The 72,089-nt window shown below is 40.8% G+C and overlaps 1 protein-coding gene across 1 annotated transcript; it reads right to left on the bottom strand.

Moving 5' to 3' along the window:
* Positions 1-22,272: 22,272 nt before the first annotated feature.
* On the bottom strand, positions 22,273-52,535 carry LOC311061587 (integrin beta-1-like; the record flags this gene model as incomplete). The annotated part of the gene is made up of 13 exons (XM_084080273.1): positions 22,273-22,576; positions 23,067-23,289; positions 23,394-23,641; positions 26,262-26,464; positions 27,114-27,254; positions 27,607-27,696; positions 27,826-27,921; positions 28,107-28,262; positions 28,393-28,619; positions 28,866-29,036; positions 30,024-30,255; positions 35,378-35,463; positions 52,469-52,535. 13 exons carry the CDS (start codon positions 52,533-52,535, stop codon positions 22,273-22,275), a joined length of 2,244 nt encoding a protein of 747 aa, XP_083936399.1.
* Between the last annotated feature and the right edge of the window lie 19,554 nt (positions 52,536-72,089).

Here is a 72,089-nt window from a genome sequence, read left to right as displayed (position 1 = left end):
ATACATACGTACGTACACACACACACACACACACACACACACACACACACACACACACACACACACACACACACACACACTGTACTTTATATAAAGGTCACAGGAAAATTGGCCACCATGGAAGAGGGGACATTAGATGTTAAATTGTCTATATTATTATATATGAAATACAATTATAATGGTTTTAAGTAATGTAAAATACAGATAATTGGAACACGCTTGGACATTGGATTGTCTATATTAAAGAAAATATAATAAGTAATGTAAAGAACACATCATTATAACACGCTTGGACATTGGACAATTAAGGCCTAATATTTCTACAATTGCTACAAATTCATCTCCTCTCCATTCCCCTGACTGTACACTGACTGCACTGAAGAATGTGGGGTCTTGCTCTGATTGCTCGCTCTCTTGTGAGCTTGTAGATCGGCTATTTTCTGATAATGTTCAAATTAGAACATTGTGTTACATATAATAAGATAATGATGCGTGGGTTCAACTGGTTAATTAAGTTCCTTGCACACATAAACTTTGGGGCCCCCCAATTGTAACTATGAGGACCCCTAGAGAACCTGGACCCCCTATTGAAGACCCATGCTCTAGTCTAAAGGATGGTCGCTAGCGTCACACATTGAGAATTGTGGCTCTAAGACCTTCTTAACGCATCCCTCTACTGCAGTGCGTTGTGAGCTTTGCATGCAGACCAATATAAATTAGGCAGAACCCTAACCCATGTGGTTGGAAAAGTAAAGCCCAACATTAATTATGGATAATAAGGTTATATCCGAAGATTAAAGAGTATTTGAATTTGTAAAACAATCGATAGAGTACGTGTTCAAAAGTATTTTCTATAGAAGCCTAATGGTACTGGGGGCTGGCTCCATTCACTCTTTTCAAAAGTCAAAGATTGGAACTTGACCTAACAACATTTTTCCGTCATGAGTTGTGTTTTAGCTTTAATACATCATCTTGTGTTCTGTCTTTATTTTACTTATGAAGAATGTTTGTCTTGAAGTTGTAAATGACCGGAGATGTTCATTCTTTTCTTTTTCTTTATTTGTTTGTGTCATCACAACAGAATGCAAGAGAAAGAAATGGGTGTTCAGCATGGTTGGTGTGCAGCACAACCAGAGAGCCAAGCCAGTGCTGCGGCTTGTGGAAAGAAGAGGTCGAAAAGACCGTCTCCCTTTGATTTTGCACCATGTGAGGACACGTTCTATCATCATGAGCGATGAATGGCGTCCATATCGTACATTGTCCTGAGTTGGGCTACAATCACCAAACTGTCAACCATTCGAGGTGGTTTGTAGAACAGGTGCTCAAACACAGCACATCGAAAGAGCCTGGCGTAGCGTAAAGGTACACGCTTGGAGACAAAAGCCAATCAAACGGAACAGCTGGGCCTGAAACATATATTTCTAGACGCAAAATGCCTATTTGTTAAGAAATGCATGGTTAAGAATTTGTTAATGTTTGTAAGACACTGGTTAATTGTTTATAAATACTTAAAGGGCAAGACCACTTTGGTAGAGGTTTGGGTTGTGTAGTTTCCTTGCCATGATGTAACTCCAAAGGTGGACAAGAAATTAAAAATAATTGCTCCATTAATTAGAAATTGATCATTCAAAATATGCTCCTCATTGATTTACATTGTACACTGAAACGGCTCTCAAAGTCACTCTTTTAGCCCGTAAACGAACACAAACATAGCTGATTCAGAGAATATAGAACATCACCAAACCCAGTACTGTTTATTTTTTTAATAAAAATGTCAACTTCCTGAAGATTTTACTATTTGAAGATTCGGATCCGGATCCGCCGATCCAGTCCGGGTTTTCTTTCCAATGAAAATAGCAAAATCAACAGGAAGTTAACATTTTTATCAAAAAAACAAACAGTACTGGGTTTGATGATGTTCTATATAGTCTGAATCAACTTTGTTTACGTTCGTTTACATGCTAAAAGAGCGACTTTGAGAGCTGTTTTACTGCACAATGTAAGTCAATGAGGAGCATATTTTGAATGATACATTTCTAATCAATGGAGCAATTCTTTTTTATTTCTTGTCCACCTTTAGAGTTACATCATGTCGAGGTAACTACACAACCCAGACCTCTACCAAAGTGGTCTTGCCCTTTAACAAAGGATGTGTTAGTGTTTATAAGACACTGTTCCCACTTTAGACCAGGTAGATGCACAAAGTGTTCATAAATGCATTATTAACGATTTGTTGATGTTTATAATACACTGTTTAAATATGTAAATAAGGATTTGTTAATGTTTATAAGAGACTGTTCCCACTTTAGACCAGAAAGCTGCAAAAAGTGTTAATTAATGCAGTATTAACGATTTGTTGATGTTTATAAGACACTGTTTAAATGTTAATAAATATGTAACTAAGGATTGGATAATGTTTACCACACTGTTCCCACTTTAGACCAGGTAGCTGCAAAAAGTGTTAATAAATGCATTATTAACGATTTGTTGATGTTTATAAGACACTTCTTAAATGTTAATAAGTACTTAAGTAAGGATTTGTTAATGTTTATAAGACACTGTTCCCACTTTAAACGAACGTCCTGGTAACTAACATTAATTAACAGTTAATAAACAACTTATAAGACACTTCTTAAATGTTAATAAATACGTAATTAAGGATTTGTTAATGTTTATAAGACACTGTTCCCACTTTAAACGAACGTCCTGGTAACTAACATTAATTAACAGTTAATAAACAACTTATAAGACACTTCTTAAATGTTAATAAATACGTAATTATGGATTTGTTAATGTTTATAAGACACTGTTCCCACTTTAAACGAACGTCCTGGTAACTAACATTAATTAACAGTTAATAAACAACTTATAAGACACTTCTTAAATGTTAATAAATACGTAAGTAAGGATTTGTTAATGTTTATAAGACACTGTTCCCACTTTAAACGAACGTCCTGGTAACTAACATTAATTAACAGTTAATAAACAACTCATTAATGCCTTATTAATATTTAATTAACATATTATAAGTTGTTAATTTATTGTCAATAAGTGTCGTCTTAATAGTATTTATAAGTCTTTATAAACGTTTATAGACACAGAATAAAGTTAATAACGATCTCATAAGCTGCTTATTAACAGTTAATAAGTATTTCACAAGTTGTCTATTATTTGTTAAGGACGTTCAGTGCTTTATAAACACATAATAAAGGTTAATAACTTCCTTACAAGTTGTTTATAAACTGTTAATAAGTATTTAATAAGTTGTCTATATGTTGTTAATTAATGTTTGTTAATAGCACGTTAGATCACATAATAAAGTTAATAACTACCTTATAAGTAGTTTATTAACTGTTAATAAGTACTTAAATAGCTGTTTATTAACTGTTAATTAATGTTTGTTAATAGCACGTTAAATTCTTTATAAACGTTTATAAATACATAATAAAGTTAATAACTACCTTATAAGTTGTTTATTAACTGTTAATAAGTAGATAATAAGTTGTTTATTAACTGTTAATTGATGTTTGTTAATAGCACGTTAAATTCTTTATAAACATATTATAAAGTTAATAACTACCTTATAAGTTGTTTATTAACTGTTAATAAGTAGTTAATAAGTTGTTTATTAACTGTTAATTAATGCTTGTTACCAGGACGTTCGTTTAAAGTGCTACCGTTTTATCAAATAAGGTGTTGTGGACAATCCAACTATGTAAAAAGAAAAAGAAAAATCAAAAAATTAACCACTTATTAGACACACTGTAGTTAGCAGAGTGGTGTGAGGGACATGCCAAAACCATATACATCCAATGTTACAGATCTGTAAAAAATGAAGGAAACACATTTCCAGAGACTCATCATTGTACTGATAAGTGTGTAAATCCTCCTGCTTTGACAAGTAGCAATTGCTGTGATCTTAGTCTTATATTAGTTTATTAGTTTTATGATGTATTGTTGTTATTAGTATTTTAAATAGTCTGTATTGGTGCTATTGGTAGTAGGTCTTTGGTATTACGGATGTCATGTTTGTCTTTGTTTTGTTATGTCCTGTATTGTCGTTACTGGCAGAGCTGTGTAACATTTTATTTGCCTCTTCTCTTGGCCAGGGCACACTTGTAAAAGAGACACTAGTCTCAATGTGATTTCTCTGGTGAAATAAAGGTTAAATAAAAAATAAAAATAAAAATAAAATGTTTGGCCATTCATAATAAGACCTCAGAGTTTCATTATTTTGTTACATTTTCATGATATTTGAGTGATTGTGGTGAGGACACCCAAATGTACTTTATGGTGATATTGACGTTCCGACCCAATTGCATAAGTTTATATATTAGCATAATCTACCATACAGACACAATTACATTTTATTCATAAAAAAAGTTTCATAGTGCCGCTTCAAGTTGGCCATGCCGGGTGAGTTGCATTTCTTGCAATATCTGTAATGAAAATTAAAAATATATATTTTCATGTTTTATTATTATTTTAAGACTTGGTGTTTTAACTGCGTTCCTATTTTGGGAAAGTCATTACATTTTCAAAAGTTTTCAAAAATGTACAAGCTCACAACACGTCGGTATGCAACATGTTGAGAGCCATCAAACAACAAGCTATTTTCGAACGCAATTGAAATGTTTTTGAAAATATAAAACAAAAACAAAAATATTGCTTAAGACTTAAGGCTAAATATGGTTACAAGAGGCCAGCATTAAAGTCCATAAAGAACGGAAAAGGCTTGCACACTTGACAGACGGACGTTGAGGCTCTTTGGACGCAAACATTTAGAATATTTAGTGCAAAAAACGGCATCACTAAATGCAGGTTTTGCCCATGTTGGCTATAAGTAGGCAGTAGGCCTATCAGCTGATAGGCAGAGAAGCTGGTGGAGGTCTGAGTGCCATCAATTCAATTCAATTCAATTTTATTAAAGTGTCTAAACAAGTTGTCTCAAGACACTTTACATGTAGAGAAGAGACCCGACAATCCCACCCTGAACAAGCAATTTTTGCGACAGTGGCAACGAAAAACTCCCTCTTAACTGGAAGAAACGTCACGCAGACCCTAGGCTCTAGGGTGACGGCCTTCTGCCTCGACCATGTCGGGGGAAAGAGGAGAGAGAGAGAGAGAGAGAGAGAGAGAGAGACAGAGAGAGAGAGAGAGAGAGAGAGAGAGGAGAGACAGAAAGAGATACAGTGCAGGTAGTAACAGTAACAATAGTAGCACATATAATAGTGTAAGATATATATGATAGTATAATATAGTACAGCAATAATGTGTATGTAGTATATATTGGTATAATATAAGAATATTAAGATAATATACAGTATATATAGTATAGTGGTATAGTGTAGTGTAGTAGAAATCCACGGTCGTGCTCCATGGAGAGGCCCGGTCCGCAGTCACAGTCTTGAGCCGCAGCTGGGGGTCCGTAGTGACAGTCCATGGACCTGCGACGTGGGAAATAAAAGAAACTCCGGGGAGCGTGGCCCCGTCTTCATCGATGGAGCTGCAGTGGAAAGGGTCAGCGAGTTCAAGTTCCTTGGAGTAGGCCTACACATGGAGGAGCTCAAGCGACACACACACACACACACACACACACACACACACACACACACACACACCGTGAGGAAAAAGGCCCAGCAGCGACTATACTGGTTTCGCCCACCTGAAGAAGTTGGCCTTGTTGGACCTTTTTGCTTTCCTCATGGACCTACCTGTGAAGCAACCTTTTGTGGACTATGTGGTTGAACTTGACCCTCACCGATACTCTGCGCCTTAAAGGGATAGTTCACCCAAAAAAATCTTTTTTTTCTATCGATTAGTCACCCCATACTTTTTAGTTTTTTGTCGCATTCCTAAGCCAATAATTTGATGACCAGCGGTGGCTGGTTCAGTATGAGACACAAAGGAGACTCTTTAGCTGAATTCCATTCCCCAAAGCTCAGTCACTCGCTCACTCTCCTCGCTTCCTCCACTCGCGCCTAAGCCCCGCCCCTGCGAGGAGCCGAGGATTATTTGCGAGGACGGAGTGGTCGAGCGGTTGCCCTAAAAGGATCGGACTGCACTCTGCGTCATTTCAAAGCGACGGCAAATTCCGCGATCACTTATGACGTCTCACACAGCTCGACCAGAGCGTGGATGAAAATATACATGAATAGAATAATATGCAGCTATAGAATAATACAGAATATAAGAATAGACAATTCATCAATGTGGACGGCCACATCGTTATCTTTATAGTTAACATTGTTGTGCAAAGCCATTTATTCCTGAAATAGTGAATGAAACGCCAGGATGAGCAAACTTACATTTATGTAAGTTTGCTGACCTGTCCCTCTTCTAGCTCGTACAGTCCCCAGAACCCCAGTACAAAAATGTATTCCGTGAAGTGTAGATGCGTGGCAAAAAGGAAACGTCGCAGCCGAGGGGCGCGCAGAACGGTGGATGCATATTTATACCAGAAACAGGTTCACATTTAACTATAGCCGTCCTCGTTCAATTCTGAACCCATTCTTAAAATGTAAAATTCTCTATTAGCTGTGAAGGGTCTTCTTCCATGTGTATCAGTCATGATTGTTTCGCCATCAAACAATATCAAGCAAAAAGGAAATATCGGCGGGTCCTTCTTCTCCATCGCGGTGCTCGCGCACCTCTCGTCCTAAAACACCCTCGCCCCAGGTCTAATCCGGCGGCCTCGGCCCGTGAAAAAAACGGGGCAGTGTGTTTTAGGACGAGCGTTCCGTTTTCCACCCGTTTTCTTTTCTTTCATCCCAGAAGTTAACAATGTTAACATAATCTTTGTCACAGTCATTTATAGTAGGCCGTGCACTGCATTGAGGCATGCACGAAGAGAAACTATCAGCTTTTGAGACAGAATAAGTGTGCACAATATATTACAATGAAAATTGTATTATGCTTCATATCATACAACGCAATAAAGCCAGTGGCTTGTTGCGGTCTTTTCAGTTAATTTACACTGCGTGTGTGTGTGTGTGTGTGTGTGTGTGTGTGTGTGTGTGTGTGTGTGTGTGTGTGAGAGAGAGAGATGCGCAACGAGTGAGCGGCGGGGGGCGAGGGGGGGGGGGGGGGGGGGGGTTTCAAGCATTGTTTGTGTGGCCACATGTGGAGGAGGACCATGTATACGTCATGGGAGAAGGGGAAAAAAACAAAAAAAACGTGTACACGTGATGCGGAAGTCTGCCGCGGAGGAGCTGTTGAGAGTGGTCGAGCATACACTTGATGTACACTCGCTCAATGCGGAAGTGGAGAGCCTCCTCCACTCGACTCCACTCGCCGCCTCCAAGAAGCACATGAACAGTTGGACCCCGACTACTTCCGGTTCGAAGTCGGAGTGACCGAGTGGGAGTGAGCGAGTGGCCGAGATTTTCGGTATTGGAATTTGGCTTGTGTGTGTCTCATACCGGAACCGCTGCCGATCATCAAATTATTATAAACTAGAATACGGTGTATCGTCAAAATATAATATGGGGTGACTAATTGATAGAAAAGATTGAGAGAACCCAGGCTTCTGTCAGTATGTTTGTCCATCCTGTGACAGATGCATTGATTGAATTAATTATTGATACATATCAGTCCATTTAAAAGCAAACTGAATGTGTTCAGCTCATTTCAATATTTATTATCACAGACAACAGAATTCTCAACATTTATGCTTTTGCCACAATTTTGTTTACAGTTTTCTTTTTTTTTTTTAAAGAAGTGAACGGAAGAAACATTCTCCGTTTCAATCTCTTTCCCACATAAATAAAAAGTCTTATTTCTAAATTGATAATTTTGTCATCAGTGACATTCTGTCGGATAACATCGTGGTGACATCATTGCATCATCCTTGCTTTATAACAGGCGGCGCGGCATCTCTGCTGTTTAAACACCTTTTTTATCACTTAACAAAAAATAATAACAATAATAATAATAATATAGAGCACAAGACAACTGGGACATGCATCTCAGGTACCAGCTACTGAAATTAATATCAATAATGATAGTAATAAATATACACACTCACACCAGCTCATCTGAGTACCAAAAATGTAACGAACCAAATAAATAGAACCGCTGGACTAGTCGACTAGTAGTCCAGTGAACAAGTACCATTAAACCACTGGACTAGTACTAGTACAGTGTTTCCCAAACAGTGGGTCGGGACCCACTTATGGGTCGAGGACCAATTTTCGTGTACCAGTATATTTCGTACCAGTGCCAGCGTTTTATTGTTGTTTTTTTGACGTCGCCATAGACCTCGTTAAAATCCTTAAGATTGAGCTCTAAACTGTTTGTAAACATCGCGGAGATATGACTGCTTCGACCAGTGGAAAACCACGTGTCAAACGGAATCGCCATGTTGTAGTTAGAACGGTTTATGTTAAACAGTGATCAGCGAGGAGAAAAACTACAAAGAGAAAATGGCGTTTCAGTTTCGTCATTAGAACGGAGGCCGACGGGATCGGCAAAACCGGATCCCGGATAATTCCGTTTCCGGTGGTGCTACAATGAAATGTGCCGTATCGAAAATTGAAAAAAGTTCAGGTCAGTAGGTCTACGCGACTGGCGCGTGGCGGCTTTAAATAGGTTCGCGTAGGTCTACGCCACTGGCAGTCAATGTGTTAAGACCTGAGGTCGATTCTACAAATGCCTTCTAAGTCACTAGTTTTTCTCAAACTTTGAAGATTTTTCAAAACATTAAAAAAAAAATAGCAAATGTACAAGCTCGCAGCACGGCACGAAGTGAAGCGCTGTGAGCTTGCAGGTCTGCTATTTTTGAATAGCCAGAGCTCAAATCTAAAACGACACAGATGCTTTGTCGATTTTAACGGGTTAAATTGCAAATTTTCACCGTTAAGCCTAAAGCCGAAAAATAGCAGATCTACACGCTTACAACCATAACCCCTGAATTGATTGATTAATTTAACCCATTAAGGGCGGGAACGCATCTGAGTCACTTTAGGTTTCTTTGGTTATTCAAAAATAGCAGATCTACAAGCTCATAGCGCGGCACCGAGCTTGTAGATCGGCTATTTTCACAATATTTACAGAGTCAAACCGTGAGGTTCCCAGTTCGATCCCGGGCTCCCCCAGAGTGTCGAAGTGTCCTTGAGCAAGATGCTGAACCCCTAATTGCTCCCAATGAGCAGGTTGGTGCCTTGCATGGTTTCCTCCGCCATCGGTGTATGAATGTGTGTGTGAATGGGTGAATGTAATGCACAATCTATGTAAAGCGCTTTGGATAAAAGCGCTATAAATGCACCATTTATTTTGTGCACGTATGTAACTGGCTGTAGTTTTGTTTACATGGGTATGTCATTGCATGAAGTTTGTCATTTTGTGGGTTATTGTGTGGGGTGGGAGCGGCCATTTAGGTTTTGTATTTTGTCCTCTGTCTGTGTACTATGGATGAATTTGTTGTACTGTTCTGTTTATTGTATTCTTCTCAAAAAGAGATGATGTTTCTCAAGGGGTTTATCCTTCTAATAAACTCACTCGCACACACACACACACGCGCCCGGATTGGGCCTGTAATTCCGGCCGGGAGTCATACACCCTTCCAGGCCACCCTACCCAAATATTAGGCTACTGTACATGAACACGAACGCGCCTGCCGCCCGTACTCACACACATGCCTTGCGGCACTGACAGTGCTTCAGACCATAACAATAGACAATTTTGTCTGAGATGTGTCCTGTAAAAAAAAAAAAAAAAAATACTAACATATACAGTCCCACACACTGTAGGCCTACAGTAGTAGTCACTGCAACACTCACTTCTACTGTACAGTAGCCTATGTCACAGGAGCAATCCATATTAATTCAACAGTTACAGCATTATTCCTTTCCACATTAGCTAAGTAATCACCAAAAATCATTATTCCATACTAACAGTCACACAAAAGCTCTACTGTATATCCAGTCCAGTGCTTTTCTATTCCCTATATACAACATAGCCTACCATTACATCTTGTCAACACAATGTTTCCCTCAACACAAGAGTCACAACAGGACTCCTAAAATAATGCTACACTATGGTATTATGAAAACATGATCGTCTTATTTAGTCATCAAATTAGCTTACCAATAGTCAATATGCCAATACCAATATTCAACAAGAGTAGAATAACAGTAAGAATAGTAAACGTATGCAGTAGTAGGCCTATGTCAAAAGCAACGTTCAATTTGTGCAGTGTTATTTCAGTAACATTAAAAGTTGAGAAATAGCGGAGCAGCTAAGTGCTACGATCTTTCAATTTATGATAAAAGCGTGAAAATTGGCATGAGCAGTCTCCACGGGTCACTTGACAAGAAAATTGTCCGAGGCAGTTGTAATTTCAAGATGGCGGCCATTTTTCAAGATGGCCGACACCTTAGTGGGCAGTTAAGTGATATGATGGTTTATTTGGTGATACAAGCATGAAAATTGGCATGAGCAGTCTCTGTGGGTCACTTGACAATAGGCCACCCACAGCTACTTGAAATTTCAAGATGGCGGCCATTTGTCAAGATGGCCAACACTTTAGTGGAGCAATTAAGTTATATAATGGTTTATTTGTTGATACAGGCATTACAATTGGCATGAGCAGTTTCTAAGGGTTGCTTGACAAGAAAACACTCACATCCACTTGAGATTCAAGATGGCCGCCCCCTGGATCCTCAAAAGATACATTTTCTCATAGAAATGTATGTTTTTTTTCATTAAGGACAATTATACGATTATTGTTATTATGCTAAAGAACAACTTTTAACACATCACAATACAGTTGTGTTGATTTGTTGATCATAGATAGATTAGATAAGAGTGAATATCCGCACTACCAGGGCACACTGGTGATATATCACTGCTGTTAAACTCAGAGTGGGGTTCAATGTCAGCTAATTGAAAGTTAGTACCCCAAATGCTGTCTAATTTACCCCAAAACAATTAGATAGCCGCACCTGAATTGACAGGTTGTGCCAGCGCGGGAGAGCCGAGCCAAGGTTAATGGGGTTTTAGTTAACCGGATGGTGTACAGATCGCACAGGATTTAAATGGCATTGGATGAACGATCGGACTAGGTGTAGGGTTAAGGCACGAACTTAGTTGTATCCCATACATCAAAGTGCTTGGTAAAAGGTGGTAAAAGGATAAACCCTCGGCCTCTGCCTATGCTGCAGACATGGCAGAAGCCATCATAACAGTTGAGAAAACTAACTGGGACAGATGTTTCATTTGTCAGCAGGTCACCAAGGAAAAACTCATTCAGCCGAGTTTATTCAACAGAGAGCACGATCGTACTGGTTATGATACCATTGCAAGAAATGTTCCATTATTTCATAAGATCAATGCTCTACCTATCTTACTTAGTCTAACCCGACTAGATGAAGGTGATGGCATAGAAAGCACATTGACAAGAAACAGAGCAAAATATAATTTAAGCTGTAAACTTAGGTTCAACATCACAGAGCTGGAAAGGGCCCAAAAGAGAGCATCTACATCTTGATCTCTTTGCCAGAAAGCAAAGACATTATGACTTGATCCCACCAACTCAGCAGCACTCAAAGAGCATGCCAAACGTGCTTCTTATGAGGCTGGATACGTGTGGGGACAGGCATTGAAGCGACATCCACAAATGCCGAGCCATCTGACTGGGGATGGGTAGAACAGGACGAGAAGTGGAAAGTCTTCTGGACTCCACTTCCACCTATTGCGGAGAGTTGTTGGGAGTTGACCAAATGTGGGTGCACCAAGGCATGTACTGGAAGGTGTACAGTAAGTGCTTCAGATATGGACTCAGTTGCACATGCCTATATAGTTGCCCCTGCTAGAACCTATTTGCATGTTTATTTTGCCAGAGTTATTCCCCGTTGTCCTCTGTGTTTTCAAGTGTAAGCCTATGGCTCGGCTTCCCCTCGCCACATCAGTGCATCATGTTTTACTTTGTCACCAGTCTATTAGTGTGTAATTTTCAGTTGTTACTTTGTAACATTGCTTCCACTGCCTTCCACTGCCATACGTAACGGTGAAGCATATTTCAGTTTAGTTCCTTAGTATAGTTTGTCATGGTTCCGTGGCTACTGCCATTCAGTATTAGCCATTGCTCAATTATAATTTTGGAGCACTGTCCGTTCAGCACCACAACTGTGCTAATCAGCACCACAACTGTGCTCATTTATTAGTCATATTTTTTGTTTCCCCATTTCTTAGTATTTATTTGACACATGTAATGGCTGTTAGTTAAAAAATAAAAAATAAATCCGCCCTTGTGACTGTTACCTTGTCGTGGTAAGGGAGCTTGTGTACCTCAGTGAACCCTGAGAGCTATGCCGGTGGGAGGCAACTCCTGACAGGTTTTACCAAACTGGACTGGTCGTGGGCGAGTAGTCAGACAAAACACAGTCAAACAACCTCTCTTGACAGAGCTTTTTGAGGAACCCAATACATTTCTATGAGAAAAGGTATCATTTAAAGATCCACATGGCGGGTGGCAGTCATCTTGAAATTTCAAGCGGTGGTTGTGGGGTTTCTTGTCAAATGACCTTTTGAGACGGCTCATGGCAATTTTCATGCTTGTATCTTAAGCTTAACTGCTCCACTAAGGTGGTGGCCATCTTGAAAAATGGCCGCCATCTTGAAATTTCAAGTAGCTGTGGGTGGCTTATTGTCAAGTGACCCACAGAGACTGCTCATGCCAATGTTCATGCTTGTATCACCAAATGAACCATTATATAACTTAAATGCTCCACTAAAGTGTTGGCCATCTTGAAAAATGGCCGCCATGCTGAAATGTGAAGTAGCTGTGGGTGGCCTATTGTCAAGTGACCCACAGAGACTATTCATGCCAATTTTCATGCTTGTATCACCAAATAAACCATCATATCACTTAACTGCTCACTAAGGTATCGGCCATCTTGAAAAATGGCCGCCATCTTGAAATTACAACTGCCTCGGACAATTTTCTTGTCAAGTGACCCATGGAGACTGCTCATGCCAATTTTCACGCTTTTATCATCAACTGAAAGATTCTGCCAATAAAAAGCATTTAGCCGCTCCACTAAAAGTCATCTCACTCAACTAGAGACTAGTAGGTTTTATGTTTGTGATGAGAGACCTAATACCACATCTACTAGCACTAAATGGAATAAGCTTTGACAGTAGCAAGTAGCCCAATGCCAAGGTTATTTTTTACAGCTAAACATTCAGCCAGTGGTGGAAAAAGTACTCAATTTGTAGAAATACTACTAAGCAACAATTAAAAGTCTGGAATTCAAAATGTACTTGAAGTATCAAAAGTAAAAGTACTCATTATGCAGGATGTCCCATTTCAGGTTTTCAAATATATATAAAAAATCTTTTGAAAATAGCAGATCTACAAGCTCACAATGTGTCGCATTGTGAGCTTGCAGATCTGCCATTTTCAAATCGCTGAAATGTATATACTGTAGGGCTGAAGTGGGTATGTATGTTTTGTAATAATAATCCAAATCTACAAAGTAACTACTGTAGTAACTAAAGTTTTCAAATAATTGTAGTGGAGTAAAAGTACAATATACTGAGATGTAGTTGAGTAGAAGTAAAAGTACTGAAAATTGGAAGTACTGACAAACAAACAAACCACACAGGAAGACAGCTGAGGCATTGATACAGGTTAAATAAGTATTCAGCTTTCACCAGGTCACATTGACAGTTAATGGATACAATTCATCTTGTCAGATTATATAAATAAATTTGAACAACACTATATACGTTACAAAAGATTGATAATTGATTTTTGAGAATTATTTTTCTGAACAGATAAAGCACATCACACATTATTGTTACACCTCTGATTTTGTGGATATTGATTTTCATTATCACTTAAAAGGACAAGTCGTCAAAATAGCTTGTAATCTATTACAATTTTTTTGACTTGAGATAATGTTGGTTAACTGTTTTCTTTTTTTATTCAACAAAGACAGAATAATCAAAATCTTGGTTGAACACTCAGCACATCATACTAGGAGTTCAATAAAATCACTTCACATGGGTTTTTCTTTTCTTCCTTGTAAAACGAAAGAAAGAAAGAAAGAAAAGCACAGAATTGTTGTATTTCATGCCTCAGTTGGGAGGACCATGGGGAGTATGGGGAGGATCCAGCATAGTATCAACAGTGTGTGTGTGTGCTGTGTCCCTTCTGATACCCAGAACTATCCCTGAACCGATGGTCAGATTCTTTTAGAGAGAAGCGTTTCTCCCTTTTCTACCTTAGTTAGTGCTTTTTGTTTCATTTTCTCCAGGGACTCCAGGGAATGCGATCCATGTAGCGTGGTTTGCGTTCAGACTTCTCTCCCTCAATGAGCAGGTCAATGTACTCTGGAGTAGTATTTCTGTAGAATTCCCCTTTTTATGTTTTTTTTCTCCCTTTTTCTTAAACCAACCTCCACCAAGCTCACGGTTAAAGTTTCAATTTTTATTTTATTTTTTCAAAACAATATGGCAACATAACATTCAAACACCTATGCTTTTTTTGAAGTAATAACACTGAGATGCTAAATTCAGTGGTCTGATGTTTCAACTTTACGGGTGGATTCATGTACATTTCAGCCATGCATTTTTGATACTGCATTCCATTGAGGCTGATTTAAAAATACCGATTTGTGGATTTTTTTGGACAAAATCTGTAGGAGTACTGTCAACAAAATTGTTTTGCACAAATCGGCCTCCTGGTGACGCCATAAAAGGCCCATGCGAAAAATTTGGGGCAGAGGTTCTGAAGTGGCATCCAGGAAGTGTGTGCGCACAGTTTCGCTGCGATCAAGCCAACGGTGCCGGAGATTAGCTGTACATAAAATTACAGAATGACACGCACACACACACACACACACACACACACACACACACACACACACACACACACACACACAGACAGACGGACAGACGGACAGGTAGGTTGCAAAACATACTCTCTCACCATGCCTTCGGCCTGGCGGAGACAATAAAGGTGATGATGATGATGAATGACTGGAAATGTCACATTTATATACTTCTGATCCATAGGCGTAAATACGTAGATACCGGATCAGGTTCACCTTGATCAGGTTGAAGTAGCTGCAGTCTCGCTGGCATGTGTCCTGCTTCTCACCGTCGTTGTTTTGGCACAGTCTGTCAAACAACCAATTTGTCTCTTACTTCAACAACATCATCAACAACAACATTTCCCAGTCAGCCTCCATCGGCACATCATTATATTATTATTATTTATGTATTTATGTATGTATTTATGTATTTATGTATTTTATTTTATTTTATGAGTGTGATTAGCCTCTTGGGCAGTGGATTAAATGTAACTGTAGCGCTAAAGCAGAACTTCCAGTTTAGCTCAACTGGAGGCTGTCAAAAGGCTGTCAAAATAACCAATTTAAACTGACGTTTCACAGCTGAATATAATTATACCACCCTGTGAATGACCTTACATTTGCAAAATAACATAGGGGAATACTCTGTCACAAATACACCTGGCATACGATGTGACCGAGTCCCAAACACTGTGGCACGACAGTGGGGCTAACAACACTGCAGAGCTGTATCTGGACCTGGATAGGAAAGAGCAGGGGCGTCACGGCCATTCACTGGGCGTACGACGCGACACCCTCACTCTCACAGATCCGTGATTTCATACCCCCCACTTTTTGAAAAAATTAGAAAAATATATATATTTTTTGATAATAAATCGGTAAAATCAGGCAAAAATAAGAATTAAATAACCTAACCCTAACCCTAAAACCGAAATAAAGTAACCAAAACACACAAAAAAAAACCTAACAAAATCTGCCCAAAAAACGCAAACATTTGAAAATACAAAATGAGTTTACATTTGACAGTTACAAATGTTTTTCACGCTTTTTCAAAAATAGCAGATCTACAAGCTCATAGCGCTAAAAGCCTATGAGCCTATATTGGCTAAAATCTGTAGGAGTACAGTCAAAACATTATTTTTTGCACAAATCGGACTCCTGGTGGCGCCATAAAAGGCCCATGTGAAGAATTTGGGGCAGAGGTTCTGAAGTGGCATCCGGGGAGTGTGTGTGCACAGTTTCGCTGCGATCAAGCCAACAGTGCCGGATATTAGCTGTACATAAAATGACAGAATGACACACGGACACGGACACGGACACGGACACACACACACACACACGGACGGACGGACAGGGTGCAAAACATACTCTCTCACCATGCCTTCGGCCTGGCGGAGACAATAAAGGTGATGATGATGATGAATGACTGGAAATGTCACATTTATATACTTCAAATCCATAGGCGTAAAAAACGCCGCCTAGGGCACCTTGCCATAATTCCACTGTAAGAAATATGCCTCAGTTGTATGTGTACCTGAGACTAAAAATGTTTTTCTGTTTTACAATATAATCATTACCGTTATTATCTAAGTACGATAAGGTGTTTTGATATGAAAACCCACATTTTTATTCAAACAACCATCCTATATCATGAAATAACTTCATGTCTAACATTTGTAGCAAACCAAACCGCTTGAAAATCGGTTGAGAATTCCGCGAGTTATGATGATTTTCAATGTGAATTGACCTCCTGCTTCCATAGACATACATGGGGCATACTAGCCCCATTTAGTACCTCTCCCTCCGCTATGTTGCTCCGAGATGAGGTCCTACGTGGAGCGGTGCCGTATGGTTGAAAAATGTCCGCACATTTTCCACTTTACATGTTTCTTACCCCTTTCTGCACATCGTATCCAAAAAGTAAAGGTATTCTGAAATAATCACAGATGTTTGAAATTTTAACTCACCATAAAATCCATCCAACGAGTTGAAAAAAGTGTTTAAATCGCTTCTCTCCTCAGCCGGTTCAATAATATTATGCATTAGAAGATGCAATTCAACATTTGACCAGTAGATCAGTAATGTTATCTCTATGGGCGCAACTCTTGCGCAATGTCTTAAAAACATGTAACCGGCGGAGGAGAGAGGCGAATAAAGTGCTTTTTTCAACTCGTTGGATAGATTTTATGGTGAGTTAAAATTTCAAACATCTGTGAGCATTTCAGAAAACCTTTACTTTTTGGATACGATGTGCAGAAAGAGGTAAGAAACATGTAAAGTGGAAAATGTGCGGACATGTTTCAACCATACGGCAGAGATAAACATGGAACCTCATCTCGGAGCTATACAGCGGAGGGTGAGGTTCCGATTGGAGCTAGGGGCATACATACATTATCTGGTCATCTCCATTGAGAGGTGAGAGGACGTTGGCGTTGCTTTGTTCGCCGCTTCTCCGTCTGAGATTAGGTTTTAGGTTTGAATTTTAGGTTCATGTTTTGGTCAGTTTAGTCAGTTTAGTCCCTTTCCTTAATCTTTTTCTTTTGTCGCTCTGTTTATTTAATTTCCCTTATGTTATAAACCCGATCCTGGACTTACCCGTGGCTGTTAGCTGGTGCTAGTTACCTCCAGTTGTCAACTCGGGCTGCACTCCTCCTGGACCCACTCCACCTACAAACTCCAGCCGGATCTGTCTCTGCCACTGTTCTGATCCACTCATCACCCAACCGAACACTTTGCCGCTCGAAAGCTGCTGCTTCTTGCCCTGGGTTGGTGGTGTGGTTGACGGGTCAACCTTCACTCGTCGCGAGCCCAGGGCGGCAAGCTGTTGGGGTGGCACGCTAGTGAAGGCTAGTTGGCTACCCCCACACAGCTTTTTTAACCCCCATCTCCTCTGCCCCGGAGCTTGTCCTCGCTTTCGGCCAGCCTGTCTTCTCTCACCACCAGCCTGGGGCTGATCAGCACGCTAACTAGCTAGCCTGGCTCCTGCCACTGCCTAGGCGCGACATTACAAAGTCTAAACCAGTTGTGCTATAAACATGCCCCCTTCTGTGGCCAACAAGGAAGTGCCTTTTTCAAACAACCGCGGACGCTTTCTTTTCGCCGATAAAGTATAATTTTGGACCAAGACGGAGGCGTGCCTCCAGGCGCGAGTGCCCGCGTCGACCGGCCAATGATCTGCTAGTCGACTCAGCGCCGTTCGAGTTATGTACCGATAGGGACAGAATAGTAAATAATGTTTTGGTGAGAGCGTTTGCCCCAACTGTCACTCAAAGTGGCTACTGGCCAATCACAGCGCGTCCTTGCACAAGCGTATTGGCCATTCATGCACAACTGGTTTAGACTATGGAGTCGCTGCCTAGGCGGCTATCGGCTAACAAACAATAACAAACCGCACGTTGCCTTGCGTGCTCCTCCTGCTTTCCATGGACAATAGCCCCACTCCTCTGCCATGCTGTGGATGTTTGTGTTGTGCCTGTTTTTCCACTCCTGGCCAACACGTTTGAAGTGGCCACTGGCCAGCGAATCCACTTCAACGTCCATCTCTTCAACATCCATCTCCTACAGCATGCCACTCAAATTCTCCGCCTCACATCTGCTTGAACTCAATAAAAACATCCCCATCTCATCGCATATCACAGCAGCCATCAGTAAACATGGACTTCTTCGCCGACCCAGATATATCCACCGTAGCTCACGCAGAAAGTTTATTTACCCCCGGACTGACCACTGTATCCCCACACTCTGGACAAACAACCGCCCCGCCCCCGATGTCGTCATACGTCATCACTCTCACAACAACAAACCACACGTGCACTCTGTCTATCTGCGACCACTCATCAAAGCCCCCCCCCCATCCAATACCACCCAACTCTCAAATTCTCTCTATTTAACACCCGGTCACTCAATAAAAAAGGCGCAATACTCACTGAATTCATCACTGACAATAACATTGACTTTTTCTGCATAACTGAAACTTGGCAAATACCTCAGGAATACAGTCTACTCAACAAAGCTACACCCCCCGGATATGTTTATATGGACAAACCACGCACTGGTCATGCTGGTGGTTTAGCCACAATATACCGCCAGCACTTCAAACCCTCTCCTATTGCTATCACAACCCCCTCCCTCATTTGAGCAGCAGTCATTTAAACTACCCGGCCCCAAACCCCTGGTCACTGCAGTCATCTACCGCCCCCCCAAACCCAACCCAGCATTCCTCTCCGATCTCTCTGAATTCCTCACTCAACTCTGCGCCATATCTCCATCTGTTCTACTTTTGGGGGACTTTAACCTGCATTTGGATTCCTCCATCTGTAAAACTGCCACCGACTTCCTGGACATTCTGAACTTGTTCAATATCACTCAACACGTCGACTTCCCTACCCATAAAAAAGGACACACCCTGGACCTGATCTGCACCACTGGAATCACCATTAGCAATCTCACCAGTTTCAACCTCACCTCTGCCATCTCAGACCACCTGGCCCTCACCCTGGACATTGACATCCCCACACCGCTCATCAAACAGCAGCGCTCCATAGCATTCCGGAACCTGAAATCCATCCACCCCTCATCTCTCTCCGCCCTATTGACTGACACCACCTTCAACCACTCTCTCGCCCAGAGCCCCTCCCCCACTGAACTGGTATCCAGCTATAACAGTGCACTCTCCTCCTGTCTCAATCAGCTCGCCCCCATCAAAACAAAATCTGTCTCCTACACCCACTCCGCCCCCTGGTATACTGATCACCTCCGTCACCTCAAAGCCAAAGGCAGGCAACTCGAACGGCTCTCTAAGAGAACCGGTCTCACTATCCACTCTGACATCTACAAATCACACCAACAGCAATACAGGGATGCTCTCAACACCGCACGCAGCTCCCATTACTCCTCCATCATACAATCCGGCAGCAACAACCCCAAGACACTGTTCTCCACCATAAGCAAACTTCTCAAACCCCTTGACACCACCACCACCTCATTCACCACCAGCAAATGTGAAGCTTTTTTTTAATCATTTTTTCAATCCAAGATCGACATCATACACTCTGAACTGGCCACCTCCTCCCCTACCACCCCCCTTGACCCTGATCAGGCCTCTCCTCTACTCTCCAACCACCCACTCTCTGCCTTCACCGAAATCACCGCATCAGACCTATCCTCCATAACCTCTGGTATGAAAGCCTCCTCCTGCACCCTCGACCCAATACCACCCACCTTCGTCATAGCCTGTCTCCCCTCACTCACACCACTAATCACTAACATAATAAACTCCTCCCTGTCTACTGGCTCTGTCCCTCCTGCCCTCAAGCTGGCTGCCATCACCCCCATCCTCAAGAAACCCGGTCTCGACCCCAACATCCCCTATAACTACCGGCCCATCTCCAACCTCCCCTTCCTCTCAAAAATACTTGAACGCACAGTTGCATCACAGATCAAATCCCACCTACACTCCAACAACCTGTATGAAACCTTCCAATCCGGCTTCCGTTCACTCCATAGCACCGAAACCACACTCCTCAAAGTCACCAATGACATCCTCCGCTCCGCCGACAATGGCTTCCTCTCCATCCTCATCCTCCTGGACCTCAGCGCAGCATTCGACACCATCAGTCACTCTATCCTCATATCACGCCTCCACTCCTCCCTCGGTTTATCTGGCACTGCCCTCTCCTGGATGAAATCATATCTCTCAGACCGCCAGCAATACATCTCAATCAACAACTGCACCTCCCCCACTGCCCCAGTCACTCACAGAGTTCCCCAGGGCTCAGTGCTTGGTCCCCTACTCTTCACCATCTACATCCTTCCCCTCGGACAGATTCTACGCAACCACGGACTTCAATTCCACTGCTACGCCGACGACACACAAATCTACCTCTCCACCAAAACCATCACCGCAGCCACCCATTCCACCATCACCGCATGCCTCACTGAACTCAAAACCTGGATGCAAAACAACTTTTTAAAACTCAACTGCAATAAATCTGAAATAATCATCATCGGCCCGACTCCCTCACCCGCTCCACCCAGGACTTCTCACTCAATATCGACGGCTCCCTCATCAAAACCTCCCCCCACATCCGCAACCTTGGTGTAATCTTTGACACCACCCTGTCATTTCTCCCACACGTCAACAACATCACCAAAATAGCCTTTTTTCACCTCCGGAACATTGCCCGTCTCCGTCCCTCCCTGACATTTTCTGCTGCCGAAACCCTCATCCATGCCTTCATCTCATCCCGGTTAGATTACTGCAATAGCATCCTTCACGGTATCACCGCCAAAACCCTCAATAAACTCCAATATGTACAGAACTCAGCCGCCCGCCTGCTCACCCACACCCGCTCCAGAGACCACATCACACCAGTCTTACACGACCTCCACTGGCTCCCGGTCAAACACAGAATAAACTTCAAAATCCTCATCACCACCTACAAAGCCCTCAACCACCAGGCACCCCAATACATCTCCGACCTCCTTCACAACCACGTTCCCACCCGTTCGCTCAGATCCAGCGATGCCAACCTCCTCAAATTCCCCACCAAAAAAACAAAGCGCACCTGGGGTGATAGGGCATTCTCCGTTGCAGCACCCACCCTCTGGAACCCACTTCCACCTCACATCAAAACCGCCCCCACCCTTGCCGTGTTCAAAACCTCCCTCAAAACCCACCTCTTCAGAACCGCTTTCCCCACCTAATTGTTCTCCTACCACCCTAGTCTCAACTTCCCTGGCCTTCTGTAGCCTTTTAACTTTTTATTCTCTGTACTTTCTCATTAAAGTTGTTTTGTTTTGATTTTGTTCCACTTAGTTTAGCCTTGTAAAGCGACTTTGAGTACTCAGAAAAGCGCTATATAAATCCCAGGTATTATTATTATTATTAGGAGTCACAGCTTGCTCTAACCAATATAGCGGCACCACCTCGGGGGCGGCCATAGCTGAGTGGTTAGTGAGCCCACCTAGGGAGCCAGAGGCCCTGGTTGCTCCAGGTACGATTCCTGGCCAGGCCAGCAAATGTGTCGATGAAATGAAATTTGTCCCTGCGCAAGACTCTTAACCCCTAATTGCTCACAGGCCCTCATTGGAAACAATACCGCAAGGACTTTCATGAACGGACCTGTTAAAGGAATAGGCTCTATGCACAGCAGCCATATTGGACAGAAATTGGGCCCCTTCCTTGCTTCCTTCGCAGATGATACTAATGAAGGCGCTGTTCCATTTAGTGTAGCACAGTGGTTCTCAAACTTTTTGATTTCAAGGACCCCCCATAACTCTGAGAGTGTACAAATGGAACCAAATGCACCCGGGAGGGTCCATTTGGCTGTGCATAGAGCCTATTATCCTTATATTCCGCAACCGTTGACACGTTGCTCCAATGACCAGCAACCCAGCCAATGCGGTATCGTCCAGTATATAACTATGCTAGCTTGCAAATCTGCTATCTGCGTCAAACATGCCTACATTTTCCATAATGCCTTGGCCACCGGCACTCACCCGGCGTTTCCACCACGATGACCTCCTTGGTGCCATCGTTCCGTCGTTCCGGAGCGTAGAAAAATGAAATTAAGGTGTAGTAGAACCAGCAGCCGTTGGCGTCGCGTTCCTTACAGTGGACCAGGGGGAAGCTGTGGTCGTAGGGCTGGGGAAGCCCGTCGCGGCCCTTCACCTTGATCAGGTTGAAGTAGCTGCAGTCTCGCTGGCATGTGTCCCTCTTCTCACCGATCTCAAACGCCCGGCACTGGACACAGTCCCTGTGGAGAGAGAAAGATGTTTTCGTATTTTTAATTGAATTAACAAGATATCAGTAAACCCAGCCTAAAGTATCAGCCTGCGGGAGGGCACATATGGCCCAAAATGTATACAGTAAATGCACAAAAGAGCGTTTATAGGTCTTTGGTGCAGAGGGAGGGAGGGGAAAGCACCGGAACATACCAGACAGTGCTGGGTACGGGAACCTGAACATCACTTTTGTGACACATTGTCAAGCACAATTGAACCCCTTACTTACTTACTTACTCCAAATCTCAGGGCAGACCGTGCAACGCCACCGAGCTGGTGGTTTATTTATTGTGGCCACTCAAAATGTACTTTCTCATTTATATTTTCCTGAAAGCTGCTAGAATTCTACATTCTGAAACATATGAAATATAGCTATTTTCTTGACGTGGGACATTATTCTGACTGGGATTTTGGCAGTAAATGCCATCTTGTCATCCAATCTGCCAGGATATGGAGACTCACTTGTGCTCCGTGCAGGCTCCAGGGCAGGTGGGACAGATCTCACAGGTGGTGCCCTGGAACTTGGGGTTGGTGCACCTGCAGACGCCACAGTCACAGACCCCACGGCCATTACAGATCTGTCCATTCTTGGCCAGACAGGGGGACTGGTCCAGGGAACAGTCACAGCCACTTCCGGTGTAGCCGGCGTCACAGACGCACACTCTGCACTCACAGCGTCCATGTCCTGAAAGAGGAGAGACACAAGCAGAGGAGAGGAGAGGTGAGGAGTGTTCCAAAGCAAACCATGGCAAAAAAAAGGAGTCGCACAAAGCAGTCCAGGCGGCTCACCTCCACAGAGCTTGTTGTTGGAGCGGTCACAGTTGAAGTTGTCACACTCGCAGAACTTGCCACTGTATCTCTCGGTAGGGTTGTCCAGTTTCTTACACTCACATGTGCCACAGACACAGTCTCCATTGTTGCTGCAGATATCTCTGCCGTTGTCTTTGCGGCAGTAGTCGTCCAGATCTGGCAGATAGTCCACATCCACCCCGTAGTTACTGCATTCGCACAGCCTGCCAATACGACCCTCATTACACCTGAAAGAACAAAATTAAATACACACAAGTTACATACGAGAGCATAGAGCAGACCAGAACATAATACAATCTTAAATATATACAAGGAAATGTAGCCTCACGTTCACTATTATAGAATGAATGACAGACAACTCGAGACGAGTCAAAGTCAAATACTACAAGACACATGGGACAACATAACAAAAACCCCAGGATTGTACCAGTTCATATTTACAAGACACGTTTACATAATAAGAGACACCACCAGGACATACTGTATACTGTACCAGTTCATATTTACAAGACATAACATAACATAACAGAGACCAGAAGGACAAATACTGGACCTTTTTTCTAATGGAAAAGACTACAAAACCAAGACATCACCATTGACATGAGATTAAGTGAGTTATACTTATGTTATATGCACAATGTAAAACCAAGATACTGTAGACTCTATGGAGAATCTGACCTTCTCTCTTAGGCTGAGAGCGGAACAATATGCGAAGAACTGGAAGAAATAGACTTCTTACTGTTTGATGAGAAATGTAACTCATTGATTTATTGATAAATAAATAAAAGAAAAGACTGTAATCCGTTAATATGTTAACCCTTGTGTTTTAACGTCCACCTCAACACAATTTTTTATGTCTTTTTGTTTGCCTTTACTTTATTTATTGTCTCCGCCAGGCCGAATGGCATGGCGAGAGAGTATGTTTTGTCCCCTGTCCGTCCGTCCGTGTGTCCGTCCGTCCGTCCGTCTGTTAGCAGCTAATCTCTGGTACCGTTGGCCCGGCCGCTGCGAAACTATGCACGCACACTCCCTGGATGCCAATTCAGAACCTCTGGCCCAATTTTTCAGATTGGCCTGTTATAGCGCCACCAGGAGGCAGATATGTGCAAAAAAACATTTATTGATACTACTCCTACAGATTTTGACCAAACGTCACACAAATCGGTACACATTATCTCTATAGTCATGTGATCAACACAGATTTATCCAATTTCCCATATTCCATCCTGATTTTCTAAGATTGGCTTCCAAAGTTTGCAGGATTGGTCCATTTTGAACAAAATGCCTCAAATCATGAACACAGACATTTCTATTAGGCCGAGGAAGAAATGCCACCCTTTTCACATTGGCCTGTTATAGCGCCACCAGCAGGTCTAATTTTGCAAAACATCTTTTTGGAACAAAATGCCTCAAATCATGAATGCAGTGTCCGACTGCAGTGAAAAGCCCTTGAACAAATCGCACCCTTTTCACATTGGCCTATTATAGCACCACCAGGAGGCCACAATAACCTACCTGACCTGGCGGAGACCTGTGCTACGAGGAGCAACTTTTCTAGTTTATTTTCATTTCATTTAATTTTTCTGTGTATGTGTCATTCTCATATTTGTCTTTTTGTTTGTTGAATTTTCTACCTGGAAAATAAGTTACAAAAAAAACAATGTAAAACCAATCTATTAAGGGCGGCTTCACACTGGGTCCGTTTGAATCGAAGCGTTCCCGGGAACGTTTGGTTGGCCAGCATTCACAGTGGCCAAGACTCGAGACCATTTCATTTAACAGTAATGGTAAATAGGTGCCTCATGGGGGCGCTGTAGACTATGGTGCTTTGGGAGAGAGAATGTCATTCACAGAAGAAAAGTCATTCTAGAGTGAATAATAAAGTTTGACTGTGTTCCTGACGTTGTCTTGCGTTATAATAACAACAGATCAACAATACACAACCAAAGCAGTGTGTGCACTGGTCTTTGAAACCTCGAAATGTACTGTCGTCTGTTAACGTGTCGCCAATAATGATATTGGCGACACGGACGCATCCTTGGTAATTTAGCAGTGACGTCACAGACTAATCCTTGGTGTATTTATTCTTATAAATACGTTCGCCACACATGTGTTTTTTGTTTATTATTTTTCACGGCTCGCGCTACTCAAACACTAGCAGGATTATTATTTCTTGTCAACATTCAAGTATAACTATGAGAAGGTATAACCCAGCTAAAATAATGCGTCATTATAAAAATATATAAATGATATATGATTAGCAGTCCACTTCCTTCTCTTGGAACGGATGGATTCACACTGGGTACATACAGACATCTCCGTTTGCGACCGAACGAACGGCCGGAAGTCCCATCCACTCCCATGTTAAAAAAGAAACGGAAAAACGGACGCGATCCGGTCCGGAAAAGGCACATCCGTGTTCTGCTTTTCATTGAGTAACAGACAGAAATGGCCGGATCCGGAACAAGAGCTTCCGTTTCGTTGCAACCCGTTTTACGCCAGCAAACGGAGATGTGTGTATGTACCCACTGCCGCGTTCCGTTCCCGACTCCGCAGCAATCGGACCCAAGACTACCTCCTAAGGTGGTTTCGGGTACGGAACGTGATGCGTTACGGCGAACGGTTCGCTACGTTCACACTACCACAACATCAGCCAAGTGGTCCAGGGTGCGCACCCGGGACCATAGTGTGAAACCGCCCTATGATAGCCCTGAGACAACTTTAACCGGGATTCAGTTGGTCTGTATATTTCAAGGAATATGGTCAGGTGGTCCTATCATCTTTCCAGATCAATGGGCTATCAGTGAGCAAGAAACATAAGAGTGGCACTTTTGCCTTCATTCTTACTTGCAGGCTCCACATTCAAAGGTTCCGTTGCCTTCGTGGCATATCAGGCTGTTGGGCTCTCCTCCTTTGGAGCACTGACAGTCGCAGATGAACTTGAGCACGATCTCCACCTCCTCAGTGAATCCCAGGGGCTTGATCTTAATGCTCTCTGCTTTGCCGTGAGACGGACACTTCTGGGACTCCACGGAAATCTCAAAGTACACCTGCGAAACAGAGGAATATTAAAGCGTCATTAGCCTACACTAAATTTCAGGGGCACGGTGGCGCAGTCGGTAGCGCTGTCGCCTCACAGCTAGAAGGTCCGATTCCCACAGGGGACGCTGTGGGCGTGTTCTCTCCTCTGCGTCATCAGCGCCCATACCCTAGGGTTGGCGAAAGGGCCTTTCTGTGTGGAGTTTGCATGTTCTCCCCGTGTCTCCTAGGGTAGTTAATACCCACAAAAACATGCAGTAATCCTGGTCACTATACTACCTCCCCCTGGCCAGCCGGGGCGCCTGATGGAGGGGAAGGGAACTGGTTGGAATAACGTGTTCCTTCCACGCGCTACGTCCAACCAGGGAAACTCTCCTCTGTCAGGTGACAAGAAGGTCAGTTGGCTCTCATGCATTAAAGGAGGCATGAGCTCGGCCCTGGCCTCCCTAGGTTGGCAGAGGGAAGGTAGTGCCCAGGATTACATAGACAATTGGCACTGGGTGTTAAAAATAGGGTTACAAAATCGTGGGATAAAAATTTAGAGAAAAAAAAAATACACTAAGTTTCTTTTCACATTTCAGACAAACATCCCGAGTTGTTGTTTTTACAATGCAATCTTGAGTTCTTCCAATTCTTTCTGTTGTTAAGATGAATTAATACCTCATCTCCAATGGAGATGTTGGAGCACTTCCTCCCATTGTCCCCGGTCCCCACCACACCGTTCTTACAGATGGCTTTGTACGTGATGGAGACTCCCTCAGGCAGCCTGCTGTTCTCCAGGATCACTTCAGATGACAGAGACTAGAATACAGAGAGAGGTTAAATGATACTTTTTATTAACAATTGTTTTTCATCCAGCAACAAGTTGTTCCGCTGTGAGGAAAACTTTCTCCATTGGTAGTTGCGTATTTATCAATGGACCAGTTCTGAAGAAGGTACTATTAGCAGCATCCTGAGGTCAGGTTCATGCATTCCCTGCATTTACCATTGAAGCTAAGGAGCATAGCGTGTCGAACTAGCCAAGCCTTTTGATTTTAGTGTAGAATGCCACCCTGCTATTTTTAACATGTTCTGTAAAAGGACTTTGTAACTTTGTCTAGAAAAGCGCTAAACATGTTCCTTGAACATGTGAACACACTACCGTTCAACTCACATTGTAAGCATCAATAATGAGCTTGATGACGTTACTGGAGTTGGAGGACAGAGTTCCCACAGCCGACTTGGGGATGAGATTCTTCAACTCCTGTAAGGGACAGAACATGACATTTGATCACATCAACTTCTTTGCGATATCACACAAGTCTATAATCATTGGATGACTATGAAGTCTCAAGAGTGGGAAACAAGTTCTACATAAAGATGACAGCTTTACCTTGTAAACGGGCTGGAAATCCTCTGTGACGGCAAAGATTGTCTGGATGTTGTGATCACTCAGCTTCTGCACCAAGTGTGCAGTGGAGGGGTAGTCCTGTTATTTAAAAATAATGAAATGAATAAAATAACGAAATCAATAAGGGAACAAGCCAAACACTCAGCGCATATAAATAACACCAATGAAAACACAGAAATCGTGAGAAAGAACTGAAGTGTCCATTATATTTTAGGTAAGAATAACTTGTTTACAAAAACTATACTCCGGTATGAAACACATACATAGTAGTGGCTCATGGTGTACACGTTGTTCTCCAGGTGACATTTGCCATCGCTGGGCAGGACGATGCCACCCAGCTTGCCATCTCCGGCGAAGTGGAAACCAGCGTCGGTGGAGATCACCAGCAGACGAGTCACGTTCCTCCAGCCGATTTGTTTCTAACAGGACCGAGACAGACAGACGCTTAATTTAGAGTTCAAGTCCGACAAACAGAGGGCAATAGTGTGTAGCTTAGCTAATGCAGTCCAACCAACTACATACTCCAGTGTGTAACTGAATCCTTCTCACCTCGCAGACAGCCACCTGCATGATGGCGTCAATTAAGCCTCCCTCAGGAGAGTCCAGGTTCCCTGAGATCTGCTGCTGACTGACCAGCTTGTTGAACTCGTCTCCTTCCTTGGTGAGGCTCAGGACGTTCTTGTAGCTGAAGGGGCGGGTGCAGTCCTGATTGCCTGTGCAGGGGTTGAGGAGCCCGGTGGGCGTGGTGCTGTTGTTGTCCACAAAGGAACCGAACCCTAAGAACAACAAAGGATTGTGTTTTCAGAGCTACTGTGTTTGCAAGATATTGTACTGACGTACTGTAGAAGACATTTCTCCTGCTGGAATATATGCTGGGGTGAAAGCAGGTTACATATAAGAAAGAGAAAATTTTGTATCAATGATTTATGGCCATCACATGTTTGAACTAGTAGGCTCGCCGATTACATTTCTTGATAAAAAAAAAAACTATTTCATCTAATTTCATTTAGTGAAACTCCTACCGATCCTGAAGTCAGAGGTGATCTCCTGCATTTCCCTCTTGAGGTCGGTTCCCAGGTTCTTGGCGTTCTCCAGATCGTCCTCATTGGAGAAGGACAGGTCCATCAAGTAGTACAGGTCGATGGGGTAGTCCTCGGCACGCTTGAACTTCAGAGAGAAGGTCTGAGGCTCACCTGGTCGGAGAGCGATGTATGCTATTTACTGACATATCTCCCAAAGACAACCACTGTTAACTACTGCCTCTGTCCTTCTAAAAATATTATTTTTTGACTTTGATCTTGCATTAAAAGACATTTTTGAGAATTACAGATTTGTATTTTTCTCCTTCATCCCAACTCATCTAGACTTTTGTTATTCTAACACACTGATAATGTGGGAAAACTTTGTTCAAAAACAGTGTGCAGAAAGCCAAACATAATCCAACTGATCTTTATGCTTTATGACCTGCATACTTGATTGAAGTATTTAACTTTCATTTTAGCTCACTCCATTTTCTTCCTCTGTGCTGCTCCCCAATTCCCTTGGGATTGTCTGTTCCAAAAAACATCTAAATAGATGTTTCACCTCTGTTTTATTGTGAAGTATTTTGCTGTTGGCTGGAAAAGTGCCCAGTTGTCATTGTTATTATCATTAGCATTACCATTATTGTTAGTATTGCTAACGATTACTTTCTGCCAGGGACGTCACGGGCTCTCAGAAGGTGGGGGGGATTGACTTTCGGTGGACTATACCCCTTATTTTACACTTTGGCTATTCAAAAATAGCAGATATACAAGCTCCGCGCTATGAGCTTGTAGATCTGCTATTTTTGAAAAATCATGAAAATCATTTGTAACTGTCAAATGTAAACAGATTTTGTATTTTCAAAATTTTGCGTTTTTTGGGCAGATTTTGTTCGTTTTTTTTCGTGTTTTGGTTACTTTATTTCGGTTTTAGGGTTAGGTTATTTAATTCTTATTTTTGCCTGATTTTACCGATTTATTATCAAACAATATATATATATATATATTTATTTATTTTTTCAAAAAGTGGGGGGTATGAAATCACGGATCTGTGAGAGTGAGGGTGTCGTGACGTACACACAGTGAATGCCCGTGACGCCCCTGCTTTCTGCTGCCAAATGTCCCCAAAGGGACTGATAAAGATGATGTCATCTTTACCAGATCTGAGGGTGAGGGTGAGCTTCTGAGGCTGGATCTGAGTGATCTGTTCAGGGTCTAGTTTCTCAGCCACGTCCTTCTTGCGGAAGTTGCGGTTGGTGACAGGTTTGTCCCTGACAACAACCTTGCTGCCGCGTGGGTTCTCGATCGTGGTCACGTCGCAGTTCTTTTTTATCAGGGATGCCAGGTCGTCGCAACGGGCCAACCTCGACTCGTCCTGGTCCTGGACATTCTGTTGGTTGAGGTAATTCTGTTGTCAGAGAGGAAGAAGAGAGTGACACTGTGAGGGCCAAACAAAGTGTTCAAAGTCAATAGAGATCATTGGTCATCATCAGTGGTGGAAAAAGTACTCAAATTCTTTACTTAAGTAAAAGTACCAATACTGCAATATAAAAATAAGTCCAGAATAAAAAAAATACTTGAAAATAAGTACAAAAGTATTGGCATCAAAATGTACTTAAAGTACCAAAAGTAAAAGTAGTAAATATTTGAAAATAGCAGATCTACAAGCTCGTAGAGCTTGTAGATCGAGCTTGTAGATCGGCTATTTTCAAATAGCCTATGTATAAAATAGGGCAAAAGTGGTTATTGTATGTTTCATTATATCATAGTTTATATCTGAAAAGTAACTAGTAACTAAAGTTTTCAAGTAAATGTAGTGGAGTAAAAGTACAATATTTGCCTCTGAGATGTAGTGGAGTAGAAGTAAAAGTATTGTAAATTGGAAATACTCAAGTAAAGTACAAATTTGTACTTAAGTACATGTACTTGATTACTTTCCACCACTGCTGGTCATCACATGATTTGCATTGCAGTTTTTCAGGAATTTAGACCATCTGATCAAAAAGAGGGAATAACCATTCAATACAGGATTTATTTTTAAAATACTTCAGTTGCCATTTGACACAAAGTGTGACTATTAGGTTTCTTTCACATTTTGAGCCTGCAGGCAAAAGCCAAGAAGAAAAGGAGGATAGTGTTTACTTCTCCAATTCACAGACTCTGTCTCTATGACGTTTTCATTCATTAAACAAATTATTTCCATTCCATTATTTGAAAACTGTAAACAAGGACGGAGTCACAGAAATGTTCAACAGATGCGACTCTTGGATCCAACATCAATGATATGCAATTCATTATTCTCGGACAGCAAGCATAAAGAGACACAGATACAAATAAGGTTAATTATGTGTATAGATTGAATGCACATGAATATGATAGCCTACAAGGCACAGAGAGTCTGAGACAGTGCACTGAGTCAAAACAGCCTAATTCTAGGGGTGTGCCGATATATATGTATATATATTTTTTACAATCATTATAATCAGGCATGCAAACAGCCCCGAGGTGAAAAGGGTGACAACATGTTGTTGTTTTTTCGGGTCAGGTGTCACACTATTGCCCTATTTGGATTGAAAACGGCTATTGTAGCTGAAAAGCTACAAGTTTGCATGTCTGAATAATGCAAAAACAGAATTATTTGTTTGCATTTACTTTTTTCCTCCCCCATATATTTTCATAATAAAAAAAAGTGCGCATCGTATCGTATCGATATCGTATCGAAGTTGTGAGCCAAATATCGTATCGTATCGTTTGGTGAAATTAGTGTATCGGCACACCCCTAATTCCCAGGACACCACATGACCTGAATAATCCTTTTTCTCAAACATTCATCAAAACGATTAGATTGATTTTGAAGTTCAAATGAAATACTGTTTATGTAGAAGAGAAATTCAATTCAAATATATCACATCATAATAACCAACATAAAACAACTTCACCAGTTAATTACCACCAGTCTGCTGGGTAGGGATGCAACAATATAGGCGGCTGAAAATATGGTTTGACCCAAAAATAATTTGAACAAAAGGTTTCTCAATGGTTTATTGTAGTATCAGGTGTACTTAATAACATATCAAAAGTTTACCGAAATCTGATCATTAGAAATGTCAAATTTCCAAGATGGCCGCCACCAGTTCCTTAAAAGACCATTACTCCTTCATTATTTGCCCTACACAAGTAATTTTGGTGCCTAACCCCATGTTTTGGTGCTCTATGAATCCAATTAGCATATATAAATTATAAGCAAGTGATTATAAGTACAATTATATATTATAAAGCAATTGGTTATAAGCATATTTAACAATGTCATTGGACATTTCTCCCTTTTCTACATACTGTAATGCCCAGGATTGGTGAATTAATCATGTAATTCACATTCTGTTGAAGCTTCAAAAATGTACAGTATTTGGATACCAATAAGGAATACATTAATTATTACTGGGTGGTACTGTGACATTTGTAAAAACATGGCTACCAAGTGATAGACTGGGAATATTACACAAATCTTGGAAGAAATTCCTTACAGAGAAATGTCTTCACCAATTTGTTTGTAAAGGTGTCCCGTTCCCAAACTGGGGGTCCCCCAAATGATTTTGGGGTCCCCAGATGGTTGGCTTTATGTGCAACATTGTTTTCTCACTCAACAGTAAACCAACCAACATACAGTATAAATGTATAGCCTACATAGTATCTGCACATTTCTAAAGTTACAATTTAAATACTCTTAAGACTCAATATTACCTCAAATATATGGGTATGGGTAAGAAAGAGGAAAACATTGTGAAAACATTGGGAATATTAATGGTCAGCCACCACCGACTCTCCTGTGAGCCAGTGCGACATAGGGACACTCCTCTCAGCCTTACGCATTAGCTAAATTCCAATACCTTAATTTCTGCCTCCTCCTCACTCCGTTCTCCAGCGTGCCGTGACTTAGAAATTGTTTGCATCCCAAATGCTAAGTTGCTTTTGGAGGAGCTGAGAATGAGGAGAGCGCAGGCTCCCTAAGCCTACTTGGAGTGAGATCTGGCAAAGATACAAGTTTATATTTCATGTGTCGTTTGCAGAACTGTCTTCGTTGAAATTGCGTATCATTTCTGTTGGAGGTTTTGCACGTCGGACATGGGGGAGATCAGAAACTCAGGGTCTCCTTGCCTCCTCCTAACTTTGCTCTTCTGCACTCCAAGTGCCCAGGGAGCAATCCAGTGACCCCCATACTCCCCTCTACTCACCTGAGGGGAACCCTAGGCCCACTAAACTCTAGACCAGACCCACCCCTCATACTCCCCTCTGTCTAGGCACCCAGTAGATACTCGGTTCTGACAGCTCTACACTAACCTCCATAACCACCCCCTCCCCTCTTTGCACACTCACACTGATTGCCTTCCTAATGTGTTAAAAAGTTCTATATCTATTTAATGTTTTTTCAAAATCGTGTGTCTACAAGATGACACTGCGCATCCACGAGTAAAATAAATATTCTTGTGTATGTGGGGGAGGAGTTATGAAGTTCCTGTGGGGTGAGTAAGGGGAGGGGTGCAGAGATATTGGTTCATAATGCAAGACATTGTTTGGGGGTTGGGGTGTATAGTCAAAGATTAATCTAGTTTGGGCTAAATTTGTTCCACAGCTATCCAAAACCTTTCAATATTAAAAACAACACTATCTATCAACTGACAATATTCTCTGCCACTACCTTCTGAATTACTGCAAATTGTGACTACTAGTTTTGTTGTGTTTTGAGGATATCTTGAAGCCTTGTTCCAGTAAAAAATAAATATAAGTAGTTGAACATTTATTATATAATTAGTTAAGTTAACTTGAAACGGGTGACCATTTCAGAGGATTTTAATAGGGTCACAAACAAAATATTGGATTTCACAATTATCTAATTGTATCTCTGTAATTTGGACCAAGTCCAATGGATTCCCAGGCCCCCAAAACATGGGGTTAGACACAAAAAGTATTTGTCTAGGATAAATGATGAAGGAGTTAGGCTGTTTTAATGATTTTTGGGGCATCTTGGACGCCATCTTGAAAATAACACCTTTCCAATGGGCAAACTTTGGTAAACTTTTAGTATGTTATTCAGGACACCACATACAACAAAAAACAGTTGAAAAACCTTTTGTTCAAATTCTTTTGGGGTAAGGTGCTTTTTTTTCATATATTCAGCCGCCTAATAGGCTCTATGCACAGCAGCCATATTGTGAAGAAATTCTCAGGTGTTGCCAATGATACTAATGAAGGCTCTGTTCCATTCTGGTCAAACAGAGACAGGGTGCTGATGTTGTGCATGTTCGCTCACTGGAAACACTCTGTTACACCAGGGACCCTCATGGTTCCTTGAGGGGCTTCCAAATGTGTAACTCTGAGAGTGTACAAATGGAACCAAATGGACCCTTACATTTGTACACTCTCAGAGTTATTGGGGTCGTGGAAATGAAAGGGTCTGAGTACTACAGTGTGCTACAGTAAATGGAACAGAGCCTTCATTAGTATCATTGGTAACACCTGTGAAGGAAGCGATAATATGGCTGCTGTGCATAGAAAAAACAATTACGGTTTCACCATTATTACGCGTATAAGTTATTCCACAACACTATGGATTTATAAAATCACATGGGCATTGGTAAATTAGAGGTTTCATTGTATTACAGTTGCTGACTTTCAAAACAAATAAAATACAGATAATACAGTATCCAAAATAAATTAGAATAATAAGGTTTATTTTTCTTTCTTTTTTCACACTGTGTTGATGAGCCTCTACAGTTATAGAACTGACATTTTAAATCACGATTAACCACGTATGCCCTATTTTTTGTAGATCGGCTATTTTCAGTGTTGCGTCAACAAGTATGAAATAGGGCATAAGTGGTTAAGCCTTGTCTGTTAAAATGGCTGCTGTATCACGTGTACAAAAATGAACAGGCATATACTGTAATTTATCAAGACTTTCCTGACAGCCTTTTTTTCCAGGTGTAAAATCTAACGAGTGACATCTCTGTTACTCGCTTTGATGTCAGGAGCTAAAGAGGTACAGTCAGGCTCGGCAAACAGGAAACAAATACCAGTCTACAATAACACTGTGATGTCAAAATTCACAACATTCACAGTTGACAGCCAATTCATTTGAACCACATCAGTTTCAGATAAAAAGAGATGACTCAAATTGAACTCATATTCCCACCTCCGTAAATGTGTAATAAAAAGCAGTATTGTACTAATCTACTGTTTTGATCAGTGGCTTTATATTATGTCACATAATATAGTCTTTAAATATAATAACCACAGTCCTAATATTTTTGATTATTAAACTACATGATACTTAGCCTATTATAAAACATAAGAAATCACAGAGTTGGACGAGGAACCACATCTTAGACAGCGCTGATACCATTGCTCAAAATCCCCCCCCCGACAAAAAAATAGCAGACACATCACTCACAGACAAAATAACGATCACATCTATGATACAATAGTGAAATGTCAGCTTTAACAATGGAACTCACTTCGTCTGTGCACCATCCACACGTTTCAGAGACCTGGATACATTCCCCACATGAGTGTGCATTTGCCTTAATGCAGATACTCTCCTCTGAAATGAATACACAAACAATGAATGTATATGGAAACAGTATTATTTACCACTTGAACCCTATAGCGTCGCTATTCTGAGGGGAACGTTCACCAAAGATTGCTCATCCACAAGCTCACAACGTGTCGCGTTGCAACGCGTTTTGGGCTTGTAGATTGGCATTTATTTATCTTTTAACTCCATTTTTATCCCACGATTTTGTAACCCCATTTTTTACACCCAGTGCCAATTGTCTATGTAATCCTTGGCACTACCTTCCCTCTGCCAACCTAGGGAGGCCAGGGCCGAGCTCATGCCTCCTTCGATGCATGAGAGCCAACTGACCTTCTTATCACCTGACAGAGGAGAGTTTCCCCGGTAGGAAGTAGCGCGTGGAAGGAACACGTTATTCCAACCAGTTCCTTTCCCCTCCATCAGGCGCCCCGGCTGGCCAGGGGGAGGCCGTATTGTGACCAGAATTACTGCATGTTTTTGTGAGGGTGACCTACCCTAGGGAACACGGGGAGAACATGCAAACAAGATTGTCTATTTTTGGTCGAAGGGATTTGGCGTAGAGTGAAAAAGAGCGTACCAAGTACAGTTTCAACTCCAGTCAGTTTTACTAAGTATAGAGGGTTTAAGTTAGCACTCACTTCATTTGAGTGCTAACTTCGACACAGTCTGACATTTGACACAGTCTGAGTTGCTGGCAGTGAAAACATTTTATGGGCTACCTTCCAATTTAAAGGAGATGAGTCATGCTTCAGGCAGTTTTTCCAAGGAAAAAAATAATAATATTGTCATAAAACTATAAATGAGTAAGTGATAGACGTGCACAGATAGACTCTAGGTTTCGCCCTCTGGACAAGCAAGTGCCCGTTTGAACGTTTTTTTAATTTACAGTTTACAGTTTGTTTGTTTTGTTTTGTTTTTTACAGTGTAGCCTTCATGTCAAGGTCCCCCCCAAATTGACACTCATCAGCCCACAGACCCCCATTTGAAAACATAAGCCAGGGACCCCCATAAGAGAAGATTAGGGACCCCAACTGTAGACCCACTGGTGTAACAGAGTGTTTACAGTGAGCCAACATGCACAATATCAGCACCCTGACTCTGTTTGACCAGAATGGAACAGAGCCTTCATTAGTATCATGGGTAACACCTGTGAATGTCTTCATAATATGGCTGCTGTGAATAGAGCCTATTGGGGTCATTGAGAGTTCAGAGTGCCCACTTTTACTTTCGCTTTAGTTTTGACCAGTGTGCTAGTGGTTAGAACCAGTAGCCTACTTTTAATGTTTTTGCCGACATTTTAGCAACAGTAGGAGCCTGGATTCCCAATGTGAATGAAAATAGCATGTTCAAAGTTTGTCAGTAAAAGAAAGGTGGACATTGGCAATGGACTGAACAATATGCATTCATCCTATTATGCCAAGAGGCATGTAGCTCTGGTGGAGAGGCACTGACCACATTTGAACTGAAGCCAAACAAAAAGACAAGCTGACTCTCTGATTCCAGCAGCCAGTAGAACTTAAATACTGGCTGATGATGATGATAATGATGATGATGATGATGATGATGATGATGATGATGATGATGATGATAATGATGATGATAAAAAACAGGGACACCAGGTGTTGCCTTTGAGCCCTTTGGAGGTGTCGTGGGCCTATCAACGAAACACCAATGAAGGAGGGTGCCCACCTTAAGACCCCAGTGAAGTGTTTACCCCTACCCCACTCAATACCAAGTGCTGATTAATCTAAGGGATTGTGCTATCTAGTCCTATGAGCTCAGCATTGGGCGTAGCTGCATTGGGAACTCCTCATGTGGTTATGGCTGAGTCATGCTGACATGAGCGTGACGTCAGAGGTCCGCCCGCCAGCTGGCCGGCCAGGCCGCCGGCCCGTCCTCCCTTTAGTCAATTTTAATATAGGATAGGATGATAACACACATATTGCTCACCAGTGGTGTAAAGTAACTAAGTACATTTACTTAAGTACTGTACTTAAGTACAATTTTGAGGTATTTGTACTTTACTTGAGTATTTCCAATTTCCAATACTTTTACTTCTACTCCACTACATCTCAGAGGCAAATGTTGTACTTTTACTCCACTACAATTATTTGAAAATTTTAGTTACTAGTTACTTTTAAGATATAAATTATGATATAATGAAACATACTGTACAGTAACCACTTTAAACCTATTTTAAACCTAGGCTATTTGAAAATAGCCAATCTACAAGCTCACAACGCGTCGCGATGTGACGCGTTGTGAGCTTGTAGATCGGCTATTTTCAAATATTTAGTACTTTTACTTTTGTTACTTGAAGTACATTTTGAAGCCAATACTTTTGTACTTTTACTCGAGTAAATTTTGAATGCTGGACTTTTACTTGTAACAGAGTATTTTTATATTGCAGTATTGGTACTTTTACTTAAGTAAAGAATTTGAGCACTTTTTCCACCACATATTGCTCAGACTCATATTTACCTGTACAAACAACACCAGCATCTTGACTGTGTCCACAGCCGCGGTTAATTCCAATCCCCCAATTGTAGCACTGCGAAAGCTGTGACTCATAGCCCGAACACCTGAAACCATCCAACACGTTTCCAACACCCTGTCCGAAGTGGGCTTTCCTTGGTGCTGACACGCGATCCGTTCCACAGCCTAACTGTCTACACACAACCTCGGCATCGGATCGATCCCACTCATTATCACACACCGTCCCCCAGCTGTCACCGTAGTACACCTCCACTCTGCCCGAACAGTTGTCTGAACCACCGACCAGCCTCACTGAATAATCAACTGAATGAGAAGAAAAACATTAAAAGATGACAATGATCAGCCTATAAGAACGCTTACCAACATGCAGGAGTGTCCTCATAATAAAGACTTGACATGACCCTTAGACCAGTGGTTCTCAAACTTTTTCATGTCAAGGACCCCCAAATTGACACTTATTAGCCCGCGGACCCCCATTTCAAAAGATATGCCAGGGACCCCCATAAGAGAAGATTTTTTACAGCTCTAGCAGTGATTCTCAATCATTGTAATTTAAGGACCCCCCAGTTTGACATGCATTAGGGGCTACATACCCCCATTTAATGGCATTTCTATCTCTGGGACCCCAATTCATATTGTAAAATCATTGTTAATTTAACTCTGAGAGTGTACAGATGGAACCAAATGGACCCGTTAGGGTCCATTTGGTTCCATCTGTACACTCTCAGAGTTACAGACCCATAAGGGTCCATTTGGTTCCTATAAATCATTTAGCTGGGGACCCCCTGGTATCCCCTCAAGTACCCCTGGGGGTCCCCGGACCCCACTTTGAGAACCAATGCCTTAGACTGTACGCCATGTATGCTGAATCGTATGAGGCAGAATCGTAAAACATAGACAGTGCATTTTAGCTGTGACTTTGGATGAGTCCACTGACTGATAGTGAATAATACTCAGTTCAAGGTGGTATTTCAATCTTCTGTACAGGTACATTAAGAATAGTAGTAGCCTACTTATTTATGTCGTATTGAATTGTTACAGTAGTTTTGCAGAAAACAACCTGTTGAATATTATGAAACATCAGACAGCATATGGCTATTGAAATAAATACAATTACGACGTACAAGCTGTGCCTGTAATAAATCTCACACTACTAGGCAGTCTGTGGTTCCACGTACCACACGAGATGCCCTTTCTTTTTCGCTTTCACTCAAAATGTCTGTTTACGCCACTAAGGTAGGCTACCATAGTTTACAGCAACACATTCTCACTCCCAACTAGTCACTTAATGAAGAACCGTCAGTAGCCCCTAAACGTCCGATTATGAAGGTCCTGGTTCCCCTAAAAGTCCGATTTTGCAGTCCTGGTTATTTCTCCCTAACGCCCTAAAAAGTCCAAACGGGACTATGTCGTTTGCGCATGCGCAAATGAACGTTCAACATATTGTGGTGGGTACAGGAAAACTACGAGATGGTTACGTCTACCAAGAGAATGATAGAGAAAGCCACCTCAACATTTCCCAACGCAAAAGTAGTCATCTCGGCACTGCTACACAGAGGCGACGTCGAATACGACTACATCAACGAAATCAACGCACAGACCTCCAGAATCTGTGCAAGGAAGAGTAAGGTCCACTTCGCAGAACACCCAACCCTACACAAGGGAAGCCTACACGACGAGGTACACATCCGCAAGGCTGAAATTCCAACCTTTGCAAAGAGCCTGAAGGACATAGCACTCGACCGCGACTATCCTACAGACACAACACCCTACACACACAACCATCGTGGACAACATCCTACACCCAGAGGACACTCTACTAGACGTCACCACCCCTATCAACCTAGCAGACCCTCTCCTAGACACCTCTCCGCTCCATCCAGACCCCATGCCACACAACAGGGTGGCCCAACCACACCCCTGAGGCCTATCCTCACTGCCCCACCCAGACCTCATCCCACACACAGCACACCCACACCACTGATGTCCATCCCATACACTCTTGCACCAGCCTCACCACCACCCACTCTCCCCCTCCCTCTCCAACCATACACATACGCACAGGCGGTGACCAGAGCCATCCCAAGCACACACAGTATCGAGCAAATGTTCAGGGATTTCTACACAGCATGGGCCCAGGGCAGAACCCCTGGAATGTAACAACAATGTGAACAATGGAGTACAAATCACTCACTATATCATCCTGGAATATACAAGGTTTGAGGTCGACTGCCCTTGGCATCAAGAGCAGAACCACAGACTTTGCCAAAGAGATTGCAAACATAGACATCATTGTTCTACAAGAGACATGGCACAAAGGGGACGGCCCCACTGGCTGTCCTACTGGCTACAGAGAACTTGTGGTAGCATCTACAAAGCTGGCAGGAGTCACCCAGGGAAGGGACTCTGGAGGTATGCTAATATGGTACAAATCAGAACTAGTCCACGCCATTAAGCTAGTCAAAACTGGAACATCTTCCATCTGGCTAGAAATAAACAAGGAACTTACCACAACCGAAAAAAATGTCTACCTGTGTGCCACCTACATCCCCCCAATTGAATCCCCTTACTATACAGAGGACTTTTTCCCCACACTAGAAGAGGATATCAGCCGTTTCCAGGCACACGGTCACATTGTAATCTGTGGAGACCTAAATGCCAGAACAGGACAAGGGCCTGACACCCTCAACCCACAGGGAAACAAACACCTACCAGGAGGGGGAAACATCAGCTCCCCAACATGTCCCCCGAGATACAATCACGACAAAACAACAAACAAACATGGGTCACAACTGCTACAGCTCTGTCGCTCACTGGGTCTGTACATTGTTAACGGTAGACTCCGAGGGGACTCCTTCGGTAGATATACATACAGCTCATCCCTGGGAAACAGCTCGGTAGATTACTTTATCACGGACATAAACCTAGCATCGCTCAAAGCCTTCACAGTCAGCCCGCAAACACCCCTGTCAGACCACAACAGAATCACAGCCTATCTAAACAGATCAACACACAGACACAAAGAACAAACGCCAAACAAACTACATACTATAAGAAAACGTTACAAATGGAATGAACATAGCGCAGAAGCTTTCCAAAATGCTATTAGGCAAAGACAAGTCCAATCACAACTGGATCATTTCCTAGAAAAAACCTTTGAAGAAAACAGTGAAAGTGTAAACAGGGCAGTAGAAGGCCTCAATCATATATTTGAACTAACAGCCTCACTAGCAAACTTAAAAGTATCAAACAGGAAAGCCAGAAAAAAAGTTGAAAATGACAAATGGTACGATAATGACTGCATTAATCTCAGGAAAAAATTAAGGAAACTATCAAACCAAAAACACAGAGACCCAGACAATCACAACACACGTCTCCAATATGGGGAAACACTGAAACAATACAAAAACACAGTAAGAGAAAAAAGAGATCAACATGTTAGAAACCAACTGCAAGATATCGAAGATTCCATACAGACAAACAGCTTCTGGGAAAACTGGAACAGACTTAATAAACTAAAACAGGACGAACTACCCATCCAAAATGGAGATATATGGGTGAATCATTTTTCTAGCCTCTTTGGCCCAATCGAGAAAAACAAAGAGCAAAAACAAATAAAAGATAAACTACAAAACCTAGAGTCAGCCGTAAAAGACTACCAGAATCCACTAGATTCCCAAATCAACCTAAAAGAACTACAAGACAAAATAAAAACACTTAAAACCAAGAAGGCCTGTGGGGCAGACGGTATTCTAAATGAAATGATAAAATTCACCGACCTCAAATTCCAAATGGCCATACTAAAACTCCTAAATATAGTGCTGAGCTCTGGGATCTTCCCCAGCACATGGAATCAAGGGCTGATAACGCCACTCCACAAAAGTGGAGACAAATATGACCCAAATAACTACCGTGGGATCTGTGTAAACAGCAACCTCGGAAAGATCCTCTGCATGATCCTCAACAACAGAATCCTAAACTTCCTCACAGAAAGCAATGTCCTGAGCAAATCACAAATTGGCTTTCTACCAAAATATCGCACAACAGACCACATTTACACTCTAAACACCCTAATTGACAACCAAATAAACAAAAACAAAAGCAAATTATTCTCCTGCTTTGTGGACTTCAAAAAAGCATTCGATTCAATTTGGCATGAGGGTCTGATGTACAAACTATTGGAAAGTGGCATAGGGGGGAAAACCTATGACATCATAAAATCAATGTACACAAACAACAAATGCGCAGTTAAAATAGGCGAAAAGCACACAGACTTTTTCCCCCAAAGCCGAGGAGTTAGACAGGGATGCAGCCTGAGTCCAACACTCTTCAACATATATATCAACGAGTTAGCAAAAACGTTAGAACAGTCTACAGCTCCAGGCATCCCCTTGGCAAACACAGAAATCAAATGCTTACTTTTCGCAGATGACCTGCTGCTGCTGTCTCCAACCAAGGAAGGACTACAGCAGCAACTTGATCTCCTACACAAATTCTCACAGACATGGGCCCTGACAGTGAACCTAACTAAGACTAAAATCATGATATTTCAAAAAAGATCCAGCCGCCAAAACCATCAATTTTTCCTAAATACGATCCCACTAGAACAAACAAAAAACTATACCTACCTTGGCCTAAACATCAGCAGCACAGGGAACTACAACCAAGCTGTAAAGGACCTGAGAGACAAGGCAAGAAGGGCATTCTATGCTATCAAAAGAAACATCAAAATAGACATCCCAATTAAAACCTGGCTTAAAATACTGGACTCTGTGATAGAACCAATTTCCCTCTATGGTTGTGAGATCTGGGGACCATTAGCAAACCATGACCTTGAAAAATGGGATAAACACCAAACCGAGACCCTACACACAGAATTCTGCAAATCCATTCTCCGTACCCAGCGAAAAACACCAAATAATGCATGCAGGGCAGAACTAGGACGATACCCACTCATAATCAAAATAAAAAAGAGAGCACTTAAGTTCTACAACCACCTAAAAGAAAGCGACCTAGATGCACTCCATAACAAAGCACTCACACACAGCGAAACTCTAGAGAGATGCCCCCTCAGCCAGCTGGCCATGGAACTCCGGGCACAAACACAAACAGAGCCACGAGATAGAAAACCCATCGGACCAAACAAAATTATAAAACAGCAAAAGGAAAACTACCTGACACATTGGAAAGAAGCAACACAAAAGCAGAGTAAACTAGAATGCTATCTGGCCCTAAACAGAGAATACGCAGTGGCAGAATACCTGAGCACCGTGACCGACCCAAAACAAAGAAAAATCTTAACTAGGTACAGACTCAGTGAGCACAGTCTTGCGATCGAGAAAGGTCGTCACAGGCAGACCTGTATCCCGAGAGAAGACAGACTATGCACCCACTGCACACAAAAGGAAGTGGAAACCGAGCTACACTTCCTAACCGTCTGTCCATTGTACCAAGACATCAGAGACACATACTTCCCACAGATTACAACCACACACAGAGATTTTGAAAACATGACCAATGACAAAAAACTCCCATATCTGCTGGGCGAAGTACAACAATGTGCAAACACAGCAGCAAGATTCGTGAGCTGCTGTGATAGGAGAAGGATATCGAACGGAACACAACCACCCTAAAGACGAATCATTGTGTATATTCCTGCACTATATTTGCACCCAGTGATCTTGGTACATAGAAATTGATCTATTGAAGATTCTGACTTTCAAATGTACATTTTTTGTTTTGATTGTATTGCTGTATTGTTGTATTGTGCTTTTTGCTTTGGCAATGTAAACGTATGTTTTCTCATGCCAATAAAGCCCTTTGAATTGAATTGAATTGAATTGAATTGGGTGTGGTGGATTGCTCCATTTACAACGCTAACGTCCAGGTCATAAACGATCAGATTTCAAATATGAAGTGCTTAACTAAAGGCCACGGATGTTATAATTGTGTACGTTCCAGCTTGAGTACCCATATCTTCCGTATTGTTCAATAAAAAGCCTTTTAATCCGATCGACGGCCATTTTCTCCGTCTTTTCATCAGCTTTCAACTATGCGATCCTATCGGTCGGGAGGTGTATTGCACATTATAACTCTATGCAAAAATGGCCGACGATCGGATTAAAATGCTTTTTATCCAACAATACGGAAGATATGGGTACTCATGCTGAAACGTCGGCATGTATAACATCCTGGGCATTTAGGTAAGCACTTCATATTTGAAATCTGAACGTTTGTGTAGACGTTACAGTTGTAAATTGAGCAATTCATCACACCAGGTTGAAGAATGTCCATGACCGTCATCTTTCAGGCCTACCGCTGATAACCATTAGCACATTGGTTCTCAAAGTGGGGTCCGGGGACCCCCAGGGGTACTTGAGGGGGTTCCAGGGGGTCCCCAGCTAAATGATGGACAGGGACCAAATGGACCCTTATGGGTCTGTAACTCTGAGAGTGTACAAATGTAACCAAATGGACCCTAACAGGTCCATTTGGTTCCATTTGTACACTCTCAGAGTTAAATTAACATTGATTTTAGGCCTACAATATGAATGTGGGTCCCAGAGACCTACATGCCATTAAATGGGGGTCCGTAGCCTAATGCATGTCAAACTGGGGGTCCTTGAAATTAAAATGGTTGAAATCACTGCTAGAGAGCCGTAAAAATCTTCTCTTATGGGGGTCCCTGGCTTATCTTTTGAAATGGGGGTCCGCGGTCTAATAAGTGTCTATTTGGGGGTCCTTGGCACGAAAAAGTTTGAGAACCATTGCATTAGCACATGAAGTCAATTCATTGTTTAATTTCAAATAAGTTTAATTTCACTTATACCACTTCATTCTGTTGATGTTTCTATTTTACTGCTACAGCAATTCATCACAAGGCTTTTTCTTTACTATTTAGCATAAATATAGTCCTGGTTATTTCTCCCTGGTTATTTGCCCCCCCCCCCTCCCCCTTTTTTGTACATACTTTTTATTTTATTTTGATCATGTTTTGTTTTGTATATATTTCATTATTTTCTCATGACCTTTTTTGTACATAATGGTATATTTTTTTTTCCCCCTCTGTATTCTTATGTTGATTTTTGAACTGTTTGGTTGCTACTATATATGTCTATGAAATTAATTCAAGGACCCCAATGGAAACAAGCCCGCAAGGACTTTTTTGGCCGGACCTTTTAGACAAAAGCATTATAAATGTAACTGTGTTGTTTTGCATTCTTTTGCCTAATAAAAATTTCAATCAATCAATTCAATCAATCAATCCCTAACGCCCTAAAAAGTCCAAACGGGACTATGTGGTTTGCGCATGTGCAAAGGAACGTTCAACATGGTGTGGTGGGTGTGGTGGGGATTGCTCCATTTACAACGCTAACGTCCAGGTCATAAACGATCAGATTTCAAATATGAAGTGCTTAACTAAAGGCCATGGATGTTAAAATGGTGTGCGTTCCAGCTTGAGTACCCATATCTTCAGTATTGTTCAATAAAAAGCCTTTTAATCCGATCGACGGCCATTTTCTCCGTCTTTTCATCAGCTTTCAACTATGCGATCCTATCGGTTGGGAGGTGTATTGCACATTATAACTCTATACGAAAATGGCAGCCAATCGGATTAAAATGCTTTTTATTGAACAACACGGAATATACGGGTATTTTTGAGGGATCGTACATAATTTTAACGTCCGTGGCCATGGGGTAAGCACTTTATAGTTGAAATCTAGACGTTTATGTAGATGTACGGGCCGTAAATGGAAAAAGTGCAAACATCAGGTTGAAGTGTCATGATATGAAATCTATCTATCTACATTGGACTGACACAACGTGAGCTAAGAGACGTGGTTTAAATGCAACATAACACACATCACCACCCAAACAAACATGGAAATATTCTGTGCATTTTCATATTTTGTTGATCATTTTTCGATAAGTGTTTGTTGAGAACGAGAGATTTGTTTAACTTTTCCAACCCCGTGACGTCACGTCAGATTACTTCCGCATTCCGCGTGTTCGTACTCATGTCTCTGTCAGTGTCAATAAAGATCTGACAAAACAAATGTTTTATGATCTATCTAAACGTTCAAATGTTTTAAAAAGGTGCTGACCTTATGGCCACGGATGTTACAATTATGTGCGGGCCCTTAAAAGTACCCGTATTTTCCGTATTGTTTAATAAAAAGCATTTTAATCTGATTGGTGGCCATTTTATCAGAGAGTTGTAATGTTGCGTGAGTGCAGTACACCTTTCAACCCATAGGGTCAGGTGAAAACATATGGAGAAAATGGCCAGCAATTGGATTAAAAGGCTTTTTATTGAACATTACAAAATATAAAGGTACTTTTGAGAACCCATACATGATTTTAACATCTGTGGCCATGAGTTAATAATTTTATATTTAAAGTGTGAAGAGTTATGTTGATGTACAGGCTGTAAATGCAGAAGTGCAAACACCAGGTTAAAGTTTCGCCATGACTGCCATAATGTATTATGGTTTCCAAGTGCTATACTGCCACCAGACATAAACATTAAAACAGATCAAATAATTAAAATCTTTTTTTATTGTTTTTAACACCCTCCCTCACTAATTGGATGACGCTGAGTCGAATCGTGGGTTACATCAATAGTCTACAATTTTTCAATTAGAAGTTATAGATTTTTGAAATATAAAGTTAAGCTTTTCTCACATTTTTCAAAAATATTTTTTTTTAATTAAAAAACACATTTGCAGACTCAGAAAAGGACGTTGAATTGAATGGGATAGGTCTCGATTTTTTTTAACTTTTGGGAAAGTGGTTTAAACAAGCATTAAATTGTCATAAACGTGAGGCTTTTTTCACAAAAATATATTTTTTTTTTTTTTTTTTTTTCGACCCTTCCAACCGCTTACTGAGATGATTTCGAGTCGAATGGTAGGTTACATCAATGGTCTAGAATTCTTTAATAAGAAGTTATCGATTTTTGAAATAGTTCAAGGTTTAGCTTTTCTCACATTTTTTTTTAAATATTTTTTTTTATATTAAAAAACACCTTTTCAGACTCAAAAAAGGACGCTGAATCGAATGGGATAGGTCTCGATTTTTGTAAACTTTGGGAAAGTGGTTTTGTCAAACATTGATTTGTATGTGCGGTATCGAGCACCTAATCTGTGATAAATCAATGGAGATATTTTTTAAAAATCTGAAACTTCTCTCCATCCATGTTGAGAGTAAGCCGGATTTATTGGAACCAATCCTGATTTTTTCTGACACTGATAAGTTCAAAAGTTCACCGAAAAGACTGCAAAGGTCGACGCGGCCGAAACAATTGCATTTGTTTTAATATCTCAAATACGATAAGGACTTATAGTCCAATGTTTGGATATGTTGTTCAACTTGCCAAGACGCACGCATGGATATCTTGTTTGTCCCTAACCGACATTTTTACCAATTTCTGAATTTGGCTCTCAGTATGGGTGAACGTTCTACGACTCCATGTACCTTATGTCATTGTCAGAAGCAAACGTTAGAAGTGTCGTAGCGGGACAAACAAGACATCCATACGTGCGTCTCGGCGAGCTGTACAACATATCCGAACGACGGATTCTAAAAACGTATCGTTAAGGAGATATGTCGTGTTATTTTGCGAAATAAGTTGAGATTAGTCCCCAGCCATTTAAGGAGAACGGTAAGGCCGTGTGCGAGAAGAGTTATACGAGCACGTTCGGGGTGGCGCGCTGATGCATATACTGGTGTCCGATTTTGTTTTTACTATTTTTGAACAGTTTTTCGCTATTATCTCAGCCACTAGGGGGCGAAAACACAATCGGACAACGGATTCCGTATCTGCTAATCAGCCCAAACGCGCCAATATAAGTTTCCTCACACGAGGACATGTGGTTGCGAAAGCTAGGGTTACGCGCTTTCTCGATTAACTTGGCCACTAGGGGGCGAAAACACGATCGGACAATGGATTATTTATCAGCTCTTCAGCGCGAACGCGCCAATATAACTTTCCTCTCACACGGACATGTGGTTGCGAAAGCTAGGGTTACGTGCTTTGTTGATTAACTTGGCCACTAGGGGGCGAGAACACGATCGGACAATGGATTATTTATCAGCTCTTCAGCACGAACGCGCCAATATAAATTTCCTCTCACACAGACATGTGGTTCTGAAAATTAGGGTTACGGTCCTTCTAGAATAACTTGGCCACTAGGGGGCGCCGAATCGGACAATGGATTATTTATCAGCTCTTCAGCTCAAACGCGCCAATATAACTTTCCTCACACATGTTATTATTATTATTATTATTATTATTATTACCCTTATTATTATTAATACCCTTATTATTATTATTATTATTATTCCAGTGTGTTACTGCTCTATACATTACATTATTATTCCAGTGTGTTACTGCTCTACATTCAATTATTACCCTTATTATTATTATTATTACCCTTATTATTTCAGTGTGTTACTGCTCTATAATTACATTATTATTATTATTATGATTATTATTACCCTTATTATTATTATTATTATTATTGGAATACAATACACACGGGGTGCCTTAAATATTATAAAATGAATTACAAAAGCAATATCAGCGTTGCATCATTTCGTTTAAAGTACTGAGAATTGGGAAATACTCCAGTAATGTAAAAATACCTCAAAATTGTACTTAAGTACAGTACTTGAGTAAATGTACTTAGTTACTTTACACCAACGCCCTATAGAACCACAAACAGCAATTATTTGATCTGTTTTAATGTTTTAATGTTTATGTCCGGTGGCAGTATAGCACTTGGAAACCATAATACATTATGGCAGTCATGGCGAAACTTTAACCTGGTGTTTGCACTTCTGCATTTACAGCCTGTACATCAACATAAATCTTCACACTTTAAATATAAAATTATCAACTCATGGCCACAGATGTTAAAATCATGTATGGGTTCTCAAAAGTACCTCTATCTTTTGTAATGTTCAATAAAAAGCCTTTTAATCCAATTGCTGGCCATTTTCTCCATATGTTTTCACCTGACCCTATGGGTTGAAAGGTGTACTGCACTCACGCAACATTACAACTCTCTGATAAAATGGCCACCAATCAGATTAAAATGCTTTTTATTAAACAATACGGAAGATACGGGTACTTTTAAGGGCCCGCACATAATTGTAACATCCGTGGCCATAGGGTCAGCACCTTTTTAAAACATTTGAACGTTTAGATAGATCATAAAACATTTGTTTTGTCAGATCTTTATTGACACTGACAGAGACATGAGTACGAACACGCGGAATGCGGAAGTAATCTGACGTGACGTCACGGGGTTGGAAAAGTTAAACAAATCTCTCGTTCTCAACAAACACTTATCGAAAAATGATCAACAAAATATGAAAATGCACAGAATATTTCCAGGTTTGTTTGGGTGGTGATGTGTGTTATGTTGCATTTAAACCACGTCTCTTAGCTCACGTTGTGTCAGTCCAATGTAGATAGATAGATTTCATATCATGACACTTCAACCTGATGTTTGCACTTTTTCCATTTACGGCCCGTACATCTACATAAACGTCTAGATTTCAACTATAAAGTGCTTACCCCATGGCCACGGACGTTAAAATTATGTACGATCCCTCAAAAATACCCGTATATTCCGTGTTGTTCAATAAAAAGCATTTTAATCCGATTGGCTGCCATTTTCGTATAGAGTTATAATGTGCAATACACCTCCCAACCGATAGGATCGCATAGTTGAAAGCTGATGAAAAGACGGAGAAAATGGCCGTCGATCGGATTAAAAGGCTTTTTATTGAACAATACTGAAGATATGGGTACTCAAGCTGGAACGCACACCATTTTAACATCCATGGCCTTTAGTTAAGCACTTCATATTTGAAATCTGATCGTTTATGACCTGGACGTTAGCGTTGTAAATGGAGCAATCCCCACCACACCCACCACACCATGTTGAACGTTCCTTTGCACATGCGCAAACCACATAGTCCCGTTTGGACTTTTTAGGGCGTTAGGGATTGATTGATTGAATTGATTGATTGAAATTTTTATTAGGCAAAAGAATGTAAAACAACACAGTTACATTTATAATGCTTTTGTCTAAAAGGTCCGGCCAAAAAAGTCCTTGCGGGCTTGTTTCCATTGGGGTCCTTGAATTAATTTCATAGACATACATAGTAGCAACCAAACAGTTCAAAAATCAACATAAGAATACAGAGGGGAAAAAAAAAATATACCATTATGTACAAAAAAGGTCATGAGAAAATAATGAAATATATACAAAACAAAACATGATCAAAATAAAATAAAAAGTATGTACAAAAAAGGGGGAGCGGGGGGGGGCAAATAACCAGGGAGAAATAACCAGGACTATATTTATGCTAAATAGTAAAGAAAAAGCCTTGTGATGAATTGCTGTAGCAGTAAAATAGAAACATCAACAGAATGAAGTGGTATAAGTGAAATTAAACTTATTTGAAATTAAACAATGAATTGACTTCATGTGCTAATGCAATGGTTCTCAAACTTTTTCGTGCCAAGGACCCCCAAATAGACACTTATTAGACCGCGGACCCCCATTTCAAAAGATAAGCCAGGGACCCCCATAAGAGAAGATTTTTACGGCTCTCTAGCAGTGATTTCAACCATTTTAATTTCAAGGACCCCCAGTTTGACATGCATTAGGCTACGGACCCCCATTTAATGGCATGTAGGTCTCTGGGACCCACATTCATATTGTAGGCCTAAAATCAATGTTAATTTAACTCTGAGAGTGTACAAATGGAACCAAATGGACCTGTTAGGGTCCATTTGGTTACATTTGTACACTCTCAGAGTTACAGACCCATAAGGGTCCATTTGGTCCCTGTCCATCATTTAGCTGGGGACCCCCTGGAACCCCCTCAAGTACCCCTGGGGGTCCCCGGACCCCACTTTGAGAACCAATGTGCTAATGGTTATCAGCGGTAGGCCTGAAAGATGACGGTCATGGACATTCTTCAACCTGGTGTGATGAATTGCTCAATTTACAACTGTAACGTCTACACAAACGTTCAGATTTCAAATATGAAGTGCTTACCTAAATGCCCAGGATGTTATACATGCCGACGTTTCAGCATGAGTACCCATATCTTCCGTATTGTTGGATAAAAAGCATTTTAATCCGATCGTCGGCCATTTTCGCATAGAGTTATAATGTGCAATACACCTCCCGACCGATAGGATCGCATAGTTGAAAGCTGATGAAAAGACGGAGAAAATGGCCGTCGATCGGATTAAAAGGCTTTTTATTGAACAATACGGAAGATATGGGTACTCAAGCTGGAACGTACACAATTATAACATCCGTGGCCTTTAGTTAAGCACTTCATATTTGAAATCTGATCGTTTATGACCTGGACGTTAGCGTTGTAAATGGAGCAATCCACCACACCCACCACAATATGTTGAACGTTCATTTGCGCATGCGCAAACGACATAGTCCCGTTTGGACTTTTTAGGGCGTTAGGGAGAAATAACCAGGACTGCAAAATCGGACTTTTAGGGGAACCAGGACCTTCATAATCGGACGTTTAGGGGCTACTGACGGTTCTTCATTAAGTGACTAGTTGGGAGTGAGAATGGTGTTTACAGCGGATCATGGTTAGGAAAAAGCCAAATTGACTTGGATTCTAATAGTTTAATAATGAGGCGCATGCTACAGCCCAATGCAGGCTCTATGCACAGGTGTTACCAATGATACTAATGAAGGCTCTGTTCCATTCTGGTCAGACAGAGTCAGGATGCTGATATTGTGCATGTTGGCTCACTGGAAACACTCCGAAATGGCCCTTTACGGATGTGTAACTCTGAGAGTGTACAAATGGAACCAAATGGACCCGTGAGGGTCCATTTGGTTCCATTTGTACACTCTCAGAGTTATGGGGGTTGTGGAAATTGAAATATCTGAGAACCACTGTGCTACACTAAATGGAACAGAGCCTTCATTAGTATCATTGGTAACACCTGTGAAGGAAGTGATAATATGGCTGCTGTGAATAGAGCCTTTTGAACAGTATATTCAGGCGTACATTATTATAATAATCTGAATGGCGGCTGTGAATGCGGTTAGAAAGTGTTGCATTGCCTCTACGACAGATTTTGATTTATATCATGCCCTGGTAAATAAACAAGCTTGACTTCTATGATTAGTAATCTCAGACAAATGGGTATCATGCTGAAATGGGTAGCATGTTATGATGAATATAGGTCTACAGGTTGAGTATCTGTAGATTGTACAGTAGACAGTAGTCTCGCGTAGCCAGACCCCACAGAAAATGAAAAACAGCGACCTCTGCTTTTCTGATCGGAATCTGTTCTTGAGAGATTAAGTAGACAGAGACACAGGACGGAGAATAGAAAGAGGTTGATGTGACACAAATCAAGAGCTGGAAGTACCAATAATTGTAACTAAATCATGTGATATTTGTTGTCAATAAAGAAATGTATCATATTAAAATGTCTTCTGCATCTTACCTTGTTGTGCCCTGCTGTTATGAAGGACTGATAATAATACCGATATCAAAAGTAACCGGAATTCCATCTGTAAAAAGACACAAAAAGCACAATAGGGTAAAAAAATCACACCCAGTGTGAAGTGGGCGGTGTGTGGTCATCACAACATGACTCACTTTAAAAAAAGGATAAATGACTTTTTTTAAAGTCCATACTGCTATTCATAGGGCTGCACATGTGTCATGTGTTTCGCTAGCCATCACAGTCCTGAATTTGCAAAGTCAGCCAATCACATTACAGTTATAGTTATTTCTTTCCTCATTTCAAACATAGTAATATTTTCTTCCATCTTCTTATCTTCAATGTGTGTTTCTTCTCTGTCCTTTGACCTCATGATTTTCATTGTATCATTTTCTTCTATTCTCATTTCAGCTAAAGCAATTTTTGGATTCTTCTTTACGTCTCCCACGAACCTTCGTCTCTTCCATTGTTGGATTATATAGGCCACTGTATTTTTAGAAATCTTAAATTCAGCTGAAATTTCTCTGGAACCTTGACCAGATCTGTGCTTTGTCACAATTCTGTGTTTAAGCTCTTGTGATATACACTTGGGTCTCACAAGGCCAGTTCTAGGAAGACTTGCCATTGTCTTTGTTTCGGTTTTTACTTTCCTCATTTTAACCATAGTGATTTTGCGATTCTTTTTCACTGATCTCATGAAATACACAACATCTCAGTTAAATATACTACTCTCACATCAAAATGGTTTTAGATTAGCCAATCACAGGATGTGAAATTGGAGCACTATGTCACTGTTGTGACACCCAAGTAGGTGGTGTGTGGTCATCACGACATGACTCACTTTAAAAAAAGGATAAATGAATTTTTTTAAAGTCCTTAGTGCTATTCATAGGGCTGCACATGTGTCATGTGTTTCGCTAGCCAATCACAGTCCTGAATTTGCAAAGTCAGCCAATCACATTACACTTAGTGGTGATGACACTAGCTGTAATTTGATTGGCTGATATGAAAAAAGTATCGATTTGCATTAACAATGGAAGGGAGAATAGGGGGTACATACATTTTTTGGTCGGTGTCCAAAACCCACTTATAGGGGGCGGCTACACCGCCCCAAAAAAAGTAATATTCAGTCAAAACCGCTCATTCCATTTGCAGTGATTTATTACAGAAGTAATACATAAACTTCAATTCCTAGATTACCACTGTTACAAAACAAGCAAAAAGCCCATGTGTAGGAAGGACTGCAGTCCAAATTGCAGTGTCTAACAGTACAATAATAGCCCGCCCCAGACAAACAGCCTCAATAATGGAACTGTGGTCCACATGTTTGATGTTAATGTGATTCCTGAATGAGCAGCTTCCTCACTGAATGAGCAGCTTCCTCACTCAGAGCAGGTATCAGTCAACAACATGTAAACAGGAACCTGGCCCAGAGTTACTATGCCAATCCCGTATGCAGGGCCAAGTACAGAGCCAAAGGTCAAGTTTACACTGATGATAGTGCTATCAAATAAGTATGTGGCAATGTATAAAAAGGATAATTCCTTTTAACAGGTCGTTCATGAAAGTCCTTGCGGTCTTGTTTCCAATGAGAACCTGTGAGCAATTAGGGGTTAAGAGTCTTGCTCAGGGACAAATTTAATTTCATCGACACATATAAAATCTATGAAAAAGTTTAATCTGCAGCATAATTTTATGCAATATGTAGAGGGGGTCCCTGCTTCACCCCTCTCTCAGCTAAAGGTAATGTGTAAGCAAGTTTCATGGCTGTCGGCCAAACGAGGCATGACTTATGCCTGTTTAAAGTTCGCATTTGCAGAAAGTTTCATGCACATTGATCAAAAATCCCAGGAGGAGTTGATTTTAACTGCTTTTCATATCTTTTCTGAGTTAAATCACAAGCCAAATTTGACCCGCTAGCACCAAGTGTATGCAGGTTTCTAACACAATGCAAGGTTCACTAGGTTCGCTCTATACAGCCTATGTGTCTCCTGTATGCTTATCTAACGTAAGCGTCAACGTGAATTCTAGGAGCCCCATACTCTGTGATATATTGTTGCAATAAGCAATTGTACTGTTATTAAGTTCTTTAGACCACAATGTGCCATCTAATACATTATCAGCACTATTATCTCTCAGCTGCTTATCAAACCTGAGTAATATGAATATTTAGTTTTCAGCATGATGGTCCAGGATATCGTTGTTTAAATCATATAAAGTAATGCTCAAGATTTTAGCACATCTCACACACAACTAACACAGATTACACCAAACTGATGCTTAAGTTATCAATACATTCAGAGTGAATTTGCTACTGTTCTCTAATTTGGTTGAGATTATAAGAATTAAGTGTTTAGTGACTTACCGTGTTCTCTGTTTGCTCCGTAACAGAAGGAGAGGTGCATATGCTGTTCACTGTGCACTGTCTTTATAAAGCCTGACTGCCTTTCTGATCATGGTCACACGTACTGTGTGTGTGTGTGTGTGTGTGTGTGTGTGTGTGTGTGTGTGTGTGTGTGTGTGTGTGTGTGTGTGTGTGTGTGTGTGTATGCGCGTGCGTGCGTGCATGCGTGTGTGTGTGTGTGTGCTTGTGTGCGCATGTGCGTGCGCACGAGTATTGTATTTCTATACTTATGAGGACTAAATTTCCCCACAAGTATAGTAGAATTTGAGAAATAGACAGAGAAGACCATTTGTTTCCCTGGTCCACACAAGACAAATGGTTGTGATTATAACATATTTTTAGAGGTTTACAATAAAACAAAAATAAAATCAGGTTGGGGTTAGTGTTAGGATTAGGCATTTAGGTTAAGCCGATCTACAAGCTCACAACGTGTCAACGTGTTTTACAGATTCAGGTCAGGATCAAAAGAGACACCCCAGTATTGGTTTTAGATAGCAGCAATAGTAGTGAGAATGAAACACAAGAACAGGCAAGAGTGTGAGAGAGGTAGGCCTACCGAACACACACACGAACGCACGCACACATTTTTTATAAAAAATGCTGCAATTTCTCGTTGCCAGCCATCTTACAATGTGTTTTATTTATTCTTTTCTGATGTCCATACAAAGGGTTCAGTACTGTCTCCACTAGTCAACCATAAACTGTTTTACATGAGACATGCGGAGCTGGATACAAAAGTAAATTCTTACACTACACTGCTCAAAATAATTAAGGGATGAAAGTGTTCCCTACATTTCTTTGAGCAGTATATATTCTATAGGCCTACTGTACATGAATTGGTCATAATGACCTGGTGGCTTCAATTTCTTGCAATATTTTTGTAATAAAAGATTTAAAATGTCATGCTTAAGCGGCGACGGGACGCGTGCGGGTCGGTCCAGCCGGCCGTGTGTGTTTGTGTGGGGACTCGCTCGTCTATTTGAGCTGTTGCAGGTACCAACCCTCACTTTCCATCCCTGATATACTATCTGTGCACAGTGCATAACCCAAACTGCATAATACTTTCTGTGCTCATATCCCCCGACGGGTATGGTCTAGTTCCAGATAATCCTCAGAAAACTGTTGAAATATAAACATTTGAAGAACTGGGGGTGAGTGACATGGATTTCACAGCGGTTGTGTAAATAAACAGCACACAATCATCTGTGCTTCCTCCAGCTTGAACATTGAACATTGCACCGGCTTCTGATACTATCAATGCACTGTTTAATTACATAATTATGTTTTGGTTGTTGTGATCACGTTTGTCTTGTTTTTTCTCTGTTGTGTTAATCTTCTCTTTTGTTTGTTTTCTCGTTTGTTTGTTTTCTTTTTTCTTTTTTTCAAATAGTTCAAAAAGACTAGTCGATCTACATCGACACGTTGTGAGCTTGTAGATGGATTGATTCCATGTTTGTTTGCTGTATGGGTTGTACTGTATATGTGCAGTAGGTCTACAGTATAGATAGGTTTCCGCGCGACGTCATCACAGAGCAGAATGCGCAATCTGCGCATGCCTGGGGTAGAACGAACCCGGAAGCGCCGTTCACTCTGTTGTTGTGTTCGGGAGTTAGATAGGCATAATGCTGCTATTATAGGCATAATAGGCATAATGCTGCTATTTTATACAAATAAAAGACAAACAGATCCAACTTCAGACAAATAATTTTCATTGAGCAAACAAGATATTACAAACTGCATCATTTAATCTACTTTCATTAAACCCGGTGAAGACCATTTCTTCACCAATGCAGATTTGACCAGAGCTGCGGTGGGGTAATAGAGCCCTCTATGGGCTCTCCCCTCCACTGCGCACGCATCCTCTCAATGTTTACAAACAGGAAACCCGTCTATATGGTGTCCATTTTCTTACCGGCCCTTCTTGTTGTTGTTTTTTTCCTTTTTCCTTTTTATTCCTTCACACCCCAAAAAAATTCATTGGTACAGACACATAGTTGGAAAAAAAGATGAAGCGATGTGTATTGGTTCATGTGCAGGGTAAACAACAACAACAATATAATGTGTGACATAACAGGAATAGGCTCTATGCACAGCAGCCATATTGAAAAGAAATTGGGCCTCTTCTTACATCCTTCACAGGTGTTACCAATGATACTAATGAAGGCTCTGTTCCATTCTGGTCAGGGTGCTGATATCGTGCATGTTGGCTCACTAGAAACACTCCATTTTGGTTCCCAAATGACCCTTATGGTGGGTGTGTAACTCCATTTGTACACTCTCAGCGTTATGGGGGTCCTTGAAAATAAGACAACCAACCACTATGCCACACTAAATGGAACAGAGCATTAATTAGTATCAATTGGTAACACCTGTGAAGGACGTAAGGCCCAATTCATTCCCAATATGGCTGCTGTGCATAGAGCCTATTAATGTTATCCCTGTGACTGCTAGTATCAGTATATGAGAGGGGTCACCACATCGGTGTGTGTCTCTGTGCACGAGAGAGCACCATATCATCACTGTTGGGTGTTGTTGCTGATGAGACATACTATACTTAAAGACGGGGTGCCGTGATTTTCAGTGATTTCCCCCCCCTAAAACATAATCATCAGTTGTTATGATTAAACTAGGAGGAAGATTTTTTTCAAAAAAGTGTACAGAAATTGTTAAAATTATGTTTTTATGTGGACACGCCTCCAGTTCATTAAGTATACCTGGTTCTCACCTTAGCACCTCCTCCACCACCTTAGCACCACCCACCTGTCCTAGTCCCTCCTCCTCCTCATGCCCACACCTGTTGTGTTATGATAATGAGGGGGAGGGTATGTTTTTACTATGTCACTAAAGCGCTGTTTTTCTATTGGCACGTTTGACCCTCAAGGTTTCAGCCTCCAGGTAGAAACTCAAAATAGTCACAGAAGACATAAAACACCATAAAAACACCACCAGGGGGCTTAATGAAGTTCTATCAACCTCATAGATACATGGAAAAACAGAAAAAGTGCAAAACCATGGCACCACCTCTTTAAAACATTGCAAAAATATTCAGTTACGTTATTCTTTTTCTCGGCAGAATTCATGTGAAATGCTGTGGGGTTTTGTCGGAGAGTGTCTTTTCAAGTATAGCCTTTCTGCACTGTGCAGCTTTTGCTGATGAGACAATGAATCGTATGCTGCCATGGTCATCCCTGTGTTAATTCACGTGTGATTTGTAGGGTTCAGGGTTCACATTTAAACCAGTAAACCTGAGTCTGTTTGGACGGTGGACGATACAAATGAATGCTTTTGTCTGGGTGTTCATCTATCACGGTCAATCTAACCCCAAAGCCTAAGCCCCTCGGGATCCAGCAGATGAGACATGTGAGTCCACCCTGCTCTATAACAACTGTAACAACTGTATTTTAAAAATGCTAAAATTTTCCAATAGTATCTAAAACACGCACACACGCAAATTTGAACCCGGTTTCCTGCACAAGTAATGCATTTGAATCAGATTCTGTGTCTATTGGTGAGACATGACACAATCTGAATGTCTTAAAAGAAGAGCAGGGAAACAAAATACAACCGAGTCAATATCACCATAAGGTACATTTGGGACTTAGCTTCTTTTTTTTTTTAACTGTGATTTTCCATTTAACTTTTTACTCATTGTATTAAGTGGATGTTGTACAGTTAGAAATGCATGTTGGTCAAGCTACCACACTTTTTATGAATTAACTGTAATATATGTCAACAGTAAAATAACAATGACGGGTCAGTTTTAGGATTTAATTGGCACATGCTGGACCTTCTGTTAGCAGCTTAGCTCAGTTAGCAAGGTGACTCTATACTTTTTAACAGATATATTTCAAATTTCAGAAAAGTGTTTATATTCATTGATATTTCAGTATGACAGAGTGGACATGCTAAGCTTGACAACATACAACTACACACATAAACTATGAAAAATACAATATATATAAGTGTAAATATGTACTGGCAACTTGCCACAGCTTCAGCCTCCATTGAAGTAAGACAGGAAGAAGACAACAAGGGAACTTAAACTTAAGTAAGTTTCTTAAAGGGCCAGTTTACCCCCAAATGACAGGGTGGACACACAAAAAATGTTCAATATGATTTTAAAAACAGACTATATCATATGATTTAAGATCAAAATGACTTGTTTTATCAAATAAGGTGTTGTGGACAATCAAACTATGTAAAAAGAAAAAGAAAAATCAAAAAATTAACCACTTATTAGACACACTGTAGTTAGCAGAGTGGTGTGAGGGACATGCCAAAACCATATACATCCAATGTTACAGATCTGTAAAACATGAAGGAAACACATTTCCAGAGACTCATCATTGTACTGATAAGTGTGTAAATGTTTGGCCATTCATAATAAGAGTTTCATTATTTTGTTACATTTTCATGATATTTGAGTGATTGTGGTGAGGACACCCAAATGTACTTTATGGTGATATTGACGTTCCGACCCAATTGCATAAGTTTATATATTAGCATAATCTACCATACAGACACAATTACATTTTATTCATAAAAAAAGTTTCATAGTGCCGCTTCAAGTTGGCCATGCCGGGTGAGTTGCATTTCTTGCAATATCTGTAATGAAAATTAAAAATATATATTTTCATGTTTTATTATTATTTTAAGACTTGGTGTTTTAACTGCGTTCCTATTTTGGGAAAGTCATTACATTTTCAAAAGTTTTCAAAAATGTACAAGCTCACAACACGTCGGTATGCAACATGTTGAGAGCCATCAAACAACAAGCTATTTTCGAACGCAATTGAAATGTTTTTGAAAATATAAAACAAAAACAAAAATATTGCTTAAGACTTAAGGCTAAATATGGTTACAAGAGGCCAGCATTAAAGGAAAAGGATTGCACACTTGACAGACGGACGTTGAGGCTCTTTGGACGCAAACATTTAGAATATTTAGTGCAAAAAACGGCATCACTAAATGCAGGTTTTGCCCATGTTGGCTATAAGTAGGCAGTAGGCCTATCAGCTGATAGGCAGAGAAGCTGGTGGAGGTCTGAGTGCCATCAATTCAATTCAATTCAATTCAATTTTATTAAAGTGTCTAAACAAGTTGTCTCAAGACACTTTACATGTAGAGAAGAGACCCGACAATCCCACCCTGAACAAGCAATTTTTGCGACAGTGGCAACGAAAAACTCCCTCTTAACTGGAAGAAACGTCAGGCAGACCCTAGGCTCTAGGGTGACGGCCTTCTGCCTCGACCGTGTCGGGGGAAAGAGGAGAGAGAGAGAGAGAGAGAGAGAGAGAGAGAGAGAGAGAGAGAGAGAGAGAGAGAGAGAGAGAGAGAGAGGAGAGACAGAAAGAGATACAGTGCAGGTAGTAACAGTAACAATAGTAGCACATATAATAGTGTAAGATATATATGATAGTATAATATAGTACAGCAATAATGTGTATGTAGTATATATTGGTATAATATAAGAATATTAAGATAATATACAGTATATATAGTATAGTGGTATAGTGTAGTATAGTAGAAATCGCAACACATTCTCACTCCCAACTAGTCACTTAATGAAGAACCGTCAGTAGCCCCTAAACGTCCGATTATGAAGGTCCTGGTTCCCCTAAAAGTCCGATTTTGCAGTCCTGGTTATTTCTCCCTAACGCCCTAAAAAGTCCAAACGGGACTATGTCGTTTGCGCATGCGCAAATGAACGTTCAACATAGTGTGGTGGATGTGGTGGATTGCTCCATTTACAACGCTAACGTCCAGGTCATAAACGATCAGATTTCAAATATGAAGTGCTTAACTAAAGGCCACGGATGTTATAATTGTGTACGTTCCAGCTTGAGTACCCATATCTTCCGTATTGTTCAATAAAAAGCCTTTTAATCTGATCGACGGCCATTTTCTCCGTCTTTTCATCAGCTTTCAACTATGCGATCCTATCGGTCGGGAGGTGTATTGCACATTATAACTCTATGCGAAAATGGCCGACGATCGGATTAAAATGCTTTTTATCCAACAATACGGAAGATATGGGTACTCATGCTGAAACGTCGGCATGTATAACATCCTGGGCATTTAGGTAAGCACTTCATATTTGAAATCTGAACGTTTGTGTAGACGTTACAGTTGTAAATTGAGCAATTCATCACACCAGGTTGAAGAATGTCCATGACCGTCATCTTTCAGGCCTACCGCTGATAACCATTAGCACATTGGTTCTCAAAGTGGGGTCCGGGGACCCCCAGGGGTACTTGAGGGGGTTCCAGGGGGTCCCCAGCTAAATGATGGACAGGGACCAAATGGACCCTTATGGGTCTGTAACTCTGAGAGTGTACAAATGTAACCAAATGGACCCTAACAGGTCCATTTGGTTCCATTTGTACACTCTCAGAGTTAAATTAACATTGATTTTACAATATGAATGTGGGTCCCAGAGACCTACATGCCATTAAATGGGGGTCCGTAGCCTAATGCATGTCAAACTGGGGGTCCTTGAAATTAAAATGGTTGAAATCACTGCTAGAGAGCCGTAAAAATCTTCTCTTATGGGGGTCCCTGGCTTATCTTTTGAAATGGGGGTCCGCGGTCTAATAAGTGTCTATTTGGGGGTCCTTGGCACGAAAAAGTTTGAGAACCATTGCATTAGCACATGAAGTCAATTCATTGTTTAATTTCAAATAAGTTTAATTTCACTTATACCACTTCATTCTGTTGATGTTTCTATTTTACTGCTACAGCAATTCATCACAAGGCTTTTTCTTTACTATTTAGCATAAATATAGTCCTGGTTATTTCTCCCTGGTTATTTGCCCCCCCCTCCCCCTTTTTTGTACATACTTTTTATTTTATTTTGATCATGTTTTGTTTTGTATATATTTCATTATTTTCTCATGACCTTTTTTGTACATAATGGTATATATTTTTTTTCCCCTCTGTATTCTTATGTTGATTTTTGAACTGTTTGGTTGCTACTATATATGTCTATGAAATTAATTCAAGGACCCCAATGGAAACAAGCCCGCAAGGACTTTTTTGGCCGGACCTTTTAGACAAAAGCATTATAAATGTAACTGTGTTGTTTTACATTCTTTTGCCTAATAAAAATTTCAATCAATCAATTCAATCAATCAATCCCTAACGCCCTAAAAAGTCCAAACGGGACTATGTGGTTTGCGCATGTGCAAAGGAACGTTCAACATGGTGTGGTGGGTGTGGTGGGGATTGCTCCATTTACAACGCTAACGTCCAGGTCATAAACGATCAGATTTCAAATATGAAGTGCTTAACTAAAGGCCATGGATGTTAAAATGGTGTACGTTCCAGCTTGAGTACCCATATCTTCAGTATTGTTCAATAAAAAGCCTTTTAATCCGATCGACGGCCATTTTCTCCGTCTTTTCATCAGCTTTCAACTATGCGATCCTATCGGTTGGGAGGTGTATTGCACATTATACGAAAATGGCAGCCAATCGGATTAAAATGCTTTTTATTGAACAACACGGAATATACGGGTATTTTTGAGGGATCGTACATAATTTTAACGTCCGTGGCCATGGGGTAAGCACTTTATAGTTGAAATCTAGACGTTTATGTAGATGTACGGGCCGTAAATGGAAAAAGTGCAAACATCAGGTTGAAGTGTCATGATATGAAATCTATCTATCTACATTGGACTGACACAACGTGAGCTAAGAGACGTGGTTTAAATGCAACATAACACACATCACCACCCAAACAAACCTGGAAATATTCTGTGCATTTTCATATTTTGTTGATCATTTTTCGATAAGTGTTTGTTGAGAACGAGAGATTTGTTTAACTTTTCCAACCCCGTGACGTCACGTCAGATTACTTCCGCATTCCGCGTGTTCGTACTCATGTCTCTGTCAGTGTCAATAAAGATCTGACAAAACAAATGTTTTATGATCTATCTAAACGTTCAAATGTTTTAAAAAGGTGCTGACCCTATGGCCACGGATGTTACAATTATGTGCGGGCCCTTAAAAGTACCCGTATCTTCCGTATTGTGTAATAAAAAGCATTTTAATCTGATTGGTGGCCATTTTATCAGAGAGTTGTAATGTTGCGTGAGTGCAGTACACCTTTCAACCCATAGGGTCAGGTGAAAACATATGGAGAAAATGGCCAGCAATTGGATTAAAAGGCTTTTTATTGAACATTACAAAAGATAGAGGTACTTTTGAGAACCCATACATGATTTTAACATCTGTGGCCATGAGTTAATAATTTTATATTTAAAGTGTGAAGAGTTATGTTGATGTACAGGCTGTAAATGCAGAAGTGCAAACACCAGGTTAAAGTTTCGCCATGACTGCCATAATGTATTATGGTTTCCAAGTGCTATACTGCCACCGGACATAAACATTAAAACAGATCAAATAATTAAAATCTTTTTTTATTGTTTTTTAACACCCTCCCTCACTAATTGGATGACGCTGAGTCGAATCGTGGGTTACATCAATAGTCTACAATTTTTCAATTAGAAGTTATAGATTTTTGAAATATAAAGTTAAGCTTTTCTCACATTTTTCAAAAATATTTTTTTTTTAATTAAAAAACACATTTTCAGACTCAGAAAAGGACGTTGAATTGAATGGGATAGATCTCGATTTTTTTTAACTTTTGGGAAAGTGGTGTAAACAAGCGTTAAATTGTCATAAACGTGAGGCTTTTTTCACAAAAATATTTTTTTTATTTTTTTATTTTTTCGACCCTTCCAACCGCTTACTGAGATGATTTCGAGTCGAATGGTAGGTTACATCAATAGTCTAGAATTCTTTAATAAGAAGTTATCGATTTTTGAAATAGTTCAAGGTTTAGCTTTTCTCACATTTTTTTTTAAATATTTTTTTTTTATATTAAAAAACACCTTTTCAGACTCAAAAAAGGACGCTGAATCGAATGGGATAGGTCTCGATTTTTGTAAACTTTGGGAAAGTGGTTTTGTCAAACATTGATTTGTACGTGCGGTATCGAGCACCTAATCTGTGATAAATCAATGGAGATATTTTTTAAAAATCTGAAACTTCTCTCCATCCATGTTGAGAGTAAGCCGGATTTATTGAAACCAATCCTGATTTTTTCTGACACTGATAAGTTCAAAAGTTCACCGAAAAGACTGCAAAGGTCGACGCGGCCGAAACAATTGCATTTGTTTTAATATCTCAAATACGATAAGGACTTATAGTCCAATGTTTGGATATGTTGTTCAACTTGCCAAGACGCACGCATGGATATCTTGTTTGTCCCTAACCGACATTTTTACCAATTTCTGAATTTGGCTCTCAGTATGGGTGAACGTTTTACGACTCCATGTACCTTATGTCATTGTCAGAAGCAAACGTTAGAAGTGTCGTAGCGGGACAAACAAGACATCCATACGTGCGTCTCGGCGAGCTGTACAACATATCCGAACGACGGATTCTAAAAACGTATCGTTAAGGAGATATGTCGTGTTATTTTGCGAAATAAGTTGAGATTAGTCCCCAGCCATTTAAGGAGAACGGTAAGGCCGTGTGCGAGAAGAGTTATACGAGCACGTTCGGGGTGGCGCGCTGATGCATATACTGGTGTCCGATTTTGTTTTTACTATTTTTGAACAGTTTTTCGCTATTATCTCAGCCACTAGGGGGCGAAAACACAATCGGACAACGGATTCCGTATCTGTTAATCAGCCCAAACGCGCCAATATAAGTTTCCTCACACGAGGACATGTGGTTGCGAAAGCTAGGGTTACGCGCTTTCTCGATTAACTTGGCCACTAGGGGGCGAAAACACGATCGGACAATGGATTATTTATCAGCTCTTCAGCGCGAACGCGCCAATATAAGTTTCCTCTCACACGGACATGTGGTTGCGAAAGCTAGGGTTACGTGCTTTCTCGATTAACTTGGCCACTAGGGGGCGAAAACACGATCGGACAATGGATTATTTATCAGCTCTTCAGCGCGAACGCGCCAATATAAGTTTCCTCTCACACGGACATGTGGTTGCGAAAGCTAGGGTTACGTGCTTTGTTGATTAACTTGGCCACTAGGGGGCGAGAACACGATCGGACAATGGATTATTTATCAGCTCTTCAGCACGAACGCGCCAATATAAATTTCCTCTCACACAGACATGTGGTTCTGAAAATTAGGGTTACAGTCCTTCTAGAATAACTTGGCCACTAGGGGGCGCCGAATCGGACAATGGATTATTTATCAGCTCTTCAGCTCAAACGCGCCAATATAACTTTCCTCACACATGTTATTATTATTATTATTATTATTACCCTTATTATTATTATTACCCTTATTATTATTATTATTATTATTATTATTATTCCAGTGTGTTACTGCTCTATACATTACATTATTATTCCAGTGTGTTACTGCTCTACATTCAATTATTACCCTTATTATGGGGCCAGGCTTCCAGCATGGACCCATATTGTTATTCGCATTATTATGGGGCCAGGCTTCCAGCATGGACCCATATTGTTATTCGCATTATTCCATTTCTTCTTCTTCTTCTGCCGTTTTTGCCAGTTCTGGCTGAACCGTGCAGTCGCTTTTTATGAAACTCGGCCATATGATAGATGGTCATGAAAAACGATCAAAATATAAATCTCACAATCTTTCGTCAAAAGGTGGCGCTATAGCACTCAGTTGAAAATGACAACTTTGAACAGGTACAACTCATGCCCTGTTTCACCTACAGCCATGAAACTTCGATGCACACATGCGTCTCCTCATGCTGAACAACTTTCACACTCTGACTTTTGACCTTTGACCTTTAGATCTCCCACCATTTTGAATTATATGAAAAACAGTTAAAACCTATCTCCTCCTGGGATTTTTGAGTAATCTGCACGAAACTTTTTACACATGAACTTTGGACCTATACCAAAAAACGTTTGCAAAATATCTTCCATAAGTGAAAAAATGAAGCTTTAATGAGCCAATGAATATTGCAGTTTTATGACAATTATTCATCTGCCCCTAACACATACATGCAGACTTACCATTCTTTGAAACTTTGCAGAAATGTAAAGGGCCATTCCAAATATCACTGAAACCAATCTTACTCCAATTGGTCAAACGGGGGCGCTATAGCAATTTTTTGAAAATTGAAACTTTAAACAGGCAAAAGTCATGCCTCGTTTGGCCGACAGCCATTAGACCTGCTTACACATGTGCCTTGACTAATGAGGAACACATCTATCACGTTGACCAGTAAGCACCGCCCTTAGATTGTCCGCAATCTTGAGCAGTTTGAAAAACACTTAAACCCAGGATTTTTCAGCTATTTGCGTGAAACTGTATGATCTGTGTGATCTCCTTTTTCACAGGTTCTTGTCTGTTGGTGGCTTCTCGCTTAAATGTGTGCCCCACAACCTGAAGGTCACCAGTTCAAGTCTCACTTGGTGCAGACTTCATCTAAGTCGCATTTCACACAACATGACTATCAATGAATACATCTGCAATTGTTAAAGATAACATGAAATACTTAATTGAGTGTTTTTTACATACAGCTGATCTACAATCTCACAACTTTTCAGATAGCAATGAGAGTATGTTTTTTCAATGTATAACATACTTCATTGTGAAAATAGCCAATGTACAATCTGACAACTTTTAATGGTTTGTGAGCTTGTAGATCGGCTACTTTCACTAATTTTGGTTCTGAGGAGATGTACAATTTCTTCATTGGTAAATGGTTTGTGAACGAGTGATCTTAGTGTTAGTGAAACAGGGGCTTGGGTCATGACAGAAGGCAAGAGTTTGTGATCCTCAACAGACAATATCAGCCTGGACAAAGATATAGCACTATAGGTAGTGTTGCAGCTACCTAAGAGTGCTTCATGACCGTAAGGTTGCCGGTTCAAGCCTCACTTGATGCAGACTCATTTAAGTTGAAATGCAAAAAACATGACTCAATCTATTCCGTTTCCATGGCGCTCTCTCTCTCTCTTCAATCTATTCCATTTCCATGTCTCTCTCTCTTCAATCTATTCCATTTGTCTCTCTCTCTGTCTCTTCAATCTATTCCATTTGTCTCTCTCTCTGTCTCTTCAATCTATTCCGTCTCTCTCTCTCTCTCTCTCTCTCTCTCTCTCTCTCTCTCTCTCTGAGGGGTGGCCATAGCTGAGTGGTTAGTGAGCCCGCCTAGGGAGCCAGAGACTCTGGTTGCCCCAGGTACGATTCCAGGCCAGGTCAGCAAATGTGTCGATGAAATGAAATTTGTCCCTGAGCAAGACTCTTAACCCCTAATTGCTCACAGGCACTCATTGGAAACAAGACCGCAAGGACTTTCATGAACTGACCTGTTAAAGGAATTATCATTTCTCTCTCCTGGCCCCATATTATCGCTGCTTGCAGCTATATTTCCATTTCTTCTTCTTCTTCTTCTTCTTCTTCTTCTTCTTCTTCTGCCACTTTTGGCAGTTCTGGCTGAACCGTGCAGTCGCTTTTTATGAAACTCGGCCATATGGTAGATGGTCATGAAAAACGATCAAAAAATAATTCTCACAATCTTTCGTCCAAAGGTGGCGCTATAGCACTCAATTGAAAATGCCAACTTTGAACAGGTACAACTCATGCCCTGTTTGACCTACAGCCATGAAACTTGGATACACATATGCGTCTCCTCATGCTGAACAACTTTCACCCTCTGACTTTTGACCTCTGACCTTTAGATCTCCCACCATTTGGAATTATATGAAAAACAGTTAAAACCTATCTCCTCCTGGGATTTTTGAGTAATCTGCACGAAACTTTTTACACATGAACTTTGGACCTATACCAAAAAACGTTTGCAAAATATCTTCCATAAGTGAAAAAATGAAGTTTTAATGAGCCAATGAATATTGCAGTTTTATGACAATTATTCATCTGCCCCTAACACATACATGCAGACTTACCATTCTTTGAAACTTTGCAGAAATGTAAAGGGCCATTCCAAATATCACTGAAACCAATCTTACTCTAATTGGTCAAACGGGGGCGCTATAGCAATTTTTTGAAAATTGAAACTTTAAACAGGCAAAAGTCATGCCTCGTTTGGCCGACAGCCATTAGACCTGCTTACACATGTGCCTTGACTAATGAGGAACACATCTATCACGTTGACCAGTAAGCACCGCCCTTAGATTGTCCGCAATCTTGAGCAGTTTGAAAAACACTTAAACCCAGGATTTTTCAGCTATTTGCGTGAAACTGTATGATCTCTGTGATCTCCTTTTTCACAGGTTCTTGTCTGTTGGTGGCTTCTCGCTTAAATGTGTGCCCCACAACCTGAAGGTCACCAGTTCAAGCCTCACTTGGTGCAGACTTCATCCAAGTTGCATTTCACACAACATGACTATCAATGAATACATCTGCAATTGTTAAAGATAACATGAAATACTTAATTGAGTGTTTTTTACATACAGCTGATCTACAATCTCACAACTTTTCAGATAGCAATGAGAGTATGTTTTTTCAATGTATAACATACTTCATTGTGAAAATAGCCAATGTACAATCTGACAACTTTTAATGGTTTGTGAGCTTGTAGATCGGCTACTTTCACTAATTTTGGTTCTGAGGAGATGTACAATTTCTTCATTGGTAAATGGTTTGTGAACGAGTGATCTTAGTGTTAGTGAAACAGGGGCTTGGAAGGCAAGAGTTTGTGATCCTCCACAGACAATATCAGCCTGGACAAAGATATAGCACTATAGGTAGTGTTGCAGCTACCTAAGAGTGCTTCATGACCGTAAGGTTGCCGGTTCAAGCCTCACTTGATGCAGACTCATTTAAGTTGAAATGCAAAAAACATGACTCAATCTATTCCGTTTCCATGGCGCTCTCTCTCTCTCTTCAATCTATTCCATTTCCATGTCTTTCTCTTCAATCTATTCCGTTTCCATGTCTCTCTCTCTGTCTCTTCAATCTATTCCATTTGTCTCTCTCTCTGTCTCTTCAATCTATTCCATTTGTCTCTCTCTCTGTCTCTTCAATCTATTCCATTTGTCTCTCTCTCTGTCTCTTCAATCTATTCCATTTGTCTCTCTCTCTGTCTCTTCAATCTATTCCATTTGTCTCTCTCTCTGTCTCTTCAATCTATTCCGTATCTCTCTCTCTCTGTCTCTTCAATCTATTCCGTATCTCTCTCTCTCTGTCTCTTCAATCTATTCCGTATCTCTCTCTCTCTCTCTCTCTCTCTCTCTCTCTCTCTCTCTCTCTCTCTCTCTCTCTCTCTCTCTCTCTCTCTCTCTCTCTCTCTCTCTCTCTCTCTCTCTCTCTCTCTCTCTCTCTCTCTCTCTCTCTCTCTCTCTCTCTCTCTCTCTCTCTCTCTCTCTCTCTCTCTCTCTCTCGCTCTCTCTCTCTCTCTCTCAGGGGTGGCCATAGCTGAGTGGTTAGTGAGCCCGCCTAGGGAGCCAGAGACTCTGGTTGCCCCAGGTACGATTCCAGGCCAGGTCAGCAAATGTATCGATGAAATGAAATTTGTCCCTGAGCAAGACTCTTAACCCCTAATTGCTCACAGGCACTCATTGGAAACAAGACCGCAAGGACTTTCATGAACTGACCTGTTAAAGGAATTATCATTTCTCTTTCTCTCTCCTGGCCCCATATTATCGCTGCTTGCAGCTATATTTATTATTATTATTACCCTTATTATTTCAGTGTGTTACTGCTCTATAATTACATTATTATTATTATGATTATTATTACCCTTATTATTATCATTATTATTATTGGAATACAATACACACGGGGTGCCTTAAATATTATAAAATGAATTACAAAAGCGATATCAGCGTTGCATCATTTCGTTTAAAGTACTGAGAATTGGGAAATACTCCAGTAAAGTAAAAATACCTCAAAATTGTACTTAAGTACAGTACTTGAGTAAATGTACTTAGTTACTTTACACCAACGCCCTATAGAACCACAAACAGCAATTATTTGATCTGTTTTAATGTTGTAATGTTTATGTCCGGTGGCAGTATAGCACTTGGAAACCATAATACATTATGGCAGTCATGGCGAAACTTTAACCTGGTGTTTGCACTTCTGCATTTACAGCCTGTACATCAACATAAATCTTCACACTTTAAATATAAAATTATTAACTCATGGCCACAGATGTTAAAATCATGTATGGGTTCTCAAAAGTACCTCTATCTTTTGCAATGTTCAATAAAAAGCCTTTTAATCCAATTGCTGGCCATTTTCTCCATATGTTTTCACCTGACCTTATGGGTTGAAAGGTGTACTGCACTCACGCAACATTACAACTCTCTGATAAAATGGCCACCAATCAGATTAAAATGCTTTTTATTAAACAATACGGAAGATACGGGTACTTTTAAGGTCCCGCACATAATTGTAACATCCGTGGCCATAGGGTCAGCACCTTTTTAAAACATTTGAACGTTTAGATAGATCATAAAACATTTGTTTTGTCAGATCTTTATTGACACTGACAGAGACATGAGTACGAACACGCGGAATGCGGAAGTAATCTGACGTGACGTCACGGGGTTGGAAAAGTTAAACAAATCTCTCGTTCTCAACAAACACTTATCGAAAAATGATCAACAAAATATGAAAATGCACAGAATATTTCCAGGTTTGTTTGGGTGGTGATGTGTGTTATGTTGCATTTAAACCACGTCTCTTAGCTCACGTTGTGTCAGTCCAATGTAGATAGATAGATTTCATATCATGACACTTCAACCTGATGTTTGCACTTTTTCCATTTACGGCCCGTACATCTACATAAACGTCTAGATTTCAACTATAAAGTGCTTACCCCATGGCCACGGACGTTAAAATTATGTACGATCCCTCAAAAATACCCGTATATTCCGTGTTGTTCAATAAAAAGCATTTTAATCCGATTGGCTGCCATTTTCGTATAGAGTTATAATGTGCAATACACCTCCCAACCGATAGGATCGCATAGTTGAAAGCTGATGAAAAGACGGAGAAAATGGCCGTCGATCGGATTAAAAGGCTTTTTATTGAACAATACTGAAGATATGGGTACTCAAGCTGGAACGCACACCATTTTAACATCCATGGCCTTTAGTTAAGCACTTCATATTTGAAATCTGATCGTTTATGACCTGGACGTTAGCGTTGTAAATGGAGCAATCCCCACCACACCCACCACACCATGTTGAACGTTCCTTTGCACATGCGCAAACCACATAGTCCCGTTTGGACTTTTTAGGGCGTTAGGGAGAAATAACCAGGACTATATTTATGCTAAATAGTAAAGAAAAAGCCTTGTGATGAATTGCTGTAGCAGTAAAATAGAAACATCAACAGAATGAAGTGGTATAAGTGAAATTAAACTTATTTGAAATTAAACAATGAATTGACTTCATGTGCTAATGCAATGGTTCTCAAACTTTTTCGTGCCAAGGACCCCCAAATAGACACTTATTAGACCGCGGACCCCCATTTCAAAAGATAAGCCAGGGACCCCCATAAGCAGGGTTGAGCTGTAGGGGGTACGGGGGGGTACGGCGTACCCTTAGTTCTGACACTGTGGGAGCTGGGGGCGCGCATGCACGCACCGTCAGCGGCGGTCTTTAACGCCTTAAAGTTTAAAAACAATAGCCTCTCAAGGTTCGCACCGTCAGTGGCGAGCCGTTCTCAATAGCGTCTACCTGGCTGCTTTGCATAACATTAGGCTACTCGAGAAAAGACACGGACTTGAATTGAATGTGTTACATTCCTCTAACAATGACAGACAACAGTCTCTGCACTACAAGGTGTGAAGGGGATCGCTTAGCAGAGGACCCAGTTCTCTGAGACAAGACAAAGACAAGTTGTCTGATTATTTTAAGTAGGCCTACTTATGTGTGGGTGAGTCTATGCAAAGGGCTTTTATATAAAATTAAAAGGAAAATAAAATAATTAATTTGAAACAAAAATAAAAACAACAAATTAATAATGCAACAATACAACAAAATAATAATACATATGATTACATTAATAATCACATGTTGAATACAGTATTTCAACTAGCACTGAGCTGAGAGGCTATGTGCGCGCACGTGCGCGCGCGTGACGTCATAAAATACAGTACCCTTAGTTCAAAAATCCACAGCTCACCACTGCCCATAAGAGAAGATTTTACGGCTCTCTAGCAGTGATTTCAACCATTTTAATTTCAAGGACCCCCAGTTTGACATGCATTAGGCTACGGACC

Source organism: Gymnoscopelus microlampas (assembly GCF_963454915.1).
Source record: "Gymnoscopelus microlampas genome assembly, chromosome: 15".
NCBI classification, from domain to species: domain Eukaryota; kingdom Metazoa; phylum Chordata; class Actinopteri; order Myctophiformes; family Myctophidae; genus Gymnoscopelus; species Gymnoscopelus microlampas.
Note: the sequence above shows the minus strand (reverse complement) of the source record. Positions and strands in the feature narration are given on the sequence as shown.